General features: G+C 33.7%; 6 protein-coding genes, 2 long non-coding RNA genes and 1 other non-coding gene across 9 annotated transcripts; 6 read left to right on the plus strand and 3 right to left on the minus strand.

The window, feature by feature from the left end:
* Positions 1 to 7,880: 7,880 nt before the first annotated feature.
* On the minus strand, positions 7,881 to 9,417 carry LOC146910673 (putative FCP1 homology domain-containing protein C1271.03c). Its single transcript, XM_085723791.1, has 6 exons — positions 9,119 to 9,417; positions 8,937 to 9,018; positions 8,770 to 8,836; positions 8,502 to 8,672; positions 8,355 to 8,415; positions 7,881 to 8,260 (listed from the first exon to the last, which is right to left on the minus strand). The coding sequence occupies exons 1-6, from the start codon at positions 9,372 to 9,374 to the stop codon at positions 8,097 to 8,099; spliced, it is 801 nt and encodes a 266-aa protein (XP_085579917.1). The 5' UTR covers positions 9,375 to 9,417; the 3' UTR covers positions 7,881 to 8,096.
* An 11,464-nt stretch (positions 9,418 to 20,881) lies between these two features.
* Positions 20,882 to 23,334, plus strand: LOC146910674 (uncharacterized). Its single transcript, XM_085729455.1, has 2 exons — positions 20,882 to 20,948; positions 21,161 to 23,334. The coding sequence occupies exons 1-2, from the start codon at positions 20,882 to 20,884 to the stop codon at positions 23,332 to 23,334; spliced, it is 2,241 nt and encodes a 746-aa protein (XP_085585581.1).
* A 6,129-nt stretch (positions 23,335 to 29,463) lies between these two features.
* LOC146910675 (glucomannan 4-beta-mannosyltransferase 9-like) lies at positions 29,464 to 35,817 on the plus strand. Its single transcript, XM_085726396.1, has 9 exons — positions 29,464 to 30,358; positions 30,458 to 30,556; positions 30,866 to 31,118; positions 33,429 to 33,539; positions 33,638 to 33,774; positions 34,109 to 34,222; positions 34,300 to 34,499; positions 34,731 to 34,925; positions 35,213 to 35,817. Exons 1-9 carry the CDS (start codon positions 30,029 to 30,031, stop codon positions 35,373 to 35,375), a joined length of 1,602 nt encoding a protein of 533 aa, XP_085582522.1. The 5' UTR covers positions 29,464 to 30,028; the 3' UTR covers positions 35,376 to 35,817.
* A 1,308-nt stretch (positions 35,818 to 37,125) lies between these two features.
* Positions 37,126 to 40,056, plus strand: LOC146910676 (pentatricopeptide (PPR) repeat-containing protein). The gene has a single exon (XM_085726397.1). It carries the CDS (start codon positions 37,246 to 37,248, stop codon positions 39,574 to 39,576), a length of 2,331 nt encoding a protein of 776 aa, XP_085582523.1. The 5' UTR covers positions 37,126 to 37,245; the 3' UTR covers positions 39,577 to 40,056.
* A 1,567-nt stretch (positions 40,057 to 41,623) lies between these two features.
* LOC146910677 (Thioredoxin superfamily protein) lies at positions 41,624 to 42,701 on the minus strand. The gene has a single exon (XM_085726398.1). It carries the CDS (start codon positions 42,488 to 42,490, stop codon positions 41,837 to 41,839), a length of 654 nt encoding a protein of 217 aa, XP_085582524.1. The 5' UTR covers positions 42,491 to 42,701; the 3' UTR covers positions 41,624 to 41,836.
* A 2,967-nt stretch (positions 42,702 to 45,668) lies between these two features.
* Positions 45,669 to 47,238, plus strand: LOC146910678 (uncharacterized). Its single transcript, XR_015018971.1, has 2 exons — positions 45,669 to 46,590; positions 46,852 to 47,238. It is a non-coding gene; the product is annotated as an uncharacterized LOC146910678 (long non-coding RNA).
* A 2,444-nt stretch (positions 47,239 to 49,682) lies between these two features.
* On the minus strand, positions 49,683 to 51,745 carry LOC146910679 (uncharacterized). Its single transcript, XR_015018972.1, has 8 exons — positions 51,673 to 51,745; positions 51,531 to 51,591; positions 51,342 to 51,380; positions 51,093 to 51,122; positions 50,873 to 50,972; positions 50,519 to 50,614; positions 50,379 to 50,394; positions 49,683 to 50,056 (listed from the first exon to the last, which is right to left on the minus strand). It is a non-coding gene; the product is annotated as an uncharacterized LOC146910679 (long non-coding RNA).
* A 3,730-nt stretch (positions 51,746 to 55,475) lies between these two features.
* On the plus strand, positions 55,476 to 60,313 carry LOS2 (Enolase). Its single transcript, XM_085726399.1, has 16 exons — positions 55,476 to 55,620; positions 55,741 to 55,804; positions 56,088 to 56,152; positions 56,720 to 56,767; positions 56,950 to 57,036; positions 57,127 to 57,207; positions 57,570 to 57,671; positions 57,757 to 57,837; positions 58,125 to 58,262; positions 58,361 to 58,438; positions 58,998 to 59,192; positions 59,283 to 59,333; positions 59,435 to 59,523; positions 59,641 to 59,692; positions 59,789 to 59,845; positions 59,942 to 60,313. Exons 1-16 carry the CDS (start codon positions 55,555 to 55,557, stop codon positions 60,020 to 60,022), a joined length of 1,335 nt encoding a protein of 444 aa, XP_085582525.1. The 5' UTR covers positions 55,476 to 55,554; the 3' UTR covers positions 60,023 to 60,313.
* LOC146910681 (small nucleolar RNA R41) lies at positions 56,406 to 56,502 on the plus strand. Its single transcript, XR_015020992.1, has one exon. It is a non-coding gene; the product is annotated as a small nucleolar RNA R41 (small nucleolar RNA).
* Positions 60,314 to 60,948: the final 635 nt, after the last annotated feature.

Genomic DNA, 60,948 nt, shown 5'->3' on the forward strand with positions numbered 1-60,948 from the left:
TACCTGAAGATTCTCTTGACAGCAGTCATATGAGATTCTCTAGGATCTGATTGGAATCTTGCACACAAGCATACACTGAATAAAATATCTGGCCTAGATGCAGTGAGGTATAACAAAGAACCAATCATACCTCTATACAGCTTCTGATCTACTTTAGTTCCTTCATCTTCTTTGCTCAGGTTGCACGTAGGATGCATTGGAGTGTTCATCACTTTACAATCTTCAAGTTTGAACTTCTTCAGAAGCTCCTTTGTGTACTTTGATTGATGAACATAGACTCCATCTTTGCATTAATTGATTTGAATGCCAAGGAAGAACTTCAGCTCTCCCATCATGCTCATTTCAAATTCATCCTGCATTAACTCAGAAAATTCCTTGCAAAGAGATGCATTAGTAGAACCAAATATTATATCATCAACATATATTTGCACAACAAGAGTATCTTTCCCAAGGGTCCTTCTGAAGAGTGTAGTGTCAACCTGTCCTCTCTTAAAATCATTTTTGATTAAGAAATTACTTAGTCTATCATACCAAGCTCTGGGAGCTTGTTTCAAGCCATATAGTGATTTCTTCAATTTAAAAACATGGTCAGGATATTTAATATCCTCAAATCCAGGAGGTTGCTTAACATACACTTCTTCTTCTATGACACCATTGAGAAATGCACTCTTGACATCCATCTGATATAATATTATGCCATGATTAACTGCATAGGAAAGAAGTAACCTGATTGCTTCCAATCTTGCAACTGGAGCAAACGTTTCAGTGTAATCAATGCCTTCTTGTTGACTATACCCTTGTGCAACAAGTCTGGCTTTGTTTCTTGTTACTTCACCTTGCTCATTCAGCTTGTTTCTGAATACCCATTTTGTTCCAATAATGTTCTTGTGCTGAGGTTTGGGTACCAGATCCCACACATCATTTCTTTGAAATTGATTCAACTCTTCTTGCATAGCTAGGATCCATCCATCATCTGAAAGTGCTTCATCAACTGTTGTAGGTTCAATCATTGAGATTAGTCCAATCATTGACTCTTCTTGTCTGAAATGTGATCTTGTTCTTCTTGGACTATCTTTGTTTCCAATGATTAGCTCTTCAGGATGTGAAGACTTGTGTTTGAATGTGTTTCTGGGAGGATCTTCTTGATGTGAGTCATCTTGTGCTTCATCAGAAGCAGTTTCATCTTGCGCTTCTGATGTGGGTTCAGCTTCTGGACTATCTTCAGATTCAGCTATCTGATCAGGTTCTGGAGTAGCTTCAGGAACCTGTATCTCTGCAAAACTTTCACCTTGCTTTGAAGTTTTATCTTCAAGCTCCTTGTCATCAAATTTAACGTGCATAGATTCTTCAACACAGAGTGTCTCTGAATTATACACTCTGTATGCCTTTGACCTTTCAGAGTAACCTAAAAAGATTCCTCTTTGGGCCTTTGCATCAAATTTCTTTAGGTAGAGCTTGTTGTTCAGAATGTAACATGTACATCCAAATTGATGAAAGTAAGAGATATTGGGTTTTCTTCCTTTAAAGAGTTCATATGCTGTTTACTCCAAAATAGGTCTAATATAGATCCTGTTTTGAACATAGCATGCTGTATTCACTGCTTCTGCCCAAAAATGTTTTGGTAAATTGTTTTCATGAATCATGGTTCTGGCCATTTCTTGTAAAGTTCTATTCTTTCTCTCTACAACCCCATTTTGTTGTGGTGTTCTAGGAGAAGAGAATTCATGGAAAATTCCATGTTTTTCACAAAAAGCTTCAAATGGCTCATTTTCAAATTCTCCACCATGATCACTTCTGACTTTCAAAATTTTTGATTCTTTTTCAGATTGAATTTGAGTGCAGAAGCTACTGAATACATCACACGCAACATCTTTACTCTTTATGAATTTCACCCAAGTCCATCTGCTGTAATCATCAACAATGACTAATCCATATCTACTTCCATATAAGGATGCAGTACTTACTGGTCCAAATAAATCAATATGGAGTAATTCTAACGGTCTTGAGGTTGAAACAATGTCTTTGGATTTAAAAGATGATTTCACAATTTTCCCTCTCTGACATGCACCACAGAGTGCATCTGAATGATAGTCAATGTCTGGTAGCCCTTTCACAAGTTGTAACTTACTAAGCTTAGAGATTAACCTCCAGTTAGCATGTCCCAACCTTCTGTGCCACATCCATTTCTTATCATTCACTGATAGTAGGCAAACCACCTTCTGATCAGCCAGTTCAGAAAAATTGATTTTATAGACATTGTCAACTCTCTTTCCTTTGAACACAATGGATTTGTCTTCCTTGTTGATTACTGTACAGTTAGGTCTTTCAAAAAGCACATCATAACCATTATCACAAAATTGACTAATGCTCAAAAGGTTATGTTCAAGACCATCTACCAACCATACATTATTAATTGAGGTAGAGGAATTACCAATAGTTCCTGTACCTATGATCCTGCCTGACTGGTTGCCTCCAAATTTCACATTTCCTCCCTCTTTCATTGTTAGACTGAGGAACATGGACTTGTCTCCTGTCATGTGTCTTGAGCAACCACTGTCTAGGTACCATGATCTTTGCTTTGGCACTGCTCTTAGACATACCTGCATCATTGACATTTTTAGATTTAGGTACCCATTGTTCTATGGGTCCTGGAAGGTTAGTACTTAAGGCTTTACTCTTCACTTCTTGTACCTTGTGCTGTGAGTTGGGTTGCTTCTGATTAACCATCACCTTAGGTTTTGGTACTTCAGAAGCAGTAACTGTCTTCTTCTGAAACTTAGACTTCAGAACCCCAGATTTTGGTTTCACCAGACTCTGAGGAATAGGTTCTGATCTTTTCAGGATCCTAACCTTTGAAGTTTTGGAATCAGATTTGATCATAGCCTTTGACTTAGAGTTCTTTGGCTTTGAAGTAATCTTAGCCTTAGAACTAGAAGCTTCAGGTTCTGATTGAACAACAGTTTCCAACTCAGCCCCTTCTGGTACAAAGAATGTTTTCAGACCTTCCTTGATGCATTCACAACAAGACTTTAGATTGGTTTTCTCCAGTTTCACTTCTGGAAAACCAATTCCTCTGCCATTGTTCTTGTAAATGCTATAAATCATAGAAGCCACTCTGCTTCTGTCAATGCCAGATATAATAAAATCTTCAAGAGCAATTTCATGGTTACTTAAAGGTTTTTCATTACACTTTTCTTGTAGCTTCTGACATAAGAACCTGAGCTGATCTTCATATGTTTTACACATGAAGTCAAAGCCCCTAAGTCCTTGTTCAGAAGCTTTCAGATCCAATAAAGTTGATTTTTGCTGTTGTACCAAATCAGCATATTTTTCTTTTAAATCCTTCAACTCATTGGTTCTTACTTCAAAATGTGTAAGAAGTTCTTTAAGTGACTCAACAAGTTCATCTCTGGGAATTTTGGAATATACCTCGTTTTCATCTTCTGAGTCTGAATCTGACCCAGCTTCTGAAGTTGCTGTTGCTACCAACCCAACAGCTACCTTTGCATCTTCATCAGCTTCCTCTTTATCAGATCCAGATTCACTACCCAAATCATCCCAGGTTGCCATTAAACTCTGCTTAATCTGCTTCTTGAATTTGCTTGGTTTGAATGTAGACCTCTTTGACTTGTCCTTTGACTTTTCTCTTTGAAGATCAGGGCATTCAGCAATGAAGTGACCTGGCTTCTTACAGTTGAAGCATCCCTTCTGATCTTCTTTCCTTGAGCTTCTGGATGTACCCCTTCTGGAGAGAAACTTTCTGTTCTTCTTGGCCAGATATTGAAGTCTATTTGAGAGCATGGCCATTTCTGCAGCATCTGGTTCAGAGTCTGAACTTGACTGTTCTTCCTCTTCAGATTCAACCACTTTGAGAGCTTTTGATGACTTGCCTTTGGATGGAAGAGCTATTGATTTACTCTTCTTAGTAGACTCATGTTCATTAAGACTTAACTCATGAACTTTGAGAGAACTAACAAGATCTTCGACACTTAAAGTGTTTAAATCTTTAGCTTCCTCAATGGCAGTCACTTTTGGTCTCCATCTGGCAGGTAAGCTTCTGAGTATCTTGCTTACATGATCAGAAGCAACATAGCTCTTCTTTAGAATCTGTAGACCAGAAACTAAGGTTTGAAACCTTGAGTACATCTCCTCAATAGTTTCATCATCCTTCATTTTGAATAACTCATACTGATGTACAAGCAGGAGAGCCTTTGCTTCTTTGACCTTCTTGCTCCCTTCATAATTTGAACAGAGAGAAGCAAACATAGCTTTAGCAGTGGATTTGTCACTCATCTTCATGTATTCTGCTTTGGGTATGGCAGTGACAAGAGCTCCTCTGATAATATGATACTTCTTGTAAAGTTTCCTCAGTTCTGGAGTATGTTTCTTTCTATCCACAGCAGCTCCTTCTTCATCAAGGACTAAATCACCAACACCATCTTCCAGAATATCCCATAATTCTTCATCTAGGCTCATGATGTAACTGTAAAAGTTGGTCTTCCACCAAGAGAACTCTTCAGCATCTCCATTGAACTTTGGAACTTTTCCAATACTGGTTTTCTTACTATCACTATAATCATGTGAGACATGTTTATAGCTAGTATCACCAGGACCAGTAGGAGTAGGAGTAGACATGTTTTTCTCAGATCTTTGACTGTTGCACGGTTAAGTGTTACACAACAGACCAAGGCTCTAGATACCAATTGAAGGTGAGAAAAACACAAGAAGGGGGGTTGAATTGTGTTTTAGAAAAATTCTTCGTTTCTCCTAAAAACTGAACACACTGATCAGAAGCTAAGCGAGACAGCTTCTGAAGTGATAATCAGAATCTAAATGCAGCGGAATAAAACAGAGAGAGAGAGAGAGAAGAAGAACGACACAAAGCAATTATACTGGTTCCTTCCACAATCCGGAAGTAGTCCAGTCCCCCTTGCACTTCCAAGGAGATTTCACTATGAGTAATATCTGATTACAAATGCTCAAGCACACAAGCAAGAGACTTCCAATGCTAAAGCACACAAGCAAGAGACTTCCAATGCTCAAGCACACAAGCAAGAGACTTCCTTTGCTCAAGAACACAATCAAGAGACTTCCTGCTCAAGCACAACTGCAAGAGACTTCCTAACTAAACAAAATTACACAGAAAATTGTTTAAGGTTGAACACTTGATATACAATCAGAGGTGCTCACAATACAAATCAGATACAGACTCAATGGACTTAAGAATTTCTAAGATATGACTTTGAGACACAGAAATTCTAAGTGAATGCAGAACAATTTCAGCAGAGGTTTGGTACTTGTGAAAATCTTTGTGAGTCTTTCGTTCAGAGTTCATGCATTACCAATTCTCTAGGTCTTCACTCCTTTATATAGTGGTGTGAAAGAGACGTTGTGAAATTGCCAGCACACCAAAGAGTCGTTGTTGAAGCTTGATCTTTCACCAATAATCTTTTGCCTGATTTGGCTGTTGTCCTATGAAGAACAAATTTGAAATCCATTCCTTATCCAAAGGAACATCTATGCAGGCGAAACCGTATTCTGGAGCTGTTTTCTTGTCCTGTAGCACGGACACAAAACAGAGTAGTGGAGAACGTGGTTGTACAATTCGTACAAAGTACAATGTCAACGCTTTCGTCCAAATTGCAAACACACGCCTTCAAACACCTTTGAAATGACCGTTGCAAACTCCACTAATCCTTTGTTTGTGTTTTCGAATCCAATAGACAGCTTTTGCATTGATAATTCTTCAATTCTTGATTCTTTGCAAATCCAGTTGATATTCAGCTTCTGGTGAAATGGCTTCTGATGAGGCAGCTTCTGATGATGCAGCTTCTGATGATATGACTTCTGCAGCTTCTGATGACGCAGCTTCTGATGATGTGGCTTCTGGACCTCTTGTCTTCAGAAGCACTATTCTTCAGGAGCAGCTTACTTCAGGAGCGCTATTTCTTCAGGAGCAGCTTGACTTCAGGAGCGCTTTTTCTCTTCAGTAGCAAGTTGCCTTCAGGAGCGTCCAAGCTTCAAATTTTTGTTGTTTCCATAGCTCTTTATTTGCTCATTCAGAACCAATGATGATGTAACTTTATAATTATGGTCCTGTACACTTGAACAAATATTAGCTAGTCCAATTTACAATTTTTAATACCTTGTTATCATCAAAACCCTTTAAGGTTCATTGTTAAACACATTTTGTTCCAACAGTATGGCCTATTGGAAACGTAGCAACATGAATTGGCAAGGTAGAGAGATTTTGAATGCTCACAAAAGTGACTTTAAGTGGGAGATTGTGAACACAAGAAAATGGGTAAAGCACACTTTTGTTGAATTGGTTTTTCACATGGCAGTAAAAGGAGTTTGACAAAAGGGATTAGCATTTACCATTCAGATTTTCGGTGCATATATTTTCAACTTAAATTGGTTGGCTGTTGTGCTTATGTCTATGGTCATAAATTGAAGTGGTTGAGGCAATGGCTTTGCAATCCTATAAATAGCTTGCCCGTGAATCATTTTTATTCATCACAAATCAGTAACAACACAACAAGTAAAGCTTGTTTAGAATTAGAGAGAAAAAAATATAGAGAGGAAAAATAGTTTCTTCTGTGAGGTTTCTTCTAGTTTGTGTTAGTTAGTATTCTCCTATTTATAAGAGAGAGTGGTAATTGTACTCTCCTTGTATTTAGAGAGAGGTCCTGTAATTTCTTCCACATAGTGAAAGTTCTCTACTCTTGCCCCGTGGTTTTTTCCCCTTATTTGTTGAGGGGTTTCCACGTAAAATATTGTGTGTTCAGTTCCTCTTTTCTCGTCTCTTATTTTAGCTGTGTGATAATATTTTGTTACTCTGGTACCTAATAGTTAGTTAGGCCAAGCTAGCAGTTGTTAGGCCACACTGGCATTTCGTTATGCCACACTGGTAGTTAAGCCACATAGGCTTAAGTTAGTTCAATTGCTTCACTTGCTATCAATGTACAAATATGAATCACTTGTATAATTTATTATTAAACAAAACGAATCAAAGTTGCATAGCTACTTAATCTACTTATTATTTTTATTAGCAGATAAGTGTAAAATGCATGCTAAATGATGCGACAAAAATGTATCATCTTATAATCTACGTAATCCCCTTCTTTAATCATACAGTGCTACTTATAAGTTTATATTTGCAGATATTTCTATATTAGAAACTGGCTTCTGCTTCTATATTTGATGTTCCTTTCTAAAAGTATATATGGAAAAATACACATTTATGAAATACTGCTCGTTAGAAACTGGCTTCTGCTTCTATATTTGATGTTCCTTTCTAAAAGTATATATGGAAAAATACACATTTATGAAATACTGCTCGTAGCAACTAGCAAGTTTGTAGTATTAGCATATCTTTCTACTAAGCTAGTTTTTGAATCTATAAATAATTGATCATTTCTTTTACTTCATTCTAACGGACAATAATTAAGAAAGACTCATGACACATTATAAGAAATTTTGATGCGATGTTTTTAGCATTGGCCAATAAGATTTTTTGTCTAGAAATTTGAAAACCAAAAATGGTCACAAATCTGTGTTGGAATTGGTTTACTTTACAAAGGATTCTAAACTAAACAAAAGTCATGTCTAGCAACAAAAACATGTGTGGAAAATTTAAGGACTCTGCTGTATGAGTCTCCACTAGAACTTGAATCGAGAGTTAAGGCGGTTGTCACATATCAGTGAAAGGCAAATAAATGTTCTTCAAATGGCTATACAGTTCCTTGAGATTAGTTTATAGATCATAGTTATCATTTACGTAAAAGATTATGGTTCTTAATAGTTTAATATGTAAGGCTCTCTATATATAAGAAAAATAAATTAAGAATTAGGATCCACATAAAAAATAAAAAACACTATCCAAATAGCAATATATAAGTCTTTCACAACAACGAAAATTAAAAGAAAACAAGATCAGCATTTCTTCCATTATGCAACCCTGTAGTTTTTGCAAAATAAGTTGCTAAAGCATTAAGAGGACAATATTTCTTTAGAAACAAAAGTTATCACCCAAATCCAGTAACAAGCAAGGACGACAAGCCACTATATTTCAATAGTGTCCGCTGATCAATGCTTTATTCGATACTGTGAAGACGTGCACGAACTCGCGAGTAAAAACCCCAATCAGGATGAGAAGTTGTAATTGCTGGTAGCCCAAAAGCATTATCTTTCACATAAGACTGAACATCTTCAGCTTCAGCTAGCCCTTTAAAGTACTTGCAAAGGTCACCATTTGGATCTATACAAATATTTTTTAAAAAATATTACATCTCTAAAATTAAATACATCAAATCTCAATAAAAAATTAAAATATAAGAAGCATAAGTTCTAACCCAATGCTTTGTCACCCTTGTCCTCTGGATCATATGACTCGGTAAAAATTGATGTATTGGGCTGCAATTTGAGGTGATTAAAGCTGTTAATATTGATTCAAAAACAGTTTTTTATATTAATATTAAAAAAAAAAACAAGTGACCTACCGGATTAAGCAAGGACTTGTATGGTTTATCATCAATCAGCAAGGTATTTGAAGCAGAATATGGACCTCCTTTCTTGACAGTATTCCACACTGTTTTCAGTTCCTTGAAAAAGAGAGGCTTCTTATTGTTCTCCAAAGATTTAAAACCAGAATCTCTACATTTATCTTGATCCTAAAAATATATATGAAACACATTAATTAACAAATAGAGTTATTAACATATTAAGAAATGATTTTATGTATAAAACAGCATAAGCGAGTATACGTACCCAAACAAATAGTAGCTTGTTTTTCGATTCTCCAATAGCACAGGCCAAAGCACCATCAATATTATGCCTAATTAATTACAACAATAAGGATACAGAGTAAGATCAAGTAATCAATCAAATTTAAAAAGGAAAAAAGGGAAGGAAAAAAATAGAAGAGTGTTACTAACTCCATTGCGGAAGACCAGAGGCCCACTTCAAATCTTTCTAAGCAGAATTTCATAAACTCTTCACTAAATGGCCTCTTGTAAACTGTAACACAATTCATAAAATAATCAATTAAATAAATTATGCATTCAAATATTTTATGAAGAATATGATAAAAATTGCTAAATGTGTATGAGAAACGTACGGAGAAAGTAACGATATTTGTAATCAGCAGATCGAGACTTTGGAATTGCTTTCTTGTCACGAACGTGAGCCCTATGGAGAAGAAATCCATTAAGATTCATAATAAGCAACTTCTTCTTAGGTCCTACTCCTAGATTCAGTTTCTCAAGAGAAAGACCCAATTCTAGTTCTTTTGAACCTTTGTCGTCATCATGATCAGCTTTAGAGTCTTTGATTTTGATATTTCCATCACTACAACTCTTCTTCTTTGCATCCATTATCGATACACTTTGCTAAATTATGATTACAAAATGTGCATTGTTTTATTTGCTTTATAAACTCACAAGTCACAAGTGGAAAATGGGTGAGATCGTCGTATTAACTGGTAATTAATTCAACCATGGAATTAGAAGATTAAATGGTCAAAAATAAATCGATTCAATTTTCCTCTTAGTCACATTGGTAATCCTGAACGTTAACCGATTCTCGTTCCTGTTGTTGGTATTGGAAATGTTGAATGCATGGATAGAAGAATTAAACTCATTCAATTCAAACTTGCATTTATGAGTTCCTCTACGACATTGCATGCATTAGCCATTTTATTTTGAAAAATAAAATAAAAAATAGACACCCAAATTCAATCTACCACTTCCGTCTAGTAGATAAAGATTGATGTGATAGATAGATGTACGCCTCTATCTCGTAGTGTCTCATTTGAGTTTTACACGATTACTAAGGATACGATTAATAGTGTTGATTTTCATTGTTAAATATATATCATATATTAAAATATTTTTATCATATATTAAAATATTTTTATTAATTATAGTTAGGGGAATAGTTATAGATAGTCGATAAATAAGGGTATATTAGTGAAAAAATAATAAATGTTGTATTTGTTTCACAAAATGGACAAATTATCTGAGACAAAGAAAATCAGGAAAGATGACATCTATTTTGAGTTATGTTCAAGAGGACAAAAATACTTTATTCGGTCTCTATTATAAACAAAAATATTTTTTTTAGATTCATTCAATAAATGATGTATGTGGTTTATAATATAGACTACATACATCATTTATTGAATGAACTTAAAATATGCACATTTGCTTATAATAGTGACTAGAGGGAGTAAGTGTATATGTGGCCTACCATGTTAGACCTTGATTACATTGGGCAATGACTCTAGTCATCCCTTAACTTGATTTTAAGAAATGATTTCGTCATTTATTTTTTTTCACGTCATTTTCGTTCTTTTGATCAATTTTATATGAATTTTCAAGGTTCAAATTTATGGTTTTACTTCGATATGAGTTCTTAGTGTTCAAATCTATCGTCTTTCACTCTTGTTTTCGTATGAAATTGAAATTTCATGCTTGAAAATTCATATTAAATTGATGAAAGGACAAAAATGATATGGAAAAAAAAATAAAGAACGAAACTGTTACTTGATATTAAGTTAAGGGACAACAAAAGTCATTTTACCATTATATTGAGTAGACCAAACTTGACTCTTATAAAATCTAACTCGATCTAACATATTCTCACCTCTTTTGATAAGTGATAACCATGGATAATACTTTATCAACATGTAATTTTATCATACTTTTTGTTTGTACGCTTAAATTTTTGTGTGGTGTTTACATCTAATTTATTTGAAATATAAAAGTAAACAAAGTAAGTGTTAATTTCTATTTTTGTGTTAATAAATTTATTTTTATTTTTCCTGTCAAAAAAATTATTTTTATTTTTAAGCTTATAAAAAATTGTCTACAAACTACATGATTTTTCTTTCTTTTTTTATGCAATTCATTTTTCCAATTTTAACTTAACCATTTTGAAAGGAAAAAGAATAAAAACATTTGAAATTATATTTCAAAAAAAAAACATTTAAATTAATATTTACTAAAACTCCAAATTATTTACCAATAAAAAATTTAATTCAGATGATTACGACATACGAGAGAATCTTTTTTAAAGTCGAAAGATGTGGTGCCACGTCCTTCAAATAAATAAATAAATAAATATTCTATTGTATCTAGAGTTTTGTTGGATAAAAACCCATCATTGGATCATTTAATTACGGGTCATTTTTATTGCTTAGAAAAAATGTCATTTTTATATTTAATTATTTTAAAATAAATTTAAATTTTGAATTAATTTTCTAAAAATATAATAAATAAATAAATAAACACATAGATAAATAAATAAATAAATAAAGACATGTTGGTGGGTAATTCCGTTTTTTTCTTCCATTTTGTTGTTCTTTCACCATTAGACAGTGAGTTTTTTTCCACCACCTTCACCTCAAATGGATAAGAACAAGAATGAACTAAATCGCGTTGTAGTTTTTCCATTTTTTTCATGGTAATTTATTCTTCGCTCCTCCTATAATATTTTGGACAAGATCCACCGTGATAACTGGAAAATAATTTAGATTTTTTAAATGAGTCATCATGAGTTTAATCTCTATTTGTTAAAAGTGAAAAATTCATTTAAAAAAAAAACGTTGGTTGTTTAAGATTTTAAATAATTAAGCCTAGAAGAAAACTTCACCGCTGAAGTTAACAGACGCCTAAACTTTGTCCTAATATATAAAGGAATCCTAGGATTACAAATCTCTTGCTATGTATCCAAGATACCATGGATCTTCGATTCGTCGGTTATACACCAACTTACTCGTGGGAGTAACCATGAAGAAGAATGTACTATATGTTTAGTATCTGAGAGTTCTTACGTCTGTTTTTTTTTTTTTTAATTTGCTGTCTAGATCGACCACATTAGGCACCACAACTCAATCATATATATCTTCATACTGCTTGCTTCCTGTAGTATAGTTAAAATATTTTGGGTTAAATATGTTTTTGGTCCCTATAAATATGTCAACTTTTCGTTTTAGTCCCTCTAAAATTTTCCTTCAATTTTGAGTCCCTATAAAATTTTCAATCACTACTTTTGGTCCCTATTTTAATTTAATTTTTGTATTTTTTAATGAAATTGTGCAGAAATATATAAAATATTCTAAAAAAATTTCCTAAAAAAAATTATAATTTTTTAACAAAACACAAATTAAATATGAATTTTTAACCTTAAAACATATAAAAATTCATATTAAATTCATGTTTTGTTAAAAAATTCTGAATTTTTTTTTGGAGTGATTCTTATAATATTTTGAATTTTTCTGGAAAATTTTATTAAATAATATAAATTCTACATATGAGTTTACTTTAAAAGAGGGACCAAGAGTGAAGATTAAAAATTTTATAGGGACTAAAAGTTGAAGGAAAATTTTAGAGGGACTAAAACGAAAAGTTGACATATTTATAGGGACCAAAAACATATTTAACCCAAATATTTTTTAAGTAGATAAGTGAGACGACTCACATTCACATTTCACACTAGTACCTAGCCCCCAGGTGAAGTTGGCATATATTAAGGTTCTGTTTGAATTGATGGAACATAACGGAGCGGAATACAATGGAATTGAACAGAGCGAAATTGAATGGAATAGAGAATTCATTCCGTTGTTTGGGTATTTCACGATGGAATGGAACAAATTGATCATTCCATTATTTGGAAAGTTGACGGAATTGAATGAATTCTAACTTTTTTATTCCAATTTTATCTTTCTTTAAAAATATTATATAGAATTAAAGCATATTATCTTCTATTAAAATGATTGATATATATATATATATATATATATATATATATATATATATATATATATATATAGTTCAAAAAGATATATAAAATTATTTTTTACACTTTATCCCCTATTTTCTTGCAAGTGTTATAGTTCAAATTTTGTTCCATGTTGTATTAACTCACCATCAGCAAAGAAAAATTGAAAAACCAACGTAGAAGAAGACGGAAGTCACAACAAAGCAAGCATGTAGTCACGCAAGAATAAATGGCAGAACAAAGGAGAAGGAGAAAATATAAAAAGTGATGAAATAAATAAAAAAAAGAGGGATAAAATTGTAATTATATAATGAAGAAAGCTCATTCCATTTCATACCTCCTAAATTGGATGGAATGAGAAACATGATGAAGTGGTGGTATGGGATGGAATGGATTTCATCATGTTTCATCCCACTCTATTAAAATTTTACAAATTCAAACAATGGAATGTGACAAAATATCATTCCATTCTATCACATTTCATCAATCCAAACATAGCCTAAGTGTTAGTAAGAGTTTCACGTTGATGAAAAATGAATGTTGAATATTTATAGGAGCGTTTGATCCACTAATAAATATTGGGCAAAATAATACAAAAAAACAACATAAAACAACATAACACAAGATAAATTTTTATAGTATCAAGAATTTTTTGTCTTATATGATTTTGGGTGGACAAAAATGTTATTTTAAAGAAGTTGCATTTGGGACAAGAGTTTTGTTGTGGTTTAGTTAAGGACAACAATTTCAGTTTTTGTTTTGTTCCTTACCCTTCATTTTGTCCGGTCACTAAACAACTTCAGTTTTTGTCATGTTCAATGTCTTATTTTTTTAGCAAATCAAACTCATCAATTTATAATTGTTTTTTGTAAGTTTTTAGATGATTCATCAATCTAATTTCTTAAAGTTTTTTTTTATAGAATATATATTTGTATGATTGATTATTCCTCTAAAAAAATATCTGTATGATTATTCAAAGTTCAATGTAATGTTCTATGGACCCTTTCATGGCCCAACATGTTATTGGTTTGACTTTGTTTTATTTAATGATAAAATGCATTATTATTATTATTATTATTATTATTATTATTATTATTATTATTATTATTATTATTATTATTATTATTATTATTATTTTTACTACTCTCTTTATCTCATTAAGAAAAATCACATTTATATTTTTTCTTTTTTAAATAATTGTCACTTTAAAATATTAATGCAATATTTATTATTATTTTTTGCTAATATATTTTTATTTATTAAATTTCACTTATATACTCAACTAACTACAACTAATGAAGGTGTTTTTTTAAATGATATTAATTTGATTATTAAAATCAATTAATCGTTTCACACAATGGTACATTTAATCCGAGAGAAAGAGAATATTATTGTATGTGAGCAAGAGAATAAATATTATTTTGAAGGGGGGATAAATATAATGTATTGAATAGCAGAAGAACTGTTATTATAAAAGCCGGTTATATGGATATTCGATTTGTTGAAGTTCTTGAGATAATTAAAATAAGTAGTTTCAGGTGAGCTGTCTATTACATTAACATCGAGGGTTTTGTTCATGACATGAACTGAACTGAAAACTTGTTATTCAAGAACTTTGAAGTTTGAACGGTTATAGTCTTGAAGAAGTAAGTATAAAAAGGACCTGTTTGGTTTTAAGGCTTTTGCTTTGATCAGATGTTATGGAATTTTCGATGTGGTTGAACTGTCATCTTGTGCTTGCCACTATAGTTCAACAATGGAAAATTGGTATAAATAGAGGAAAATGCTTCAAACTTGACAATGATTGGATTACCAACTAGGAAATATTAATGATTGAATTGCAGCTGGCACTTTACAAAGTTTTAATTTAACCATACCATAGTGTTGCTTTATAAAAGGAAGTCGCAGCTTTTCTTTATAGGTTACTTGCTTACGACATTTCACATTTGTCTTATGCCACACGACCAGACCAAAGGTTATCCAATGAGTTACTTCCATTACACAAAAACGTAGTGGTAGCTCATACAGGCTGGTCAAATATACTTGATAAATGCTTCGAGTATCATCTGGTTTAGCCAAAGGATTTAAGTGTCCTAAGAGCATCTTTAGTGCAGGTGAACTAATGGCTTGATTCTTTATAGTTTACATTGTTTATACTTCACTTGCATTGGAGATGGATGATGTGGCATGGTGGGTGAACTAATATTAGTTCACGTGAACTATACAACACACGGTGCTCTATCTCTTTTTGAACTACCAATTACCATTTTTTATTATTAAAATATTGAAGTCTTGGAGAGGGAATGGTAATAAAAGAACAATGTAGTAGTAGTACCATTTTATAAAAAAAGCCAACGGTATTAATAATTAATATTTTTAAAATTTTAATTAAAATATTTAAATTAATATTAATTCGGAATCAAAACTAATTACAAATAAAAAAATATAAACATGTGGGGTCAAGTTTGAGTTCTTTATAAACAATCACCATTAAAGTAAAAACTACTTAAATCTACTATAAATTCCTTAAGTCCTACTTGGCATCTTGGCCCCACAAAAAGTAACTTAGTTCACCCACTTTAGTTCACCCCATTAAAGATGCTCTAAGGGAATCTCAACATTGGTGGTTAAATCACTATGAATTGAATCACTTGTGGGAGAAGTAACCTTATGGTTAATCAATTTCCTATATCGATCGTGCCAGTGAAAATAAAATATGCTATAAACTGTGTTGTTTTGTAGACGGGCTTTTAAACAAATTTATATGAGAACAAGTAACAATTTTAGAAGACTTTTAAAGATATCCTAATCTTTTTATATATCACGAAAACACAACATGAACAAGTAACAACTCGTTAAATAAATAATAGGGATGGCCGGATTGATCTAAAGAAACAAAGTGTTAATTAATGTAAGAGATGATAACTTAATAAAGAAAAAATCTTGATGGGAGGAGGTTGGTGTAAATTACTTAAGAAATGTAAATTTAAACATAATTGAAGAGATGAAAGTAGTATTAATAATATATTTCTTGAAGTCACTTAACATAAGGAGAAAAGGTTGTCTCAACCTTTTAGTTGGATTTTAGTCCTCGTCGCAGAACCACAGCTACAGGGATATTAGTTGAGGGAAATTACATGTCCATTAAGAAAAGAAAAAAAACATGAACAATCAACTTAGCTGTTTGCAAGTCCTTTCACTGTTCTTATGTTAAGACTTTCTTTGACAATGCCAAATTTCAAGTCTACAACAAATAACTTGCAAGTCTGTATGATCTTAAATAGACTAGTTAATTTGGTAGCAATTTTTTTTCCAAAGGTTTAAAGTTTCTTAGTAACTTATAACGATTTTTCTATAAACCGCTGCAAGTGGCGTTTGAGCTAATAATTTATAGAGCTCATGTCAATTAGCTTATTAATTATCCAGTATTTTTTTTACAAGAATTATTTACTATTTTATATTTTTATATTGGACCTATCTCATATTTACAAAATCAGCAGGACGACTTTGTTTTTCGAATTCACTCCCTTTTTTTTATCACGCTAAGTAGTGGTATATTTTTATATTGGGTTAATAGGCTTTTACCTCCCTGTAATATAGGTCACTTTTGGTTTTGCCCCCTAGGAAAAAAAAAATTTAGATTCCGTCCTCGTAAAATGAAGATTCTTTGGTTTTGCCCCCTGAGCCAGTTGAGTCAGCAGAATCTCCTACGTGGCATGCGACGTCAGCAGATTCTGCTGACGTGGCGCGCTGAATGTATAATTATTTTTATTTTTTATTTTTTATAGGGGTACACGTGGCATTTTTGTTTTTTTTTAAAAAAAATATATTAAAAAAATCTGGAAAAATTAAAAATTAATTAAAAAATTAAAAAATTCTGGAAAATGAAAAATCAATAAAAAAATATTTAAAAAATCAGGAAAATTGAAAAATTTTAAAAAAATATTAAAAAATTCAGGGAAAGTTAAAAATTAATAAAAAAATCTGGAAAAACGAAAAATTAATAAAAATTGAAAAAAAATATTAAAAAATTCAGGAAAATTGTAAAAATAAAAAAAATGAAAAAAGGGAAAAAATTAATAAAAATAAAAAAAATCTTGAAAAATTTAAAAAATCTGGAAAAATGAAAAAAAAATTAAATAATCTAATAAAATGAAAAATAATTAAAAAATTCTGGAAAAAATGAAATTTCAAAATTTTCTAAAAAAATTAAAATTCTGGAAAAATAAAAAATTTCGAAATTTTAATGAAAATTCTGGAAAAAAGAAATTTTAATGAAATTTTTTTGAAATTTTCGAATTTTGAAATTTTCATTAGTATTTCTCAAAAAATTTCTGGGAATTCTGGTGTATTTATAAACCGAGAATAAGGGAAAAAATACACTGAAAAAACCGTATTTTTCGAAATTTCAAAATTTTCATTAGTATTTTTTCCAAAAAAATTTGTGTATTTATAAACCGGGAACTTTTGTATATTTATAAACCGAGAATAAGGGAAAAAATACACTGAAAAAACCTAAGCTCAACAAATATACTAATCAAAATTTCGAAATTTCGAAATTTCGAAAAAAACGAATGAAAATTTCAAAAATTTCATTTTTTTTAAAAATGATTAATCTTTTTAATTTTTTTTGAAAATTTCGAATTTTTTTTAAATATTTTCCAGAATTTTTTCATTATATTTCATTTTATTAGATTATTTTATTTTTTTTAATCATTTTTTATTTTTATTAATTTTTCCAGAATTTTTAAATTTTTTCAGATTTTTTTATTTTTATTAATTTTTTCAGAATTTTTAAATTTTTCCAGAATTTTTTTTTATTTTTTCCGTTTTTTTTCAATTTTTTCATTTTTATTAATTTTTCAATTTTTTTTTATTGATTTTTAATTTTTCCAGAATTTTTTAATTTTTTTTAAATTTTAAAAAAAAAACAAAAATGCCACGTGTACCCCAATAAAAAATAATTATACAGTCAGCGCGCCACGTCAGCAGAATCTGCTGACGTCGCATGCCACGTAGGAGATTCTGCTGACTCAACTGGCTCAGGGGGCAAAACCAAAGAATCTTCATTTTACGAGGACGGAATCTAAAAAAAAAAATTTCGTAGGGGGCAAAACCAAAAGTGACATATATTACAGGGGGTAAAAGCCTATTAACCCAAAAATAAATAAATGGCCAATATACCTTACTACTCCCTCCGTTTCAAAATGAGTGTCGTTTTAGGTGTTTACACACATATTAAGAAATGCAATGATTAAGAGAAAGAGAATGGTTATTTTACCAAATTATCCTTATTAACTATTGGTTAGTTTTAAAAGTAATACTTTGGAAGTTGTGTGCAGAGTATTAATTGGAGGGTACAATTGAAAAGAAAAAGTTATTATTGCATTGGAAACTGAAAGCGACACTCATTTTGAAACAAATTTTTTTGGCTAAAGCGACACTCATTTTGAAACGGAGGGAGTATTTGTTAGGTACAATTAAGCATGCAGTCCCTTAAGTTTGACTTTTCTTTAAATTGACCCTTTAAAAAAATCGTCTGTTCAAAAAAAAGACTTCTATTAAATAAATGCACATGTGACAATTTAATGTATTACTCCCTCCGTCTTTTAATAGGTGACTTAGTTGACTCTGACACACATATCAATGCATATTTTTTATCTTTAATATCTTTAATTATCTATTTAAAAAAATTATGAAAATTTAATATTTTGAAAATATTCATCGAGACGAATCCAACAACATCTTATTGATATTATTTATATTTGTATATCAGTATAAAAATACGGTCAAAGTATGTCAAGTCAAAAATGTACATTATCAAACAGGTCATCTAATAAGGGACAGATGAGTATTATTTTTTTAACAAACAAACATGGATAATATTAACACCAACTGAGAGTCCTTAATAGTACAAGGTGTACGATAAAGAACCTCAAATTTACGGTCAACACATAACAAAAAACATAAGAAACAAAATGACTTAGCTGATGTCCATACAAACAAAAGGGCTCGACCACCACCTATGATAATTTAAACCAAGATTTGTATTACTCCCTCCGTTTTAAAATGAGTATCGCTTTAGCCAAAATAATTTGTTTCAAAATGAGTGTCGCTTTCAGTTTCCAATGCAATAATAACTTTTTCTTTTCAATTGTACCCTTCAATTAATACTTTGCACACAACTTCCAAAGTATTAATTTTAAAACTAACCAATAGTTAATAAGGATAATTTGGTAAAATAATCATTCTTTTTCTCTTAATCATTGCATTTCTTAATATGTGTGTAAACACCTAAAACGACACTCATTTTGGAACGGAGGGAGTATAAGCTTTCAAGCACTAAAATGAATGTAATTTAACTTTATCTAACATCTCGTAAATTGTATTTTCCTTAGCCTTGAAAAGTTTGTTGTTCCGCTCGTTCCACATAACTCAAATACAACATAACCAAATAAGCTGCAAGAAAGAACGGCGAGCTCGCAATCCTTCAGAAGAAAGAACATTTTAATGTATTATTACATGGATTCAAAATGTGGATGACTCGCATAGAGATATTAGATTCGTCTTCTTCCTTTCTCTTTTCACTTCTTTAAATTTACATTTCAAAATCTAAAAACTATGGAACAAGATAACATAATTTTTTGCAATAATATCTTAATTCAAGAGCACTAATTAATTCAATACAAACTTAAAATTATGGGTCATTTATCTCTAGTGTTAGTCGTTATAAATATGTGCATCTCAATGTCGTTGTGGAATATGAATTATATACTAGATTTTTGACCCGTGCTCCGCTCGGGTTTACTGTAAAGAAATTGACATATGAATAATAAAATGCAATATATAATTGGTAACGGTGAAAAAAATAACATGTGATAATCTATAGTAGACAAAATAAAACACTTCATAAAATGTATGAAATCTGAAAATATTATAAAAGAAAATTCGGTAATCCTATCAATAATTCGGTAAAAGAAATATGAAATTTTTAGTACATTGGCATGTAGTTTCATCACACATTGCGAAATACTTCCTCATATACGACATTAGACGTTACATTGGTATCTTCACCATCTTCATCAGTGATTAATATCTTTAGTCCTTCTCTGGATGTAACTCTTGAAACAGCAACATACAACAACTGTCCGTGAGAAAATACAGGTTAAGTTGCTGCAGACTTAACAAAATTAATAAATAAGGATTTGATAGGTTAAATAATTGCAAACCTAAAAGTGTAGAAAATATTTGCTTCAAAAAAAAAAGGCAAGAGGATAGGAATGAAATTGGTGCGATGCATTTTTTTAGATGAAATTTGTTAGGTTAAATAGTTGCAAACCTAATTTGCAAATGAGCGGGAAAAAATTAGGTTAAATTGCTGCAGACTTAACAAAATTAATAATTAAGGATAATTGCAAACCTAAAAGTGTAGAAAATATTTGCTTCAAAAAAAAGGCAAGAGGATAGGAATGAAATTGGTGCGATGCATTTTTATAGATGGAATTTGTTAGGTTAAATAATTGCAAACCTAATTTGCAAATGAGCGGAAAAAAATTAGGTTAAGTTGCTGCAGACTTAACAAAATTAATAAATAAGGATAATGATTTGTTAGGTTAAATAATTGCAAACCTAAAAGTGTAGAAAATATTTGCTTCAAAAAAAAATGCAAGAGGATAGGATTGAAATTGGTGCGATGCATTTTTTTTAGATGAAATTTGTTAGGTTAAATAATTGCAAACATAATTTGCAAATGAACGGGAAAAAATTAAGTTAAGTTGCTACAGACTTACCAAAATTAATAAATAAGGATAATTCACACGATCACAAAATATAACATAAAGAACAAGGAAAAAATGTCTAGAGAGAGAGAGAGAGCGTGGTCTGGTGAGAGAGCGTGGCGATTATTCTCGTTATCATCGGGAACAACCGCGTCGGTATTCACCTTCACCGGAAGTAAGGTACCATAGGGGGGGAAGGGGGCCAAGCAGGGTGCCACTATATGGGGGGGATGGGGGAAATTGGACCGACGTGAGATCGCGGAAGGGGAAAGCGCCGGGACAGGTGGGCAGACAACGGGACAGGCTTCGGGAAGCTCAGCGGCATGGAAGGTCAAGGGTTCGTCGACAGCGGCAGTCTAGGGTTAGGGCACAGTTTGATTCGACAACATGGTATGACTCTGATGAGGACTTTGATTTCGGTAATCAGGAGATGTTGAATGATGGGAGGATTGTTGTCAGTTATGCTAGACCTACTAGGGTTAGAGATCGTGATTGTCTTTCCTATGCTGACAATCATGTTATGGAACCGAGGCAGCCAATGATATATCACCAGAAACTTGATGCAAGCATCAAGAAGCATCGTTCTCCCTCATGACCTGAAGCTGGACGCGGGCAGCAGAAACAGATACTGCATAGGTCAGTTTCACGTACAACTGAACCATTTCGACAGCAGAAACAAATACTGCATAGGTCAGTTCCACGTACAAATGAACCAGTTCCACAACAGAAACAGCTACTGCACAGGTCAGTTTCACGCAACAAGGAATCAGTACGAGGTGATCAGACTAAAAAGGTGCATTCGAATTTTGTTTCTTTTTATTTCACAAATGTACCGCATGATATTTCTTATACGTCTCTGAGGCAAGGATTTGAGGTGTGTGGTGTTATGGAAGACGTATATTTAGCTAGGAAAAGGAATGTCAATGGCGGGGTGTTTGGTTTTGTGAGATATGGGAATGTGAAAGATGTCGATAAGCTGTTACGGGCGGTAAATAATGTGTGGTTTGGTGATTGGAGGGTGGTGGCTAAGGTGGCTAGTTTTGACAGGTTTGGGAACAAACGTGGTGATGATAGGAAGCATATTGTGGGAGGAAAAAATTATGAGGGAGAAAAAAGAGAGCTTGAGGGTTGGAAGGGTCTTGAGGGAGAAAAAAGCAAGATTGTTAACGAGGGTGAAAAAAGGAAAGATGTTGGATACGCTGAAGTGGTTCGTGGGGAGGGACCGGGTGGAGCTTTGGTGACTCGTAGAGGAGGGAGTGACAAGGAGGTTTCAGAGGTGCTGTTAGAGGGAAAGAAGCTTGTGCCGAAGTATACACCAACGGAACAAGATGTTCTTTGGGCTCGAAAGGGAGTGGTGGCTACCGTTTTAAATGGTGAAGAAATTCCTGTTATTCAGCGTCGGATTTATGATGCTGGTTTTGAAAGGTTGACAATCATTCCAATGGGAGCTGATAAGGTACTTTTACGTAGGGAAGATGACGGAGAGGTCCGTAGTTTACTTACAGAGGCTGCTGATTTTTTCCAAAATTTTTTCTCGAACGTTGTGAGTTGGAATAAAGAATTGATTGTCCGAGAAAGAGGTGCTTGGGTGCGGATATATGGAGTACCATTGCATGCATGGAATTTTGATTTCTTCAAATTATGTGTTTATGATGTTGGTCGACTGTTGAAATTGGACGACTTTACTTCGAACAAAGAGCGGTTCGATTATGCACTTGTTCTAATTTCTACGTCAAATTTGGAAATTATTAATACGGGTGCAAAGGTTTTGGTGGACGGTGATTTACTAGATTTTACTATAGTGGAGGAGTGGGGCTTCGCATTAGGGGAGGATGCATGTTTAAGTGAGGAGGAAGAGGTGCAAACTGAAGATGTGTTACAACAGGACGATATCCATGAAGAAGAGGCTGCCAATGGTGATGTTGATACTCTTTTAAATCACTTATCTGAGGCATGGCAGAAGGAAGAAGTTAGTCATGCAGTTCGGCCTTCATCAGGAACTAATGAGGCAAACACGTTTCCGGCACAATCGGTTACTAAAGGTGCGGGTTTTGATGTGGTGCAATCTGCCACTTCTAATTCTGGAGCATTTAATAGCGAAGACAAAGGCAGCAGGCATGTTTCGGTTGTTGGTCAGAGGCAACATCAAGCTGAACATGAAGCTTCACCGTTAATTAATGTGGGTGGAGAGAGGCAGTCACGTATTACTTTTCATGCTGATGGGAGAACAATAAAAAGAACTTCATCTTGTCCACCAGGTAAAGTTCATTCAGCTTCTGATGGCCCTTGGAGTATGGATTGGTTAGATAGGCACAAGCGTGTAACTGTTAGTGAAGGTAAACTTGCTGAAGCTAAGTGCCACAATGCATCTCAATCTGGCACTCAAATAAATTCAAAGAAGAAGGGTAGTGGTCATATCCGTCATTGTGCTCGTAATTTGAAACGGATTGCAAGAATGACTGCAGGTGAGCGCAAACAGGTTCTTTGTGCACTAAGAAAGTCGCATTTGAGGCGTTTAAAGAATTCTAAATTCTCGAAGAAGAAGGCAACTGACAAAGAATGTTCTTCTCAAAGTGAATCACAAGCGTCAGTAAGTAATGATTGGACGAATTGGGTGGTTCTTCACGGTAATGATAAGACGTTGTCAGACGATGTGCGGGGGATTGGAAAGTTGGTGGGATTGCATTTTGACGGTGAAAAAAATAAAAATAATAGATTTAATGTGTTGTCAGGGAAGGGAAGGAAAAAATCAGAGGGAGATGGGAAAGAGGGTTAGGCTGCGAGGTTGGTGTGAGTTGGGGAGGGGTGTGGGTGTGGTGGTGTTTAGTGGTCGTGATGAAGATTATTTCTTGGAATGTCAGGGGGTTAGGTGGGTTTGAAAAAAGAAGGGAGGTGAGTCATTTGGTGAAGGAGAAAAAACCGTTCATTTTGTGTATTCAAGAAACTAAATTGTCTGTTTTTGATAGGGTGGTGTGTAAGTCTGTATGGAATGAGTCAAATATTGATTATTCGTTTTTACCTTCGATGGGTGCATCGGGAGGTTTGGTTACTCTTTGGGATTGTTCGGAGGTTGAGGTTTGGGCATCTTTACACTTTGAGCATGTTTTAGGTATTAAAGGTCGCTTTGTGAAGACTGGTGAAGAGTTTATTGTGTTGAATGTTTATGCTCCATGTGACACTCTTCGGCAACAGAACCTTTGGCATAATATTTCCTTACGGTTGACGGAATTATCTGATTATAACGTCTGTGTGTGTGGGGACTTTAATGCGGTCCGGAGTCTCGAAGAGCGTAAAAGTCCTGGTATGTCTAGTTCTCAAGCTGGGTGCGGCTATTTCAACCATTTTATTGAAGATCATTTTTTGGTGGATTTACCTCTTCGGGGTCATAATTTTACTTGGTTTCGGGGAGATGGCAAGACTATGAGCCGTATTGATCGTTTTCTGTTATCGGAAAGATGGTGTTTGACGTGGCCAAATTGTTTCCAGTTGGCTTTGTCACGAGGGCTATCAGATCATTGTCCTATTCAGTTGAGCATAGATGAGGAGAACTGGGGTCCTCGACCGGTGCGCATGCTAAAATGCTGGGAGAATTTTTCAGGTTACAAAGAGTTTGTCCGTCAGAAATGGGGTAGTTATCAGTTGGAGGGTTGGGGTGGTTTTGTTTTGAAAGAAAAATTGAAGTTAATCAAATTAGACCTTAAAGATTGGCACCAACATCATTCCAAAAACTTACTGAATAGGATCTCAATCTTGAAGGATCGTATTTCCACTTTAGAAGAGCGCAGTGAAACCGTGTTGTTGGGAGATGAGGAGTTAGAGGAGCTTCATGATCATTCAGAAGAATTGTTCTCATTATCTCGGATAAATTCTAGTATTTGTTGGCAACAGTCGCGGATGAAATGGTTAAGCGAGGGAGATGCGAACACAAAGTTCTTTCATAGTATCATGTCTAGTAGGAAAAGGAAAAATGCCATTCAGTTTATTATGGTGGATGGCGGCCTTGTGGAGGGGGTTGACAATGTCCGTTCGGCTGTTTTCACTCATTTTTCTACTCATTTCCAGTCTTGCTTTGTTAACCGACCGAGTATGGAAGATCTTCATTTTCAGTCGTTATCATGTCATCAAGGGGCTGGGTTGGTTAAACCTTTTTCGGAGGAGGAGGTGAAGGCTGCTGTTTGGGATTGTGACAACTATAAATGTCCGGGTCCTGATGGTATTTCTTTTGGTTTTATTAAAGATTTCTGGGACATGCTGAAGGAAGATGTTATGCGGTTTTTGGTGGAGTTTCATAGAAATGGAAAATTGACTAAAGGCATAAATAGTACTTTCATAGCTCTTATTCCTAAGGTTGATAATCCGCAGCGTCTGAATGACTTTCGTCCTATTTCTTTGGTGGGCAGTATGTATAAAATTTTAGCAAAGATCCTTGCGAACAGACTCAGAGTGGTGATTGGGTCCTTGATATCTGATTCTCAGTCGGCATTTATTAAAGGTAGGCAGATCCTCGATGGAATTTTGGTGGCTAATGAGGTAGTCGATGAAGCTAGAAAATGTAAAAAAGAATTGATCATGTTTAAGGTTGACTTTGAGAAAGCTTATGACTCCATTGATTGGAATTATTTGGATGATGTGATGGTAAAAATGGGATTCCCGACTCTTTGGCGTAAGTGGATCCAGGAGTGTATTGGGACAGCCACAGCCTCAGTATTGGTAAATGGGTCTCCAACTAATGAATTTTCTTTGGGTCGTGGATTGAGGCAGGGGGATCCACTGTCGCCTTTTTTGTTCCTTTTGGCTGCAGAAGGGTTTCATGTTCTTATGGAATCATTGTCTCGGAACAATTTGTTTAATGGTTACAAGGTAGGGCGGAATGATTCGGTGGTGGTTTCCCACCTTCAGTTTGCGGATGATACTCTAATGTTGGGTGAAAAATCGTGGGCGAATATTCGAGCTATGAGAGCTGTGCTCCTTCTTTTTCAAGATTTGTCTGGTCTTAAGGTGAATTTCTCCAAGAGTCTTTTAGTTGGGGTGAATGTCTCTAGTTCTTGGTTAGTTGAAGCAGCCATGGTGTTGAATTGTAAGGTTGGTACTATTCCGTTCATGTATCTTGGATTGCCTATTGGCGGTAATGCTCGTCGGTTGGATTTTTGGAATCCTCTTATTAAGCGTATAACTGCTAGACTGTCTGGTTGGAGTTCAAACTTTTTGTCCTTCGGTGGCCGTTTGGTTTTGTTGAAGTCTGTCCTATCGTCGCTGCCTGTCTATGCTCTTTCCTTTTTCAAGGCTCCGGCAGGTATTGTTTCCTCTATCGAATCTATTTTTAATAATTTTTTTTGGGGGGGGAGTGCAGACCACAGGAAAATATCTTGGATTGATTGGCAAACTATTTGTCGGAGTCAGGAGGTTGGTGGTTTGGGGGTAAGGAGAATTAGGGATTTTAATAGAGCTCTCTTAGGGAAGTGGGGCTGGAGGGTGTTAGTGGAGAGGGATAGTTTATGGTTTAGGGTGTTGGCAGCGAGGTACGGAGTGGAGGGGGGTTGGTTGACTGATGGTGGCCGTGAGGCTTCTAGTTGGTGGAGGGATATTTCTTCTTTGAGGGCGGAGGACTGGTTTCATAGTAATGTTCAACAAACTATGGGGGACGGTAAAAATACGGTCTTTTGGACGGATGAGTGGGTAGGTGGAATGGCTTTTAGGGACAGATTTACTAGATTATTTGACTTATCATTATTGAAGGAGGAGTCTGTCTTTGGTATGTATTCTTTAGGGTGGGGGGTAGAGGGTGGTGCGTGGAGGTGGAGGAGAAGACTGTTTGCGTGGGAAGAGGAGCTATTGGGGGAACTTAGGCTTTTGCTTTCTAATGTTTCCTTGCAGGTTGATAGGGTCGATAGATGGGGGTGGCGGTTGGAAACATCTTCTGTGTATTCCGTCCGTAGTGCTTATAATTTGTTAACGGCTTCTACTCTTGTAGACCAAGTTGTGTCTGCGTCTTCTCTATGGCACAAGAATGTTCCTTTGAAGGTGGTTATCTTTGCCTGGCGTCTGTTTCGTGATAGGCTTCCTACCAAAGATAATCTTTTCCGTCGGCGTGTTATTAATTTTGATGATCAGTATTGTGCTGGAGAGTGTGGGGAAATGGAAACATCTTCCCATTTATTTTTACATTGTGACTTTTTTCGATCTGTTTGGAATTTAATTCTCAGGTGGATAGGTGTTTTTTCAGTTATGCCTAATGATGCACCAAACCATTTTAATCAGTTCAGTTTTCTTGGTGGTGTCGCCAAATCAAAACAATTCATCTTACAGGCTATCTGGTTCGCAACTGTCTGGGAAATGTGGAAAGAAAGAAACAACAGGGTATTCAATGTGAAAATCTGTACCATGCAACAGGTGGTTGATAAGATCAAGTCGACAACTTTTATGTGGTTGAAAGGAAAATACATCAATCTTCCTCTCAATTACCATGGTTGGTGGCTTAGTCCTTTCACTATTCTCGGCATAGGTTAATTGTTAGTTTATTTGTTGTTTTCTTCCGCCTTTGCGGATTGGTTTTGCGATGTAATTATATCTGTGATACTGTTTGATTTTTGGTGTTTCTTCCTTAGCACACCTTGTGCTGGGAAGGCCATTTTGAGGTGGTAATACAATTTCATTTTAGCCTCTTCAAAAAAAACATAAAGAACAACAATAGAAGAACCATATCACTTAAAATAAACAATGCAAAAAACCGACCCAAAAAACTTTTGTTTTGACAAAAAAAAATGACCAAACTTAAAAGACCGTGTATATATAGTTTTACTGCCCTTTTTGTTAGTCATGGTTTTTTTTACATAGTAATAGTATTGTTATTATTATTAGTATAGTATAGTAGGTGCCCAAATAGTCAAAAAATACTTGCTGATTTTTTTAATTAGCACAATTCCATTATCTTTATTAAAAGAGCTACAAAAATACCTAATCAGTTATTAGTTTTATTGAAGATAAGATGCCACTAAAAAAGAATTAATTGACAATAGATTAAAGAAACGGGGAATCTCTTAGTCTGAAATTTGAAAACGAAAGTTCAAGAGTAAAGTCACTTAATCTATACCTTCAACAACACAGTTGTTGTCTGGTCTTAATTTAGTTAAGAAATTAAACGAATTAAAATATGTAAGGCGTAAGCATGTGTTTTGTATTGTACATTGCCAAAACAATTGCCGACTTTTTGTTTAGTTTTCTTAACGATACAATTATAGTATAAAAAATCTTCCAGTTCAAAAATACAAAAACTTCATAAAAAAATAATTGCAAAAAGAATTACTGCATTTATCTTACTTTAAAGAGATTAGTGGAAGTTTAAACCCGCTACATGTCCAATAAAGGTTTGATTATGCTCTATTAGACCAACTCCTTTGAGTGTTTGTTTACTTGTTAAAGAAATAGACTAAACTAAAGTGATGGTGTACAAGGATAGTCAAGAAGATATATTATTCATAAATTTGAATCAAGTTTATCATAATAATTTGCATTATCAGTTCAATGATTGGGAAATGTATTTTTAATTTAGCCAATGAAAAATATTAGGTGGGAGATTAGAAAGTTGTGATTAGTATTTAGACTGATTAATTACCTCCCTTCATGCGTATTCAATACAAAAGGTTCATTGTATAGCTTACGGTTTGCTCACGACCATTTAACAACAAAAATCCACACAACGAAAATACACAGATGTTATAACGATTATGGGTTCATGTTCTCTAAATGAAGAAATTTGAAACTAATTCAAACCACTATCGATTAGATAACTGAGCAAGTTTCACTTCTCCTTGACACATTTTCATATTCCATTGAAAGCAATGCTATTAGAATATACGGGTGCGTTTGATTTGCTAAAAATGAAGGACAGGACAGAACAACTTCAATTGTCCAGTGTTTGATTTGTAAAACTGTTTCAACTTTCAAGTACAAGACAAACTGGATGCAAAGGACAGGACAAAAACTCATATTTTTGTCCTTCACTAAACCACAACACAACTTTTTGTCCGACGTACAAGTTGTCTAAAAATCCAAAATAACATTTTTATAAAGATGAGTATTTTTAATACTATGTAATACAAAATTTGAGTTGTGTTGTTAATCAATTTCGCTATCATCCACCTAAAAATCTATGTTGTTGATAACTTTTTTAACATATCAGACATATCTCGTTAAACACTTTGATTACTTCATTAACCACAAAAATATTTGATATTAACCACTTATTTTACATAAATGTGTGTAATGTCATTCTTTTGAAATTTGTAAAATAAGTGGTTCATGACTTGCATTTTAGTTGGTAAATAAACACATTATGGTTAATGAAGTGGTAAAATGGTTAATGCCACGGCTCAATTTTTGTATTAAAGAATGAGCAAAATCTCCATCTTTATGAATGCAGTGAACATTATGGTTCTTTCCCCTTTTTCAATTATCTCAATATTTGTAATAGAGTCATGTTGGGTTGTTCAAAACAACTGAAAATGTTAAAATTATTAGACCAAATATTTTTCGTGGTTGTTTGGATTCAAACTCAAAATCTCTTTAGTGTTCGTATGAGTTTTATATGATGTTTGTCATTCTGTCTCAATATCTATAGATTAAATTTAAATATTTCATTGAAAAAAAATGAATAATAACAAAATATTAACTATATACCACTAATTGATAACTTTATAGTTTTAAAATAAATAAAAAAATAAGTCAAATTATTAATAAGTATTTAAATTGTTTAATTTTCATTAATACTTTTATGTATCTTGACATTAGCAGCTTACCTTAACATGCTGATGCCATATTGCTGTTCCCCATTTTTTTAATAAGCCACACACATGTGGTTGAGGCTTCAACTTAGTACTATAAAAGGCATTCAAGAGAGAGATATAATAATGCATTGCAATGTACCATATAGAGAACTCCTAAATAAACACAATAAAAAACATTCTCTTCTCTCCCATTTCCCCTCTTATCTCTTCTTCTAAATTTTTTTTTTTTCCTTTCACATTTTCTTTTGTTATCTACTTCTGCTTTTTATAAATGTATTGTTCTGCTTCTCTTTTCATTTGATCACAGAAGCAGCAGAACATAATTTGACTTTCCACACAAGTCTAGTTCTGTGGCCAGGTTAATATTTCCATTTCAGATGAAGCATACCTAGTCACATGAAAAGCTAAAAAAAGTTGTTTGTTAATTTTAAGATCTAGGAACTGGTTTTTCTTTACTCTCTAGAGTAACTCACATTGTTTTGCGTGGACCAGAAGCAAAACATAACAATTTATTACAAAACAAAAACAAAAACAAATATTCCTGTTTCTTTACCAAAGTTGATTCCTTTAAACTCTTTTGGATCTATTAGTGTTTGTCTTCAACCATTGTTCACATATTTGTCTTCTTGAGTTCTTGTCCCTCTTCTCATTCTTCTCTTTCGTTTTTGTCAAAAACTACTATTTCAAATGGATCATTTTTCTTCTACTACTACTATCCCTTTTGCATTACAAGGAGCCAAAGATGACATAACCATGCAGATTTCTTTGATTTGGAGTCAAATCAAAGCTCCATTGATTGTTCCATTATTAAGAATATCAGTGTTTTTGTGTCTGATAATGTCGGTGATGATGTTCATTGAGAGGGTTTATATGGGTGTTGTCATTACTCTTGTGAAGCTATTTGGAAGAAAACCTGAAAAACGTTACAAATGGGAACCGATTAAAGATGATATTGAGTTAGGGAACTCTTGTTATCCTATGGTTCTTGTTCAAATACCTATGTACAATGAAAGAGAGGTGCTTTATTTTTTATTCTAAAAAATGCAACTTTGTTAAGCATAGTAGATAAGCACTTTTTTTAAGGCTTGATATTGAGTTTTCTTTTAATGTATGTAGGTTTATCAATTGTCAATTGGAGCAGCATGTGGTCTTTCATGGCCTTCTGATAGGATCATTATACAAGTTCTTGATGACTCCACTGACCCAACAATCAAGGTAACCACCAAATTAATTTTATTAAATCCAAGATTTAAAGTTCACTTTGCGTCACGATTCTTAATATTGCCAAAAATTATAGTCGTTTACAATTTATATCAACTCAACTACAATGTCTTTTAGTCACAAACTAGCATAACACAAAAAACATTGATGTCGCAGCTAGATCGTAGTCACATATCTTTCAACCCTTCATGGCAAAATCAATGTTTTATTGGTTTTACTCTAACAAGAAAAAATGTCTAATTTAAAAATACATAGATCATGTGATGATTAACATTGATTTTATGGTAACAAAAAAAAATGTAGGAGTTGGTGCAACTAGAATGCCAAAGATGGGCAAGCAAAGGAGTGAATATAAAGTATGAAGTTAGGGACAATAGAAATGGATACAAAGCAGGTGCTTTAAAAGAAGGAATGAAGCATAGCTATGTGAAACAATGTGATCATGTTGCAATATTTGATGCTGATTTTCAACCAGAGCCTGATTTCTTGTGGCGTACCGTGCCATTTATGGTGCATAATCCTGAAATTGGGCTTATTCAAGCTCGCTGGAAATTTGGTAATTTTCTTTTTTTTTCTCTTAAGTTTCAACAACAACAAAGCACTTTTCTAAATTTAGATTTTGACATAATCTTAAATTAAGATTCTTAATATGGAATTTGCTTATAGAAAAACTGTCGGTGGGTGATTTTGGTTTTGGGGTGATGGTGGGTACCACTTTATGGTTGAACAACCCTGTGTAATGTGTAAAGTTGCAAACATCACAGTCTATGGTACCACCTTCAGCTTTCGTGGTTGCCTTCCATTTAAGCCACGTTTGTTTCTCTTTAATTTTTTTGAATTAAACTTATTTAAGTAAACTGCTTCGTTTTTATAAGGGACTAAAAATGTGGTGATTAAAAAATTTAGAGGACTAAAATTAAAAGATGAATGTTTTTTTTAATCGGTCGGATATCTTCTACGTGTAAATGTAAAGATTAATATTTTTGGTTAGGTGGGATCATAATATGTAACAATGTCCTATCTCAAGAAGTTTAATATCAATGTAATTTATGGCTAAATTCGAATCTAGAACTTTTGATTCAAGTTGGTCTAAGGATGAAGCCACTAAAACCTCATTTTAGACTCACTTACAATAAATATTGCTTTTGTCCTCGGTTTATTATTAAAAATTATTGGATCGATCTTAAATTAAAAGAGAACCCTTACTTTTTTTTAGGGGTGAGCTCTTACCTTAATGAATGCTTTGCTGAGACTAAAAATATATTTAGCTAATTTTATATAATAATAAAAAATAAAAAATCAGAAACAAAACAAAATTAGCCCTTCCTTTTTATACATATGGATATGGACCTACTTCGTTCTACTACCCTCCAAAAAAATCATTGCAGAGAATGTGTTATTTCAGGTGTCGTTAAATATTTCAACACCTTTATTTTATATATTTTTTCTGAATACATCTATTTTGTTTGGTTTCTTATGTTCCATGTTGGAAAAAGGGTTGGAATGGCATATTCGTAAACCTATAAAATATATATTTTTGCGGACAGCCTGTCACGAAAAGTTGTGAACGAAACTGATGATAGATGACTAACCATGAGGCCCATGATATGATATAAAATAATAATGGTTTTCACGTACCATATTACCCTAGCGAATGATTCATTTATAGCATAATATGAGTTTGGCTGTGTAATTTTGTGGCCGAAAAGTTTGATCAACACTTTACCACTACTTAATGTGGAAACAGATAATTAATTGGGGACTTCTACGGTACACCAGCAAAATTAAGGTGTACCGGTACTCTTACTTTAAAAATTTATAAATTAACTATCATTTTTACGAAATAAAGAGCTATGTATTGATATTTATATTTTAGAAAATATCATTTTATAAGAAAAAACATTATTTCATTGTTTATAGAAATCATACTAATTTTTTTTACATTTTATTGTAAAAAATAATCAAAATTATCTATTACGAGTATTAAAAATTCATAAAAATTAAATTTTATTTCGTGGACGTTTTTGGTAAATAAGATTTAATTATTACAATTATAGGTGATAGAAAACAATTTTTCTCTTCAAAAACTAACACAATTAACTATTAATTCAATAATTTGGTGTATCAATACACTCAAATCTTTGGGTGTACCATAGAATTTGCCTAATTTAATTATATATGAGTAAAAATGCCACACACTATTCACATAAAGAATTGCTATGGCCTATATGAGTATATATGCAATTCCAAATTTATGCTGTATAATGTTATCAGATAATAATTGAAGATTTTGTGCGGGACCAACCATTATTATTGTTGATTTATTTATGGAGGGCAATGCTTGAAACATGGGACAGCACTTGGGTGACATAATGTCACCGTGACATTAAATCTGGGTCACACAACACACATTGTCATTTGCATTTGGGCCACACAACACATCCATGAGTACATTTGTGTGGCTCAGATTTAATGTCACGGTGACATTATGTCACCCAAGTATTTTCCTGAAACATGCATGTGTACTATTTCAAAGAGCATTGCTGTCTTACACATCAACAACACCGTTGTTGGAATTATTGTGGTTGTTGATATCATCATTATTCTTATAGTGCTCCTTCATCCTCCTTTTGTTCCCTTTTACTACTCTTCTGCAAATACCGGCAATTGCATGTGCAAATTTAATGTTGGACTCATTTCATACTCACTTTTTTCATCTCAACTAACCGACAGATGCATTTATTTTTAACTTTATAATTTCTGCATAATTGATTAATCTAGTTACATGATAAATTTCATGCCAGCAAGGTTGTTACTAGTAACTAACTAGACAAATTTTTCCTATTTTTTTATTATGTTTTTTCAGTGAATTCGGATGAATGTATGATGACTAGAATGCAAGAGATGTCACTAGATTACCATTTTACTGTGGAACAAGAAGTTGGGTCTTCCACTTATGCCTTCTTTGGCTTCAACGGTAAATATTTAATTTCACCTTTCTACAATAAAAATAAAATAAAATCTTATGGTAAAAAATTGAAGAAATGCTGTTTATACTGTTCTGAACTAAAATAGGGACTGCGGGAGTATGGAGAATTTCGGCGCTGAATGAGGCTGGTGGATGGAAGGATAGGACCACAGTTGAAGATATGGACTTGGCTGTTAGAGCTAGTCTCAAAGGATGGAAGTTCTTATACTTGTCAAACCTGAAGGTCCACTTTCATAATTATTTCAAACTCAATAATTTAATCTTGGATTTTCAAAATATTCATAATTAAAGATGTTTTAAAAAACGAATCGAATCAGATGGTTCCTCTGGTTGAACCGTGAACCTACATTGTCTATGGTTCGGTTATTTAAGTGGTTCAACTGAATATTTATCATGTTTAAGTGGTTTAAAACAGTTGAACCATGATTCAGGTTTTGTTGTTAAAGTATTGATGTGAGAAGGAAAAAAATAGAATGCTATAACAAATAAATATATGAAATGGATTGAGTGTATATTATCAATTGGCCACTAATTTTAGGTAATTATTTTGAATGCAGGTTAAAAATGAATTGCCAAGTACTTTCAAGGCCTACCGTTACCAACAGCATCGTTGGTCTTGTGGACCAGCCAATCTTTTCAGGAAAATGGTCTTGGAGATTATTCAAAACAAGGTAAGCCTGTGGTCCTTGAATTATTTTCAATCTACAGTACTAAATATATTCATGCTAATAATGTGTATACATTGCAGAAAGTGTCCTTGTGGAAGAAGATACATGTAATTTACAGTTTCTTCTTTGTTCGGAAAGTGATAGCACACATCAATACGTTTGTGTTTTATTGCATTGTTCTACCTGCAACAGTTTTGGTACCTGAAGTTGCAGTCCCAAAATGGGGAGCTGTTTATATCCCTTCAGTTATCACTCTTCTCAATGCAGTTGGAACTCCAAGGTGTTTATTTCTCTCAATTATTCCTCTATAATTTAAGACGTTAGTTAGTTAAAATATCAAATAATATGTATTTAAATGTATAACGTTTTCAACTACTACTATGTAACATGTTGTAGCATTAGTTAGTAAGACCTTTTTAATCAAATACATAAGCCAAATTTCCATTTAAATACAAGAAACTTGTTATGCAAGTAAAACTTTGTTAACTTGATTGTGTTTTCTACATGTCAGGTCACTCCATTTACTCGTCTTTTGGATTCTATTTGAGAATGTTATGTCTCTACATAGAGCAAAGGCAACTGTTATTGGTCTACTGGAGGCTAGTCGAGTGAATGAATGGATTGTCACTGAGAAACTTGGAGATGCTCTCAAGGCTAAAGCAGGAACTAAAGCACTCAAGAAGCCTCGATTCAGGATTGAAGACAGGTATAAATTGGTACTATTACCTTAGTTATTTGATAGTAGCATTCAAGAAGTTTTTAAGTCGAACTCATGTCACAATCTTTGATATTGCGGAGAATCACAATCTATGCAACTTATGTGAACTCAACTTTGGTTCTTCAAAAAAAAATTGTGATCTCAATTTTGGTTGCATAGTGGTTGCAAACCACTTTTAAAAACTCGGGCATTCAATGATTTCTAAATAGTAGTAAATGTTATATAGTATTTCTGCTTACCTACATTTGTCATCTTTGTTCTCAAATATCAAACAGAATTCACTTGTTAGAACTCGGTGTTGGAATGTACCTCTTCTTTATCGGCTGCTACGATGTCATGTTTGGAAAAAACCACTTCTTCATCTTTCTCTTTATCCAAGCAATCGCCTTCTTCATCATGGCATTTGGATATGTTGGAACTTTCGTTCCCAACTCCTAGAAGGACCTGGTGATTCTTCAATCAGCAATTTCATCTTCTGTTGATTCAGTATTGAACACGTTGTAATATATTGCGTTTTCAACATACTTCTTGCAAATTATAGCTTGTTAGTTTAAAGGAAAGGATTGTTATTCTTTGAGGTTTTGCACAAGGGTCAGTGACTCTTGAAGAGTTTAGTTTTCTTGTGAATATTCAAAAAAGACAGAAGTTATATGAAGTCCTTCTCATGGAAGATAAGTCCACAGAACAAGAACAAGGCAGCAATCTACTGACATCGATCCTTAGGGAAGCAATAATGTTGTATTGGATGGATTGTTTATAATAAGATTTTGTAGTTCCTTTTGATTTCATTTTTTTTTTCTTGAAGTTGTATTTGTTGGAAGAAATAAGTCGCTTCAAGAAATTGATAAAATACATAAAGTTCCTGTGTTTAGTTGTCCAACACTGTGTATATATAGTGTATGTATGATATCATTATGTGTCCCTAAGACACATGTTAACTTTAATTTTTTTAGAAAATGGGATACACGTTTCATTGAGTTACCATCATCTCCATTTAAAATTCTCTCGGTTTCTTCTATTAAAAAAAATAAAAAAAACAAAGAAATTTGAAGAAATATATAAAATAATTAATGGTGGTAGGATCTTCTTAATGGTAAGACTGGTTATCTATTTTTTGTGTCTATCTCTTTGTAAATGACATCCTCATTTGTTTTGAGAAATTGAAAAGATACTTTGTTTCATCGAGCTCCACGCATGTTTAATTGAGCTAGTGAAATCATTGGACTATTTCTAAATAAAGGTTCTAGCAATTTCCTTTAATTAAAGCCTAATTGCTTATAACATTTTTTTTCCTCTGACAAAATACTTAGTGATGTAGATTTATATTTAGTTCTTACTTTTAACAAAAAGGGGGTCCTTGCCCCTTGTAGGAACTTTTATAATTTGGGTTTCTAAATGAAACTTATGCATAGTTTATTTGAATCGAGTTCTATCCAACGTTTGTACTAAAAAAAATGAAAGTTATGCACAGTTTATTTGAATTGAGTTCAATCTTACATTTATATAAAATAAAAAAAAGTTCAATCTAAAGTACCTTCAAGCTAGAGAAATGGAGTGTGAATTCCCTACAATCTTTTAACAATCCAGAAAACTATATGATCGTACAACTGTTCAATATATGAGAGAGAATGAGTGTAAAAGTGAGAGATGTCTCATTTGAGAGAAAACGAGTTGACGAATGAAAGAGATGGAGACGGGAAGGATTCGGAGTAGAGATTACAATGGATATTCACGAGTAGGATAGCAATCATCAGCTACTCACTTGTGAGATAAAATTGATAGTCATATCAACTTCGTATCATTCCTTGTTGGTGTCCATTAGACGAGTATTTTACAAATTTTGAATTATCGTCACAAACTTGCGTTCATAAAACTTGCCAAACATGAGTTTTCACAATGGAAAATTTGATTCTCAAACAGATGATTAGTCATTTTACCAATTTACCAACAAATTGGAATATGTGAGTGTCGAATACAATATCATTGCTCCATCTTTGCATCCATTAACTCATGAATGTCGAATACAGTATTTTATGAATTCATTTAGATATCCATTAAACTATCCACCTTACTTTGACGAGTTTTATCCGCAGACACATGCTAAAACGGATGCATAGAAGTATACCCAACAACCCTAATCTCAAACGTTAAAAAAAACCACAAATAAAATCCATTATTTGGAGTAGAGTATCAAGTAAGTTAACAACTTTCCCTCTAATAAGTGAGAATTTGAGAATTTAGTAAAACCCTCTAAACCCTCTCTCACACGCCTCCGCTTTCTCATTCACCATACACAACAGGAGTAACAATGTTTTTGAGAAGACGCGCCTTTCTCCATCTTCTTCCCAATTCAAACTTCAACAATTCCATTTCATTCTTCTGTTCCGAATCACTCACACTTCCTCAAAATCAACAACAATGGCTTCAAAAATTTCAACACATTCAATCCTTAATCGACCAAGATCGCACTCAACACGCCCAAAACCTCTTCAAATACCTTATTCTCTCCAAAGTTCCTTACTCATTTCCCTCGCAAATTCACTCCCTCCTATCCAAACCCATCTTTCTAGAAACCCTCTTTCCCTTTTGTTCCAATCCCAATACCATCCACAGAGTCATTGAACTTTTCTATTCCATGAAAAACGACGGCTTTATCCTTCCCAATTGTTTTATCAACCGTCTTCTACAATCCCTTGTTGATTTACGCCACTTTCAAAAGGCTATTACTCTTTTTAATGATGTTCTTGAATCCGGTGTTCGACCCGATAGTTTTGCTTATGGAAAAGCTGTTCATTCTGCTGCTATGTTGAAGGATTTAAATATGTGTTTTGAGCTGATTAATTTAATGGAGAAAGATGGCATTCGTCCTACTGTTTATGTGTATAATTTGGTGTTGGGTGGGTTGTGTAAAGCCAAGAAAATAAAGGATGCACGGAAGGTGTTTGATGAAATGATTCAAAGAAATGTTATTCCTAATACCGTGAGTTTTAATACGCTTATTGATGGGTATTGTAAGGTGGGTGGAATAGAGGAAGCTTTTAGATTGAGGGCTAGGATGAATGGTCCGTATTCGAAGGCTAATGTTGTTACTTACAATTGCTTGTTAAGTGGTCTTTGTGGTTTGGGGAGATTGGAAGATGCTAAGAGGGTGTTATTGGAGATGGAAAGGAATGGTTTTTTGCCTAGGGGGTTTTCGAGTCTTGTATTTGATGATCAGTTGATGGGTGGAAATGAAAATGGTTTGTTAAATGGAAATGGAACACAGGTCGATGAGCATACTTGTAATGCTTTGTTGAATGGACTGTGCAAGGTAGGAAAGGTTGAAAAGGCTAAAGAGGTTTTGGCAAAGCTAGAAAATAATGGAGTTGTTTCAAGTCCGATATCATATAACATACTGGTGAATGCTTATTGCCAAAAGGGTGACTTGAATAAAGGTATATTGACAGCTGAAGAAATGGAAAAACGGGGGTTGAAGCCTAGTTATGTCACCTTCAATACCCTGATTAACAAGTTTTGTGAAACTGGGGAGTTGGACCAGGCAGAGAGATGGGTTAAGAAGATGATAGAGAAGGGTGTTTCTCCTACTATGCAGACTTATAACTCTTTGATTAATGGTTATGGAATGGCGTGTGATTTTGTCAGGTGTTTTGAGATTCTTGAGGAAATGGAAAAGAAAGGGATGAAGCCTAATGTCATAAGCTATGGTTCTCTTATAAACTGTCTTTGCAAAGATGGTAAGCTTCTTGACGCCGAGATTGTGCTTGGGGATATGGTAACTCGTGGGGTTTCTCCAAATGCAGATATATATAATATGCTCATTGAAGCTAGTTGTTCACTGAGTAAACCGAAAGATGCGTTCAGATTTTTTAATGAAATGATACAAAATGGAATAGATGCAACTCTTGTGACATACAATACTCTAATAAATGGAATTGGGAAAAACGGAAGGGTAACAGAAGCTGAGAATCTGTTTCTCCATATGACCAGCAAGGGATATAAACCAGATGTGATTACATACAATTCCTTAATGTCAGTCTACGCAATGTCAGGAAACCCCGAGAAATGCCTTGAATTGTACAATAATATGAAGAAGCGGGGCATAAAACCTTCAATTGGGACTTTCCATCCTTTGATCAATTCATGCAGGAAAAAAGGTGTAGTGACAATGGAGAAAATGTTTCAAGAAATGTTACGAATGAAATTGATTCCAGATCGAGCTGTATATAATGAAATGATTTATGGTTATGCTGAAGATGGAAATGATCTGAAGGCAATGTCTTTGCACCAACAAATGGTTGATCAGGGAATTGATTCCGACAAGGTAACTTACAACTGCTTGATTCTAGCACACCTTAGAGATCGAAGGGTCTCAGAAATAAAACATCTTTTAGATGATATGAAGGCAAAGGGTTTGGTTCCAAAGGCTGATACATATAAAATTCTGGTTAAGGGACATTGTGACTTAAAAGATTTCAATGGTGCGTATTTTTGGTATAGAGAAATGTTTGATTCTGGTTTCATTTTAAATGATTGCATTTGCTCTCAGCTAATATCTGGGCTTAGAGAGGAGGGAATGCTACACGAAGCTGAAATTGTATCCTCAGAGTTGACTCGTAGAGTACAAAAACTTGAAGGCTAACAAATGATACACACCATTGTACATTATCCAACTTTACGATTTTGGCAATATTATCTGAATAAGTACCAACTTTACCTTTTTGGCAAAAGTTTTGCTTGCACCGTACAAAATGAAGCTTGTGCCTGTCTTTAAACTATATAGGCAGTTCTCCTCGGGAGCTCCTGTTCAAACAAGTGTTATTTGCTGCCTTAGACATCTTTGTTTAACTGGTTTAACTGGTTCTGCATCATGGAAGATTTATCTTCTCTTCCTTTTTTGTTTGCTCAAAATGCATGTCAGTTGAGTTGCATAGATTTTTTGTACTTAATTTCACAAAATTCATGTGGAGAAACTTGATGGAACTTGAATCCCGAATTGGTCAGTGTATGGATACTTTGGGTTCATAGTAGGTAGGTAGACCTATATACTAGCCTAAGGCTACTGGTGGAAATTGAATATAAGCTTTCAGTAAGGTAAACATTCCACTTGTTGTGGAACCAATCCCACAAGATCTAAGTTCACAACAGAACAACACCTTTCTCCCTTCAAAAAGATAATGCTCTTTTTTTTAACAAGTGATGTGATTACCCTTACATAACACTTGGGTCGGTCTCTAAGCGGAATGAAATTAAAATAAAGAGAAATTTCTACTGAATTTTAACACAGCTGCAGGCAGCAGCTACGTAACTAAGGTTGGAATTTTTTGTTTTTAATATACTCATGCTTTATGGATATTCCTAATTCGCTTTGATAAATCGGCACCAGTGGACTGCCTTTTCTCAACATTATTTTGTGGCATAGTATTATCAACATTATTTTGTGGCATGGTATTCTGAAACTAAAAAAAATAGCGTTGTTGCTAATTACGGTATGAGCTCAAAATTCCTTTCGAGGTTTTAGGAAATTAAACATTTCACTGTTGAAATGAGAAATAAAGGGACGGATTGAAAAAATTTATATACATATACATCGTGCTAAGGTACACTGGAATTCAAGATTACAATGGAAAGCACTTTTTGGTACAGGGACATGCTTGAGATGAGATTGTTGGTGGTATTTCTGCTATACGCTGAGACAGGAACAGGAAGATTCTCAATTTGTCTCCTCAGAATGTAAGACGAAAAGGGTGGAAAATGAAAAACTGAACCGGTGGACATTTTTAATCATGATTGCTGATATTTACTCGAATTTGTGGTAACGAGACTATTAAAGTTGGGAATTTAGTTGGAAAACAGTTTTGAAGATAGGATTTGGTTGTAACGAAACTTTGCTGCTTGGAATATCAAACTTAAAAAAAAAAAAAAAAATTCTGTGCGCATACAGGCGGGGTCGCAATCTCTTGTCTTAATATGATAAATGATCAAAAGATAATACCAGAAAAGCTTCAGAAACCAAGAAAATCATTCCAACATGTATTTCACGTATACTTGCTTCTTTTGCTTAGTGAAAAAACGTAGATTAGAACAAAGAGTGATACTTAAATTAGTGTTGATCATACTAGAACGAATGCACCAGATCTTATCAAAGCTTCGCAGCTCATCAAAATTCAACGGGGTTAGTCTTGTGACACTTTGTCAGCATAACTTGTCTTTGTGCATGTTTGATACTACGGTTGATTTGCCGTCATTTAACCACCATAATTTTACAAAACCTAAAGATGCATTTTATGCTCCAAATTATAGACAAGAGAAGAACGGTAGCATAATATTGGGAAGCCTTGGGAATTAGGAAGTTATACGATTCTTATAAAACAGTCATTAGAGTCTGTCATCTATCAAACAGTTTGCACTCTTACAACAATGCTTCAATATGAATTTCATACACTTGAGTATGTTACTAGCTCTGTATCAAAATCACATCATAACATAACTCCTAAATCATACTTTGGAAAATAAAGCACCTTTATTTCCAACTATTTTCAAAGTTTTAAAAGTTCACAGAACCAGGTTTGGCCTATGCTAGTATCATGGTGGATATTGGATATGCCAGAATCACGGTGACAATTTGCAGCATTGCAAAAATGACATGGATGAACAACATACTACAAATTATCAACTAAAGACAACTGTTCAATCAACCACAAAGCAATGCATACAATGAAAATATAATTCACCAACAAATCACCACAAAGCTCAACAGTTAATCATCATCACAGCAGAATATAATTGGGTCAAATCCACTCCAGATTATTATTAAGAAAACCAAAACCAAAAAAGTGCATTAATCTAAACCGATTAAACAAACAATTAACTCATGTTGTAAGACATAATAGAAAATTGATTCAAAGAACTTTGAGAATATCATCAGCACCACTGAAAGTAAAAGCACCACCTTCCTCCAAATTGAAAAGCTTAACAACACCATCTTCAGCCAACAAAGCATAACGTCTTGACCTAACACCCAATCCAACAGGTTTATCGCTCAAATCAAGCTCAACCCCAATCGCTCTTGTGAAATCACCATTCCCATCAGACAAAAGCACCACTTCATCGTTCACCTTCAAATCCTCCTTCCACGCTTTCATCACAAACGCATCGTTCACCGAAATGCAAGCGATTGTATCAACTCCCTTCGCTTTTAGCTCCGCTGATTTCTCCACGAATCCAGGAACGTGTTTCTGTGAGCATGTTGGTGTGAAAGCTCCTGGAACGGCGAAGAGGACTGCTTTTTTGCCTTTTGTTAGGTCAGAGACGGTTATGGTTTGGACTTCACCGGCAGGGTCGAGGTAGGAGAAGGTGGATTCAGGGAGTTTGTCGCCGACGGAGATGGTGGCGGAGATTTTGGGGGAAGAGGAGAATCGGAGAGGTTTTGGGTTGAAACGGTTGAATTTGAGAGGGAGGGTGAATTTGGAAGAGAGGGTTTTGGTTTTGGGAGATAAGAGTGAGGTGGTGGTGGAAGATGAGAGGAGTCTAGAGAAAGAGAGTGATGTTGCCATTGTTGATTTGGAAGAGTGAGAGAGAGAGTGAAGAGAACGTGTTTGTGGAAATGAATGAATGAAGAAGGTGAAGTGTGAAGATGAATCTTGCCTCAACCTTACCACAAAATTAGGTTATTCTTACCACTTGGCAGCTTCTTCTTCTGCCAGGTAGCACCTTTTCTTACCAAACATCTCGTATTTTTGGCCAACTAACAGTGATTTTTTCGGACAAAACAAAATAGAACTATTTTTCTTTAATGGTCTTGTTAACCGGTGCCCCTGGGGCACTGGTTAAGGAATTCTAAAGTAGAAAAATTGTCTTGAAAATATAAACTTTTACTTTTGACTACCTAATTATTACACAATTTTTTAATAAAATCTTGCCTCTTTTAGTTGCTTAACCAATGTCCGGGGGCACTGGTTAACATTCTCCTTATTTTAATTATCTTTGCACCAACTAAGAGAATTTTTTTTAGGCAAAATAGAAAATATATTAAATAAAAAGAGAGATACAAAGACTGGGGGACATTAATCTGACCTAGAATAATCCAAACGGGAATACAACATGATAAATCAGTTCAGGTAGATCAACTCTGATATATCCTAAAAAAAAATCACTAATCAAAGACGCAACTCAGCGAACCCTCGTGCGGGCGCGAAACCAAGTTAAAAAAAATATGAAAAGTGAACATCTGCATAGAACAGTTAGAGTTTAGGTATGGCGAATGGATCGACCGCCAACATGGTAACAAAATTCAAGTGTCAACAACTCCCTGATCAACAGCAAGCGTAAATGCTTTTTCAAGCAATATCAAAGTGAAGGTAGACGACCCCTCGAAACTTGCAGATCTCAACAAATCTGGAATATCAGAGAATCGAACAGGTTTAAACAAACCAGACCCTTTCGGGTTAAACAATTTCCGATCAATAAAAGAAAGATAATTTAAAATTCATTTTTCTTGAAATTAAAGAGGCTAAACCAAAAGAGAAAACTACAATGCGAAAATTCAATATATTAACATGTATTTATAATTTGCATAATGTAAAAAAAAAAAAAATATTAGTGTCTCTTCTGAGTGATAGACACAGATGATAAATTAACGAGATTAAAATCTTTTATTTGTTATAAATTTTCATAAATAGACAATTGTTGAAACTTAAATAAAATGGAGAAAGTTTAAATTGGTCACAAATAAAATATACTTAGACACACAAATAGATAAAACAAAATTAAAGATAAAAAAAATGATGCTACTAATTTATTTCTTTTAATTTTTTTTCATTTTTATGTGTGTTCAAATATTTTCAATTTAGGGTTATGACTGTGTAATAGTTGATCAATAAATAAAGCAAACGGTAACTCATTTTTTCGTATGTTTGGTATTTAAGCCGCTCATTGTGATTCTCACAATATCAAACATACATGAAATTTCATTTTTACTTAATATTTTTTAATTATATTTTTGACTGGTTGAATTTTTTTATTTTTTACGAACTGGTTGAAATTCATAATCAGTGTGTTTGTGAAATATTTGTTGACAATAACATTGTTAATAAATTAAGTCAGCGTGTGTGGGAAGATGACAAAACGATTAGGTTGGAAATAGAGGTTGATATTTTCACCATCTCCTTTGTAATTGTCGTTAGGGACCCCCGCCTATGTGGAAGATTCTTGAGCATATTGTTTGTTCCCAACCCGAAAGGGCATCCATATTTTAAATTCATTTTGGTATAAAAATATTTTCTCCTATTTTTATTAGTCAAAAGATAGCACTGCTTATTTTTAATTACTTAATATCACTGTTCACTAATGACTTCAAAAAAACAATTTTACTGTTCACTAAAAAGTTGGTTTGAAGATCATGTGTGTAGGGTTGTAGGTGGAGGAGGTAGCACATTCTTTTGGTCAGATAATTGGTTGGGGGGGGGGGGGGGGGGGGGGTGTGCCTTTACGGGTGCAATTTCCTCGCCTCTTCGATTTGGCGGTTAATAAATGGCTGACAGTGCAGGAGATGGAGAGTAAGGGGTGGGGCGACGGTGGTGGTGCGTGGGAGTGGTGTAGGCGTCTCTTAGCGTGGGAGGAGGAGACAGTGTCGGAGTGTGCATCTCTGTTGCATAACGTTGTTTTGCAGGAACATATTCTTGACAGGTGGCAGTGGATCCTTGACCCCATTAATGGTTATTCTGTTAAGGGGACTTATACTTATCTCACAACATCCAGTATTCCTTCCGCGAGTGGTATGTTTGACGATTTGTGGAATAAGCAAGTTCCGCTTAAGGTCTCTGTATTTGTTTGGCGACTCCTTCGCAATCGACTCCCAACTAAGGACAACCTTATTCGTAGGCGTATCATTCACATCAACGACACTTCTTGCATAGGAGGGTGCGGTTCTTCCGAGACCACTGATCATCTCCTTTTTCGTTGTGATCACTTCGGTATGGTGTGGGATCGTATTTATCAATGGCTAGGCATTTCATTTATTGTCCCAGCATCCGTTCACGATCATCTCCATCAGTTTGGTCATTTGGCGGGGCTACCACGATCTACACACTCTTTTCTGACGGTAATCTGGATGGCTATTGTTTGGGTTATTTGGAAGGAAAGAAACAACAGGATTTTTAATCAGAAGATTGACACTTTTGATCATTTAGTAGACAACATAAAATTTATGTCTTATTCTTGGTTAAAAGCAAATATGTCTGCTTTCGCATTCAGTTACAATGACTGGTGGCGACACCCTATACCTTGCATGGGTGTTTTGATGTAGTTCTGTTTGTTGTCTTTCTTCAGGTGTGCTATTGTATGGCATCAGAATTCTGACTGTATTTTTTGGTGGGTGGTTCTCTTTTGTACGCCTTGTGCGAGATGAACCACTCTGTGTTATATTATATTCCATTTTGGCTTGTTAAAAAAAAAACTAAAAAGTTAGATATTATAATTGAATTATGAGATAGTTATATATATAAATGAGAGTGGTAAATTTTGGTGTAGGATAATTCAAGTAGTAGTTAAGTTTGGTCGTATTACTTTTAGTTGGTTATAAAGTGTGTCGTTATGTTATAAGTGTTGATAATTATAAGTGTTGTAAAAAAAAAAAAAAGGTGTTGATAATTATAGCCTAGTGCTAGTATCCGTGAGCTTATTGTACTCTTGTGCAAGTGTGTATAAATAGCATCGGTGCTCAATAATTAAGTTAGTGAAACTATTTAATTCAATTGAGTTTATCATTTTTCTTTCTCTCGAAAATTGAATAGGAGTATTAGAATTTTGATTCATAAAGTCAATTGAAGAGTTAGTGTGAGTATATTTGTCCCGGCTAGCGTTATCAGAGTATTAGAATTCTGATTCATAAATCAGAAGAGTTAGTGTTAGTGAATCAAGGTTGCTCGTGTTGTTCTTCTTTGATCACGTCTACTTCAACAAAGTCCTTTTTGCAAATATATCCATTCTTGATCGCAAGAACTGGGATCAATGGTGTGCATGAATATGGGGTCATCTTTGGACATCAAGATGAGCTTCAAATTGTGAATGAAGAGTTCAAGAATAGGAGCATAACGATATTGATGCGCAGAAAGCTACTCACAATGATCTCAAGAAAAGGGACCGCAAAGCACAATTCTTGATCAATCAATGTGTCAATTTTGCTGATTTTGCGAAGATCTTTATCACCAAATCAGTAAAGGAGACGTGAGATATACTCGTTGATGCTTATGGTGGAAGTAATAAGGTGAAGAGGGCCAAAGTTCAATATCTTAAAGGTGGTATCGGTGGTGTAAGTTGGGCCAATGTAATTAGTGGGGCAAATTAAATAGGTCATTTTTATTGTGGGATATACTTTCGAAAATTGCTCTTCTCCCAACATAAAACGTTCACTTCATACCGAACTGTCTAAAATACCTCTCCGTGAGTTAACTCACGCAGATGTATAACATAGCATGATTTAAGTCACGATCGGCACATGACTTAAGTCAGCGCTAGTTAACTTACGTGGGGTTCTGTTATAAGAACATAACAGTTTCATAGGAATTTCCAAAACTCCATTTCTAGTTTTCATCAACAAAGTTGCGATTTTCTCCAACCTTGAGTCATTCAACGCCAATTACAATCACAAAATCAAGTAAGTGCTTATTATCCTATTGCATGACTTTTTTTTTATTGAATTGTTATATTTTTTGGATAAATTGTCACATATTTAGGTTTTGTTGATTTGTTATTTTTGATTCTACGATGTTAGATGTTTATGATTTGATTGAATTGTTTGATGTTGATTGTAATAGAATTGATTGAATTGTGGTAAAAATTGTTAGAAATTGTTAGGAATTTGTGGTAGAATTTTTAGGATTGGAGTAGGTTTTGATCTGATGTTTGCATTGTGTAGATATGTCTCAAGAACAGGGTGATGCTCAATTAAAAAAAGAGGGTGAGAAGAATAAAGCAAAAATCACCGTGACATGGCATGGTATTGAATGTGAAGGAACCATACAAAAAAGCAAGGTGAATGTGCTAGTGTACAATTTCAATAAGATGAGACGGAGCAGGAGAACCTGTTATTTTAATCTGCAGCCAAAAGCAGGGGCCATGAACTGTCGAGGACAACCCAATTGACTTAAGTGACGAGAGAGATGATTAAATGTAATGGCTTGCAATGTCTTGATTTTTTGAATTATTTTTTATGTTTTTTGATATACTACGCATTTTGGTATTAAATAAATTTGAATAAAGTTGCATTTTAAATAAATTTGAATAAAGTTGTGTATTGAATAAATTTGAATAAAGTTGCACAAGTACACAAAATCAATTCAAAAAATGCACAATTTTATTTAGTTTTAATTTCATCTACATTACATTACATTCTCCCTAAATATGTGGTATCATCATGATGTTGGGTTTAAATAACAATTTTCAAAGTTTGTTCAAAATGTTGGTATTAAAGTGTCTTATACTTAACGTAGAAATTTGCAGCATCCTTTGAAAACTCAAAAAAAAATGAAGAGAACACAGCACTTGTATTCTACCAAATCAACTATATATGTTTTCACATCGAATTCCCTCATATAAGATGAGCAGGGACGTAAAGGAATGCATTCCAATACATTCTTTTGAACTTAATCCTACTGCATTGTCAACTGACAAGTTTCAATTAACAGAGGACCATGATCAAGCACAAAACAACATTTTAGAGGTGCATTCCCTTACGTCCGACTCATCTTATACAAGGGAATTCGATGTGAAAACATATATAGTTGATTTGGTATAATACAAGTTGTGTTCTCTTCATTCTTTTGACTTTTCAAAGGATGCTGCAAATTTTTACGCTAAGTATAAGACACTTTAATACCAACATTTCGGCAAACTTTCATGAATTAAGTTTAAATTCCAACAAAATAAAGACACTACATAATAACGACGCTGCCTAAACACAACCTTGTGGCAGAATCAAATTCTTGAGAATATCTTCAGGCGATCTCAGCAACGTAGCATCCATCTCGATCCTCGGGAACATGTTCTGCTCACAAAATATCGAGAACATGCTCTTAACGTCGTCGTCGTTCGTTAACTCTGACTGACTGAACGTTATTCTCCCGTCGTTGAACGATGGACGTTTATACCAAACATATTCCACTCTCCTTGTGTCTCCAGGGGTTGAGACATTGGTTGGTTTCGTTCATTTGATCCTTCAGATCATTTAGCATGGCAGCGACTCGAACCTTGCACAAACGAGGATTTCCACCGTTGAAGCTTACTTGAGCGCTTAACAAATTGTCCATTGTTTCAAATATACACCATAAGAAATTAAACAATCAATGAAAAACTCATTCAAACATTTTATCAGCACACTTAGAGTGCAAATTATATATAAACCCTAAAACTCAAAACTACAACATAAACATGTAAACATCTAAACAATTAAGCAATATGAGTCATTTACACGTAATCATTGTATCATTTCTTGCGCGCACACAAAAAAAAAACTTAAACTAAACAATTTCTAATTTAAGAGGAAAAATCTAACATATGAACATAAAATGTTAATGGTGTTTGATTATGAAAACTTACTTCTTATTGAAGTGTTGTTTGATTTGAACTTGAAGAAATTTTAGACTTGGTTGATTTGAGAGAGTTTTTGGAGATTTTAGATGTGAAAGAGAAGATGAGGAAATGAGTTGTTGTATGGTATTTAAAAGGACACACAACATGACTTAACTCACGCTGATCTTCAGCGTAACTTAAGTCACGTAAGTTGTATTTCTGCGTGACTTAAGTCACATTGTGTTTAACACCTGCGCGACTTAAGTCACGCTGGGAGCATTTTCGGAAGTGTAGTTAGAAGTGAGCAAAACATGATGGGAAAAGAGCAATTTTCTATACTTTTTTGTTTTAGTCATTTTTACCTAATCAAGTCATTTTTACCTAATCAATATCGAAAATATTGGGTCGTTTACCGAGCAATTTGAGTGCATTATTTCTTCTTGTCGTTCAACTTTTATTTTAAACATTAGAGTGTAGTTTGTTAGGAGACAAGTAAATACGGTTGTTTATACGCTTGCAGGAGAAGTCATGTTTCTTGCTAATCTCGATGTTTATTTTAACGTATTCAATTGTATTGAAACTATTATTATTAATGAAATGATATAAACATATTTCTCTTAAAAAATCTGAAATATTGATACAAATAAAAAACATAAATTTCCCGTAAAAGAAACAAAGCATATATATCCGTCAAATGGAATATGCTTTTTCAACAATGCAAATATTATAAAAATATTATCTCCGTCAAAAAGAATATGCTGGTGACAAAAATATTAAAAAAGAGGCATGCACCATGAGTCAGTGTTGGAGAAACGCATGCTCTAGAGAGGGCGTCAAAGCTTGAGTGCGAGAACATGCACAAGTGTTACCGTTGAATCAGTTCAATAATACTCCATTCGGTCCTATTTATAAAAGAAATTTTGGTCAATAAAAGTTGATGTATCTGGTTAACAATTTGGTCCAGATCCATCAACTTTTGTTGATCCAATTTTCTCTTATAAATAAGACCGGAGGGAGTACTAATTTATTTATTTTTCATGCCACTTGACTTGTGTTTTTTGATAAATTGACTTGTGTTTTATTTTGACTAGACCATCGACCCGTGCTAACGCACGGGTCATACAAAAGAACAAATATAGCGCAAATATGAAAGTAAATACTTACCTTGAATCGAAAAAATAGTATAATTCAACTCATAAAATAAATTGCCACAAACGTTTTTAATGTACCATATTAAACAATTTCCATGACATCGACCATGTTACAGAAAGGAAAAACATTGAATCCTAAATGTCTGATTCATTGAGATTGAAGAAATTCGCTAACAAAGCAGATAGTTCCAGCATTCGAGCAAGTTAAACAGCTTTAGTGTCGGTAGGCTCAATCTTGACACGAACAACCCTGTTAGGTTTTGTAACCGATGCCTGACCAGCTTCACCATGTTCAACAACCACAGAGTTAATGCTATCAGAGGACCTCTTAAAACTTGTCTTGCTGGTTGGTGTGTCAATCGCAGAGGTATTGCTACATGAGTCTTCAATCTCCTGTATATCCTGCAGACATTTGCGTAAAAAAATTTGTTTAAAACATAACTTGAATTGATATAAAATACCCACAAATTCTTCGACAAAACAATACAATTGAGTTAATGTGAGTTTGAAAGATTACGTTGACTCCGCGATAGGATTGGATACACAGTTTTTTAATAGGGTACCTTAGAAATACATTATCTCAATAAGGCACTTAGTGATACTAAATGTATGCCTTTCACACCAAGACTATAACATAATGCATTTACAATTTCATTAGATTGACTTCCAATACATATATTGACCGATGGGTCTTGAAACAATAATGGCATCAAAATCTGCTCACCTAGCTCCCAATTCACCTGCAAACATTCAAAAAAATACAATTTGAGAAGCATGAGTGTTTATATTAACATATATAAGTAAACATTTAAATTTGAGAAGCCGTGAACACAAATCGACAACGATGAGAAGTAATATTGTTACCTGCTGCAATCTGTGTTGGAGCTAAAAAAACCCGAATTTCTCACTTTCGTGCAGTTATTTTAAATAATCATAATAAGCATAAATCACCAATAAAATCTGCAAAATAGCAGGTAAAAACCGAAATCAAAGCACAATGATGAATAATGTAAAATCAAAATCAAAACTTCAAATGGTTTTTTTTAGGAAAAAAATCAAAACTCAAATGTTGATTATCAGACATCAAGAATCAAAAATCAAAACTCAATAATCTAAAATATAAATCATAAATAAATCATAGGAAAACTATAGAGTATATGCGGTACCTTGTAGAGAAAGAGTAGGGGTCATATTTTACAATTTTATGGGAATCATTACCTTGACGGTCGAAAATGAATCGTCGCCGAAATGGGTCGTCACTGTGACTTTGAGTTGTGGATCAACCACCAAGTTCAAAGCCAGCAAGAAATGTCGAACCCTAGAGGTAGATAAGGGATACAATACCAAATAAGCATAGAATCAAATGAATAAAGATTATTAACCAACAATTAAACAAAACTCACCTCTTTCAGAAAAATAAAAAATAAACAAAACTCACCATGATGTTCACAATTCAGTCTTCTACTATCTACCATAGAACAGAGAAGCGCATGTTAAAAACACATATTTCGATTACAAATAACACTGACACAAAATTAAGACCTTCAAACCCAAAACATACAAATCAAGATCAATGGATATACAAAATAAGCTCAAAATTAAATTTTTCCTAAACTATCAACAAATCATGATTATCTCCTCAAAAATCATATAAAAAAAATAAAAAAAAATGAAATTTGAGCTATACCAGAGCCTTGTCGCTCATTTGTTGGCTCCTATTTTGCACCTGAAATATATAGAAGATACTATAAAAATGACAACATCATCTAAAGCTCAAAACTTTTGTAAGCAGCAAAGCTGATTATTCCATTAGAAAATATATAAATTTAGATGAATGACGATGCATAAGCAAGTAAAATGATTGATTGTAAAGTACCTCTCTAGGGCCATAAACAGTAGCAATGACTTTGGTATTACCCATCTCAAAAATGGCAGAGCTGGTTTTACAATGAAAAAGAAGTTTAAGGTGAAATGCATCGAATATAAAAAAATAAATTGAGAAAGATAAAAGTATCTACCCATCAGCTTTGGATACAGCACCAATCTCTGCTCTAATTTGCCGCATCCAGGATTGCATAAAGAGGAGAAAAGATGGTAAGTTAAATTTCATATCAGAAAGAAAATGAATTGGAGAAAAGAAAAAAGGGGAAAACAGCAGTACTTCCATGGGTCGGCGACCATAAAAGTTAAATATTTAGGAATATGTGTTGAAGTGTCTACCAGTTAGGCAGTGATAGGAGAGGAGAGTTTCCATGGTTCTTCCAGCCATAGGTCAAGAAGTGGAGAAAGGATTTCTGACTTGCGGCTTTATTTGTTATAGAAGCAGATAGTTTAGAGTGGAAACAAAATAGGAAACAATATAGAACCGTGATTTACGTTTTTTTTTTTGTGATGTTTATCCGTCCAATTTGTTTCCTTGATTTCCTTTTATTAGGGTTTTATGTTTATCCTGTGATTTCCTTTTTTTTGTTTTCATAATTAACGATTTAGTTAGGGTAAAACAGTAATTGTAGCCATTAGGGTTTTGGAAAAATTAGGGCTTCAAAATTGGCTTGGGACAACTGACAACTTTTATAAATAGATAGATGATTTCCTTTTATTAGGGTTTTATGTTTATCCTGTGATTTCCTTTTTTTTTGTTTTCATAATTAACGATTTAGTTAGGGTAAAACAGTAATTGTAGCCATTAGGGTTTTGGAAAAATTAGGGCTTCAAAATTGGCTTGAGATAACTTTTATATATAGATAGAAGATTTCCTTTTATTAGGGTTTTATGTTTATCATGTGATTTCCTTTTTTTTGTTTTCATAATTAACGATTTAGTTAGGGTAAAACAGTAATTGTAGCCATTAGGGTTTTGGAAAAATTAGGGCTTCAAAATTGGCTTGGGACAACTTTTATATATAGATAGATGATTTCCTTTTATTAGGGTTTTATGTTTATCCTGTGATTTCCTTTTTTTTGTTTTCATAATTAATGATTTAGTTAGGGTAAAACAGTAATTGTAGCCATTAGGGTTTTGGAAAAATTAGGGCTTCAAAATTGGCTTGGGACAACTTTTATATATAGATAGATGATTTCCTTTTATTAGGGTTTTATGTTTATCCTGTGATTTCCTTTTTTTTTGTTTTCATAATTAATGATTTAGTTAGGGTAAAACAGTAATTGTAGCCATTAGGGTTTTGGAAAAATTAGGGCTTCAAAATTGGCTTGGGACAACTTTTATAAATAGATAGATGATTTCCTTTTATTAGGGTTTTATGTTTATCCTGTGATTTCCTTTTTTTTTGTTTTCATAATTAACGATTTAGTTAGGGTAAAACAGTAATTGTAGCGATTAGGGTTTTGGAAAAATTAGGGCTTCAAAATTGGCTTGAGATAACTTTTATATATAGATAGAAGATTTCCTTTTATTAGGGTTTTATGTTTATCATGTGATTTCCTTTTTTTTGTTTTCATAATTAACGATTTAGTTAGGTAAAACAGTAATTGTAGCCATTAGGGTTTTGGAAAAATTAGGGCTTCAAAATTGGCTTGGGACAACTTTTATAAATAGATAGATGGTAAAAGATAACCACTTACCGTTTGCAATTGCAAGTTGTTGACATACGTAGCCAAACATTTCCCTCACACGTGATTTAAATTTGGTAAAATTTCTACTTTTTTTTTTTTTCCTTCTTCAGGCTAACTGGTGCCTTGGCCACTAGTTTAAAAACAAAAAGGATAAAATTTGTATCTAAAAGATCATCTTTTAAACTCTTAAAAGTTTTTTTTAAGGAAAACTCTTAAAAGTTTGAATATGCGAGTTTTATGATATTTTTATGATATTTGTTTTCTTAACTAATGTTTCAAAAAAGTATTTGTTAGCAATTTTTTAATGCAAAATTACATTTTTTCTATGAATTGAATATCATTTGCACACATTATAGATACTTTGTTAAACCGGAAAATATATTTTATCATCTCATCCAAGTATTTTTTAGTAAAGAAATATTACATTTGTGATCACTAACTTAATTTTCGATAATGATTTGTTTTTCATAATTTTTTATTAATGTTTTTTTTTTGACTTTTTTAGTCTGTTTAGATATAAATTTTTAAACTTCAAATCTAAATTTTAATTGCAAACACGAGTGTAGAATCATTGATTGGAAACTGAGAGCTCCTGAAAAAATAAAATCATAAATTTGAAAATTCTTATATAAATGAACTAAAATAATATGAAAGATCAAATTGTTATTTGGAGAGAATACATAGTTTTAAGTTGATTTTTTCACTTTTAATTATACCCTTAAATAAATTTGTCCATAAGAATGTTTTATTGTTGGTGTCATTAAAAAATATGAGAATTTATTATATTATATTGTTATATTATTGGTCTTATTAAAAATACCAGTATAGTTTATCAAAACTTTTTTTTTTATATAAAAACTAATGTTCGTATTTTATTCATATTAACATATTAAAAAAATCTAACAGACCAGTATGGAATGTTCTTTTAAATGCTAGTTATACATAAATTTCATTATATATTTTCAAGAAAATTAACGTATCTCTCGAATGATGGTGTGCCTCCAACCCAAGAGCACTTAGATGAGATGAAATGAGTTTCTTCTAGTTTAACCAAAGTTTTGTGTTCGAATCCAGCCTTGGACATGCAGCAATGTTAAAACTCTTAGGGAGAGTTTGCCGCTCATTTGAGTCTCATAATGCTCGAGGGATTAGTCTCCATAGTTGTGCGCGGATGATACCCAATTTTAAAAAAAACGAGGGTGTGCCTCCTTAATCAAATTATTTTTCTAGTAGCATAAGATTGAATCACTTGTTTAAAACTAAACAAAACAAAACCAGCTCACTGTAATTCATAATACTGGCTCTGGACCACAAGTGTGCAAGTTAACTTTGCCAAACCTCCGTGTTTGAGCAACACTTTGCAAACTGCGATGCATCACATGCATCAACCAAACCACTGAAGAAACAATAAGTCTTACGTTCCTTCAAAAAAAATAAGTCTCACGTGACGAAAATAACGTGAAAAAAAATGGAATGTTAAAAACCAGCACCCAATTCAGCTGTGCCCGTTGGTTGGGACCGCACACTTTTCTTGCTCATAAAGTATACGGATGACAATTGGTCAAAAAATCAAGTACATACGGATGACAAAATCATTTTGTGTTTTTCAACACTTAAGACTAATTTAAACAAAATCAGTAAATAACCTACTTTTAAAGTAAATTTTCGACCACTAAACTATTTAAAAAAAAAATAATCAACCCATTCGTTTATGGAAAATAGACATTTCATAGTTCAACTCACATATAGATAATTGTGATGCATTCAACAAAAAAAAAAAAAAATAGATAATTGTGATATAATAACAGTGTAAAATTATTTACAATGACAATATCAAAATTGGTTTAAATTTATTAAATTATATTAAATGAGATGTATTAAATTTAAATAATTATATATAGTTACAAATATATGATTTAACGATGAAAATACTAATATATGAACGGTGAATACATATCAACAAAACTATAAGATATTAGAGTGTTCACCAAGAAAAAATAAACACAATTTTTTAAATGATACTTACATCAAAATATACGGCCACAAGAGTGTTCATCATGAAAAAGAAGGAAAATAGAAAACTTTTTCGACAAGAAATAATTAAAACGTAATAAAATTAAACAATCAGATTTAGTTAAAATTTGAGTACACTTAAAAAAGAATATTCTAGATTAATTTCTCTAAACCTAAAAAGAAGCGAGAGTTGATAGGGACTATAAATAACCCATAAGCAGGTGTCTGAGACCCTCACACAAAACACGCACTCTTAACTTCTTTTTCTTCTTCAGATCTCAATTTTCTCTTTTCGTTCACATCGATTTCTTCTCCATGGCTGCTATTACCTCCATCAAGGCCCGTCAGATCTTTGACAGTCGTGGCAATCCTACCGTCGAGGTTCGTCTTCACTTCGATACGTTCGAAGTTTCTCTTATTTCTCCGATCTATTATCGCTCCTCGATTTCTCTATGTTAAGTTTTATTACTGTGAATTTGAATCTGATTATGATTATTATAGGTTGATATAACCGTATCCGATGGTACTTTCGCTAGAGCTGCTGTTCCTAGTGGTGCATCCACTGGTATGTATGCTTCACTCTTTTTTCATCAATTCTATTTTGTGGATTCGTTTTATGTAATCGTTTTTGTGTGTTAATTATTATGGTTCTAGTATAACTTTTGAAATCATAACCGTTATTTATGATGATTTTCAATATTTAAACATCTTGCTCTTTTAACACGAAGTGTGTTTGATAGATATTTAAGTAGATTTCGTAGATTTTACTCTGGTACTGATGGTAGCTTGCATATTTGAATTATACATGTCAAACACCGTTTAATTTTATTTTTGAAACTAATTATTAGGTATTTACGAGGCTCTTGAGTTAAGAGATGGAGGATCTGACTATCTTGGCAAGGGTGTATCAAAGGTATACTCTCATCCATCATATTTTCTGTTTCTTAAGAATTCACGTGTTTGATTAATTTTTTTTTTTCCAGTTATACCCTTCATTAGGAGAAATACTTTTAATCTGTATTGCAGTTTATGAAAAAATTATGTACATTTGTCCAAAAGATATATCAAGTTATTATTTATTTATCGCTTTTGTGCTTTAGATTTCTTTTTGGTTGTTAACTTGCCTATTTTCATTTCGTTCTATTTGTCTTTTATTTTGTCTTTTTTGGAAGGCGATGATGTTCTCAACTACCTATTTTATGAAGGAATGGAAAATATTCCTTTATGATTAGAAAACTACCAATGGATCCTTCTGAGCCTTCATTCATTTCTTTTCTCAATATGTTTGTTGTGTTTTGTTACTTCCTGCCTTGTTTCATTTCTTTTTTGGTAGATTTCAAAAATATGACAGCAATTGATGTTTCTTTTTTATTTATCTTTTATACTGCATAAAAAAGTGAGATGGAGTACTGCATAGCGTGAAAAGTTATTTTAAATGATTTATCATTATTCTCACCTGATTTTTTCTTGGCACCTGCAGGCTGTTGCCAACGTGAACACCATCATTGCACCAGCATTGATCGGCAAGGTATGTTTATATTTGTATTACATTAGTGTTTTCTCTGGTTTGTTAATTTTGCCGATGACAGTTTTTTTTTATCATATCCCCATTATAGTATAGTTAAGTGAATTTAAATATCTTAAATTTAAAATTAATTCCATTACTAGAGGTCATTGTGATTGATTTACTTGCCTTTATGCAACGAACAGGACCCAACTCAGCAGACAGAAATTGACAACTTCATGGTTCAGAAGCTTGACGGAACTGTTAATGAATGGGGTTGGTGCAAACAAAAGGTGCTTAACAGACTATGCCTGTAGATCGTAATCTATCACAGTTTTAAGTTCTAACTGATCCTTCTAGTTCTGATTGTTTTTTGGTTTCAGCTTGGTGCCAATGCCATATTAGCAGTGTCTCTTGCAGTGTGCAAAGCTGGTGCTAATGTCCTAAAGATTCCTCTATACAAGGTAATTTATCCATGAACTGTGGTACTTAACTGTATTTAAAGGCCTCTGTTAGTTGGATCCATGTCGTGTAATTGAAGTTGATCATCACTCAATATTTAGTACTTGATGACAAACTTGTATTCATCTAATATTTTTTGGTATTCGGTACTTAAGAACAACATGGTAACACTATGTGATTCTACTGTCAGATTGATTAAAATCAATCTTTTACAATGAGTTATTATAATAGATTGTTGAAGTTTGCTATTTCTAACCGCAGCAACATAGTCGACACCCCAGTTTTCTTTTATGTCCATTTTTTTAGTTGAGTCGTTTTGTTGTTTTGCGTATCTAACTTCTTTATGTCCATTCCGTGGGTGCAGCATATTGCAAACATTGCCGGTAACAAGAACTTGGTTTTGCCTGTTCCCGCTTTCAATGTGATTAATGGTGGATCACATGCAGGAAACAAACTTGCAATGCAGGTATGTTTTCAAAAAACCGTTCTCGTGTGCTTGAGTTTGAGAGAGAGAGAACACATATTGAAATTCTGATGTCATGCATATGCAGGAGTTTATGGTTCTTCCTGTTGGAGCCTCCTCTTTCAAGGAAGCCATGAAGATGGGTGTGGAAGTCTATCACCATCTGAAGGTCGGTTTGCATCTTACATTCGTTTACCTCTTCCAAAAGGCATTATCTAAATTTTGTCAAACCTCAATAATATGAAACAAATCTTTTTTATTATTCAGTTGCCAAGCTTTGTTTTTTACCAGTAATAAGCGGGTGCTTTTACTGGAAACATAACATATTAAAGTCTCCTTTGTGCCAGCCCTGGTGTCTATCCACATATGCTTTGATGGTTCTTGAATTTGATTGTAGAGCTACATGACTATACTTTGTTAGTTGCTAATGATGTGTTCCTTCTGATATCATTTCAGGCTGTGATTAAGAAGAAATATGGTCAAGATGCAGTAAATGTTGGTGATGAAGGTGGCTTTGCCCCCAACATTCAGGAAAACAAGGAAGGTTTGGAATTGCTAAAGTCCGCCATTGACAAAGCTGGTTACACCGGCAAAGTAAGTTTTTTCTCCTCTATTCAATTTTCTGTTTCGGTTATTTGGCTTCTCAGATTTATTCATTTGAGGGAGTTTGACATTTTGTATAATGTTCTTAGGTTGTCATTGGAATGGATGTTGCAGCTTCTGAGTTCTACAAGGAGGACAAATCATACGATTTGAACTTCAAGGAAGATGTGAGCTCTCTTTTATTTTTATTTTTGTACTGCCATACCAATCTCCCCGCTCAGAAGTCTCAAATCCTTACTCCCTTCTCTTCAAAATTATTCACTTACCCCAACCGACTTTCCTTTCTCACTCTTTTGGTGCTTGATCATTATCTAAATCATTTTTCAATTCATCCTCATTATGCCTCCTGTGCTGATTATACACCTTAGTACCAGAGTTGTTATTAGAAAGCCTGGGTAACAATAGAAACAGTTCTTTTGGCAAAGGGTATAAATTATAAAATATCCGCTCCTTTTTAAGAAGGGTTAAGAATTGAATCTCTTCTCTTCAATTTTGCTGCCTTGTTGGCCATTTTATTTATATATACAACTTGAAAGATGGATTATTCTTTATAATAATAGTTGTATACAATTCTTCAAAAATAATAGTTGCATACAAATTAATATACGACATTGGTAAACATATAGTATAAGCTGCTAGCTTTTATGTTGACGTTGCCTCAAAAAAACATTTATGTTGATGCATGTTAGATTATTTATCTCTTTGCAATGCTGTTTGACAATCCAGAACAACGACGGCTCACAGAAGATATCTGGAGAGGCTTTGAAAGATCTCTACAAGTCATTTGTGTCAGAGTACCCAATTGTTTCAATTGAGGATCCTTTTGACCAGGATGACTGGGAGCACTATGCTAAGATGACCGGTGAGATTGGAACCAATGTACAAATTGTTGGTGATGATCTCTTGGTTACCAACCCCAAGGTCTGTATATTATATGAATTTTTTTTATTCTTTTGGGTGATATTAGAAAGATTGTCCTCTGATTTGTTGCTTTTTGCTTTGTGTCCACAGAGAGTTCAGAAGGCAATTGACTCAAAAGCATGCAATGCTCTTTTGCTCAAGGTACTCTCATTTTATTGGCAAATATTTTCTGCAGAGAGGTTATTAGACCTAGGTAGATAAATGTATTGATACATTATTGCTTGACATATTTGAAACAACAGGTCAACCAAATTGGATCCGTGACTGAGAGTATTGAAGCCGTCAGGATGTCCAAAAAGGCTGGATGGGGTGTCATGACCAGCCACAGAAGGTTTGAACTTTGTCTCTAAATGCAAATGACAACAGTGAAAACTACTCTACAACTGTAAGATATTTAACAAGGTTATCACTCACTATAGTACTAACATTCATATATTTTTGTTTGCAGTGGAGAGACTGAGGATACCTTCATTGCTGATCTTGCTGTTGGTTTGTCAACGGTATTACCTTATCTCAGTTCAACAATTGTGCTATGTAACTGAAGTCCCATGTCCAATATAATAACGTTTCCTTTTTGTTAATCGTATCTTGAACAGGGTCAAATTAAGACCGGAGCACCTTGCAGGTCAGAGCGTCTTGCCAAGTACAACCAGGTTAGTGTTTGTTGATTACATTTGCTTCGGTTGCTTCGGTTTTCATAGTTAATCTAAGCTCAAGCAGTTTCTAATTGGTTGGTGCTCACTTGGCAGCTATTGAGAATTGAGGAGGAGCTTGGTGCTGAAGCAGTGTATGCTGGAGCAAACTTCCGTACCCCTGTCGAGCCATACTAGAAGCTTTGAAAGTGGAAAAACCGGATAACCAACCTTAGTTTGAGCAATGAGATTTGGCTGCGGCAAGTTTTAGTTGCGATGAATAAATTATTTAAGTTAGATTGTTAGTCAGTCTTGTTTTAAAAGACTTGATACCAATAAATTTTGACCTTTTTATTTTATGGGGCTGACAAGTTATCCCCTGGATTTTTAAAGTTGTGTGGTTTATGATGTTTAGCTTTTGATGTTTGAAGCCTACTTTCAATGTCGTTCCAATTTTCAGTTGAGTAGTAACGATTTTTGTTGGTGTTACATGAGTTAAATTGTTTTTTATACTCAAAAGTATCACTACCCACTGGCTACGTATACAACAAATGCAACCAAACTTTGCTCCACCGGTTGCTTGGGTTTAGAGCTGTCAAAACGGGCGGCCCGGCCCGTTTAGGCCCGGCCCGATCGGGCAACGGGCTTTTTAGGGCCGGGCTAAAAAGCCCGGTTTAAATATGGGCCTGAATAATTGAGCCCGAGCCCGGCCCTATACGGGCTCCCGGGCTAACGGGCCAGCCCGGCCCGTACGTATTTAGTTTTTTTTTTTTCTTTTCATTCTTTAACACCAACAGATTTGGAGAGGAAACATCAATTCCACTAGACAAAGATGAAGCTGTAACAACCCGTAGAATGAGGAAAGTTGGTGATGCTATAATTTAAGAGGCAGCTTGTGTGTATGTAATTGATAATGACAGTCACAAGGAGTATATGAGGTGAGAGGAGCTGACATGCAGCGTGCAGTAGTGAGAAAAATAAACAAAGAAGGGAAATAAAAAAGGACTAGACTAGTCAACTGTAAATAAGGAAAGTTACAAACAACATCAATCAAAATATGTGGGGATGTGGTGTGGTGGGTGGGTCTATCTCTCTTAATTTCTATCACATACTCTGTCTGTCAC

The sequence above is a fragment of the Medicago sativa genome, chromosome 7 (assembly GCF_051527215.1).
Source record: "Medicago sativa cultivar Bolivia chromosome 7, Bolivia_mono, whole genome shotgun sequence".
In the NCBI taxonomy this organism is placed as follows: domain Eukaryota; kingdom Viridiplantae; phylum Streptophyta; class Magnoliopsida; order Fabales; family Fabaceae; genus Medicago; species Medicago sativa.

Excerpts from the sequence above, each read along its gene's own strand:
- LOC146910673 (XM_085723791.1), bottom strand. The coding sequence starts at position 9,374 with ATGGATGCAAAGAAGAAGAGTTGTAGTGATGGAAATATCAAAATCAAA. Across the intron at positions 9,019-9,118 it reads CAAATATCGTTACTTTCTCC|TTTACAAGAGGCCATTTAGT; the intron begins GTACGTTTCTCA and ends ATTGTGTTACAG. Across the intron at positions 8,261-8,354 it reads CAAGGGTGACAAAGCATTGG|ATCCAAATGGTGACCTTTGC; the intron begins GTTAGAACTTAT and ends ATATTTGTATAG.
- LOC146910674 (XM_085729455.1), top strand. The coding sequence starts at position 20,882 with ATGGAAGGTCAAGGGTTCGTCGACAGCGGCAGTCTAGGGTTAGGGCAC. Across the intron at positions 20,949-21,160 it reads CAGTTTGATTCGACAACATG|CTGGACGCGGGCAGCAGAAA; the intron begins GTATGACTCTGA and ends CATGACCTGAAG.
- LOC146910675 (XM_085726396.1), top strand. The coding sequence starts at position 30,029 with ATGGATCATTTTTCTTCTACTACTACTATCCCTTTTGCATTACAAGGA. Across the intron at positions 34,500-34,730 it reads AATGCAGTTGGAACTCCAAG|GTCACTCCATTTACTCGTCT; the intron begins GTGTTTATTTCT and ends TCTACATGTCAG. Across the intron at positions 34,926-35,212 it reads CGATTCAGGATTGAAGACAG|AATTCACTTGTTAGAACTCG; the intron begins GTATAAATTGGT and ends AATATCAAACAG.
- LOC146910676 (XM_085726397.1), top strand. The coding sequence starts at position 37,246 with ATGTTTTTGAGAAGACGCGCCTTTCTCCATCTTCTTCCCAATTCAAAC.
- LOC146910677 (XM_085726398.1), bottom strand. The coding sequence starts at position 42,490 with ATGGCAACATCACTCTCTTTCTCTAGACTCCTCTCATCTTCCACCACC.
- LOS2 (XM_085726399.1), top strand. The coding sequence starts at position 55,555 with ATGGCTGCTATTACCTCCATCAAGGCCCGTCAGATCTTTGACAGTCGT. Across the intron at positions 57,838-58,124 it reads AAGTCTATCACCATCTGAAG|GCTGTGATTAAGAAGAAATA; the intron begins GTCGGTTTGCAT and ends ATATCATTTCAG. Across the intron at positions 58,439-58,997 it reads ATTTGAACTTCAAGGAAGAT|AACAACGACGGCTCACAGAA; the intron begins GTGAGCTCTCTT and ends TTGACAATCCAG.